A 60,948-nucleotide genomic window follows, 5' to 3' on the forward strand; every position below is an offset into this window, starting at 1 on the left:
AGGTCTAAATGACCTTAACTCATCTCTAGGGGAGAACCTAAAATCCACAAATTAGGATTGCGACCCTTTGGTTCATCGGGCGGACTTTGGTGACCCGTTAATGAGTCCTTGCTTGGACTGTGGGTCATGGGAAACACTGGATCGGTTTGATAAAGCAAGTGTGGTCTGTAGTACATAGTTGAAGGTGGAGTGCCCCATGATTGTTGATTTCTAAACCATATAGATCCTTTTTCCCATCAAATTAATTTAATTGTGTTTGTTTTATGATGAAAATTATTTTAGGATTATTATTTGACTTTTTATGAATCCCTGGATATTTTGTTTATAATTTTTAGATTTATAAAATTAAATATATTGATTTTACAATGGTTTAAATATTCAAATAATATTCTAAAATCTTTTTATTAATTTTAAATATATAAAAATATCATGGGGGCCCATTGTGTATATGAGCTCACCATATTTCTAGAAGGTGGGGCCCATGAGTGCCTCTCTTAGGTGGCATGCCCCACCCTTATTCTCTTTCCTATATTTTGGTGATATGGCACGTGGCTATATGGTTGGAAGATATTGATTTGATATATCTTTGGAAGATTTTGTGGAAAGATTGAGTAAACTTGTATTATTTTATGGTATGCACAATATTTTGATTAGATTTAATTTATTTAATTTCTATTGATGGGAAAATGATTTAGGAAAGAGGATAATGGTTCATGCATCTTCCATAATGTTGATAGCCCATCTATGTAATGGATGGCTCAAATCTCTCACCTCACAAGTCACCCAAGATCAATGGTTCATATTCAATCTCACAAAAATAGGCAAGCCAAAGAAAACCCTAGAAAACCTAATATTATTCAAAGCCTATAAAAAGGGATTGTCTCTACCCAAAAATCTCTACACCTTATATCTTGTACCTAATTCTCATCTTTCTCTCTCATATCCTACAAAGGGGTACGCCCCACTTAGAATTTCTCTCTCTCTTAAGAAAAACTTCTCTCTCTCATGAAAGCCAAAGGGGGCACGCACCACTCTCTCATTGTTGATCTCTCTCTCCCACATTGTGAAAGAACCTAAAGGTTTAGGTTATGGAGTTCTTCTCTCTCTTATCTCTCAACTATAGATTTATGGTTAGGGGTTTTAGGGTTTAGCAAAAAGATAATTCATCTCTCTCAAACTAGGTTGCTAAGAGAATTCACCTAGGGTTTGAGTTTGAGATCAAAGGGGTTCATATTCTATTGGTGTGGTTTGGCCTAAACTTGCTTTGCCCTTTGAGATTGAAGATTGATCATTGATCCTGTGCCATCGGATGGTGGTGACTCGGTATTGGGTGTAATAAGCCCGGTTGAGGTAATCTTCGGCACTCTTCCTCATCTTTCTTGCAATCTTATCTTTTATTCTCAAGCATAGTGCATAGTTGTTTCAATGACATCAAGTTGTTAGGATCTTAGTTTTATTGTCATGTTGATTTTATTTTGAAATTTATCTTATTTTAATAAAGACCACCTGTAAATTATCTTGTGCCAACTTGTGCCAAAAGAAAGGGGTGAAGAAAAAAAATGTATTCCCCGATAAAAGATCACGTAGGTCTTTCTTTCATAGATTTAGGTAGGCTGACCATGTGTAGCATATACCCAGTACAACAACTGTAAGAAAGTGTGAGTTAATTCAATTGGAGGATCAAAAAGGGTAAGGGGCAGGTCCAAAAGATATGATTGAAAGTAGTGAGAAAAGATATGAGGGCCTCTAGCATTACTGAGGGTACGATCCTTAATAGAGTAGAATAGTAGACCGAGAATCATGTAGCTTCTGATAAGTATTGTCCTGTACATATTTGACTCTCTGCCCATATATCAGAACTTTCTTCGTGATGGAAAACCACGTAGGGAATGGAAATGAGACCATGCTTCTCGTTGCAATTGTTCATAATTTTAACAAGTGAGTTGCGGCTTACCGCGCCCAAAACTCAATTCATCACTGTTAGCGACCATGGTCAAACCATCACGCTACTACGTTTAAACAAATTTTTACCGTGGTGCACCCAAAAGTCATTTCATAACGATTGCCTACCGCGGTCAAATTTGGGTCACTTCATCACGATTACCTACCATGGTCAAATTTGGGTTGTGCTTAGTAAAAATGTAATGAACCACAAGCCCGACCCATACATATACTCAAGTGAGGGGCGCCTCATGCACCAATGCAAAGTACACTATAAAATGCCCTTATGCACTCATACACTCTCCACATATATCCACACTCTCCCTTTTGTTCTATGAATATAAGGCATGAAAATGTTCTCATATAAATGTCAATCTTTCTACATATATTCTTCAATGTGGGATTAAAAACTTGTTGGAATAGTTGGTAATGAGGCTATAACCGTATTGACTAGTTGTATATAACGGTTGCCTCAAAATCTGTGATTCCTCTCTATCACCTCTATCATCTTCTATTTTTATTCTTCTCTCTGCTTTGAAGTTGTAATATATATAATATAAGGGAAACAATGAGTTATGATAGAATAATAAGCAATCTCCCTTCTCGTGGATGTAAGCAACAACGTCGAACCACGTAATTCCTTTCTTCTTTTTTCAACATGGTATTAGAGCATAAAATTTTTTCGGCCATCTTTACTACTGCATATCATAAAGTTTTGTTTAGAGAGAAGTTTTGTTTTTATGATCTATTTCTGAGATTTTTCAAGTGGGGTCGTGACCCACCTTTGATCTACGTTTGCACACTGCTGGATTCAAACCTTGCTGGAATTTTTTGGCCAGACCTTTTCCTTGCTGCTTATCCTAGTTTGTAGTGGGCAACACATCTCTTTCTCTCTTTTTCCGGTAGTGGGGCTTTGTCCCTCTTTTTCTCTTTGTTTTTTGGCATTGGCACTGCATGTTCTATTTATCACCCATTTTCTCCGGTAAAATTTGAAATCGCCGAATATTTCTTGGCAAACATATCAACTTCATTTTGACTGTGAAACTCTTGAAGCTTGTTAGACGGGTAATTCTCAGATCTTGAGTTTTCAGACCATTGCCTTGCTCACTGGATACCTCAGAGTAAGCAAAGAGTTACCCGAGTACTTTGGATATTAACTTAGGCTCTTTCCATCTCTCGTTTTATGTCTTTCACGACCAGCAAAAAGCTACCCTTTGCCTTGTAGGTGGTCTTGCATATTGACTGTGAGAGTGACAATGTTGCTGTATTTTTTGGAGTCACATAGCTACATTATTCTATTCTTTTAGGTTTTTCAGCGTTGCTGGTCAATTCTTAAGCTACAATTTTTTTTTCTAATCCTACTTGTGTGCCTTTGCCAAGGTCACTAATTTTCTTTGGGCTACATTTATTTTCTTCATGGCTAAAAATTCAAACTCAAATGAATCCAACCCAAATCTGAAAATTACTTCAGAACTTTTAATGGGTGTGAGCAATTATCTTTTTTGATCCAATTCTACATAAATGTTTATTAGTGGAAAACGAAAGTTGCCTTACCTAACTGGGTCAAAAAAGAAGGCTCTAAACACAAACGACTCTAGTTATGAGGAATGGCAAACAAACAATGACCTTGTAAGGTCTTGGTTGTTGAATTCTATGGTAAGAAAATTAGCAAAGGGCTTTAGTTTCTTTCTACTGCTAATGCCATTTGGAATAAAGTCAGAGAATTATATGGCAACTTAAATAATGCTGCCAAGATATATCAAATTAAACAAGATATCATGCATTTAAAAAATGGGGAACAATTTGTTGGAGAATTAATTGGGACTATGAGTGGCTTGTATGATGAACTTGATTATTAACTGCCTGCTACAACTGATATGAACACTCTTGAAACTTGTAAGGACCAAGAAATGACCTTTTCCTTGCTTTCAGCTTTGGGTTCTGAGTATGAAAGTGTTAGCAATCAAGTACTCTTAACACCTACCATGCCAGATTTTAGTACTATTTGTTTCATTCTTCTAGAGAAGAGACACGACGTGCTGCAATGTCAGATGATGCTAAAAATAAAACTGATGGATCTAATCACTCTACCTTGAAATTTGAAAATATTGAAAGGCTTAGAAAAGCCTTACCATCTAAGAATACTTCTTCCCGTAGCAAAGGGCGGAATGGAAATCAACCTTACTATACTGAATGCAAAAAAGAAAGACACTCAACAAAAAATTGTTGGAAATTGCATCCAAAAAAGAAAAGATAATTCCAAGAAAAAAAGAAGATGGTCAATCAAGCTAAGAACAAAACTCAACACCTTGAGAAATTGGCTCAACTCCTTTACAATTTTGGTAAGGCTTCTGTTGCATCTAATTCCTAAAGTTTTGGTAGTGAACTAGATAACTCTTCTTTACTTTCTCATTCTTTATCTTCCTGGATTATTGATTCTGGTGCCACTGACCATATGACAGGATCTAAACAAGTTTTAACTCAATATCAAACTTCTCAAAAAAATACTCATGTTACTATTGTTAATGGGTCCATAGTGTCTGTTAAAGGAAGTTGAAAAATAATCACGCTAGTACTGATATTCTGCACTTACTTGATTTCTCGTCAAGCCTCCTTTCTGTTAGCAAAATTACACAAAATCTTAATTGCAGTGTGATTTTTTCTCCTACCAATGTTTTGTTTCAAGATCGGGCCACGACAAGGACGATTGGTGAGGGATGGTTGGAATGAGGTCTTTTCATATTTAATGTTTTTTCTACGAATCCAAATAACTTGAAATTTTAGACGTTCATTCTTCTCATCAAGGCGCACCTAATAAAAATACTTTAAAAAAGCATTCATAAAATTAAATTGACCAAAATACCCTTGAAACTTTTCAAGGGTATTTGGGTCAATTTATTTTTTGTAAATTATTTTTTTCATATTTTTATTAGATTATCCTATTTTTGAAAAACATGAGCCTAAAATTTCAAATATATATATATATATATATATATATATATATATATATATATATATATATATATATATATATATATATATATATATATATATATATGGAATATACTACTGTTAGCCTAAGGGCTAACAGAAAGATATGAGCCCGACCGTCGAGATTGAATTTGGGCCGATCTGACGGTCACGACTTCATTTCGTATTTTAATTTTAATTTTTTTTTCTACAAATCCAAATCACTTAAAATTTTAGGCATGCGTTCTTCTCATCAATTTACACTTAATAAAAAATATAAAAATAATAATTCATAATAAAATTGACCAAAATACCCTCAAAAATTTTGGGGGTATTTTGATCAATTTGTTTCATGTAAAAGATTTACCTATTTTTTATGAACACACTCCTAAAAATTCAAGTGATTTGGATTTTTAAACAAAAAACTATTAAAATTCAAACACTATCAGGAATCTGTGATCGTCAAATAGGCCCAGATTCAATCTAGGCCGTTGGGTTCATATCTTCTAGTTAGCCATTGGGCTAACAAGAAGATTTTCCTATATATATATATATATATATATATATGAAAACACTACGCAACGCCTATAGGTGAAAATGAACATTGATTTCGCCTACCCCCATCACCATCCAAAGTTCATCGTGTGGTCACGATTTTCTGGTAGTGTTTCATTTTTCATTTTTTTTTTTTTTAGACATTAGAATGACCTAAAATTTGGAGCGTGTATTCATAAAAAATTGGGGAATCTTTGAAAAATATAAAAAAAATATTTTACATGAAACAAATTAACCAAAATGCTTCAGAAAAGTTTTAGGGGTATTTTGGTCAATTCATTACGGATAATTTTTTTTATATTTTTATTAGATGCGCCTCAGTAAGATGTACATGCCCTTCAAATTTTAAGGCATTCCGATTTGTAGAAGCAAAATGAAAAATAAAATACTACTGGACAATCGTGACCGCGCGATGAAATTTGTACGATGATGAGGGTAGGCGAAATCACTATTCTTTTTCGCCTATAGGCGTTGGGAAGACTTTTCCATATATATATATATATATATATATATATATATATATATATATATATATATATATATAAGAAACGATAGGATTAGCCCACTAGCTCATATGAGCCCAACGTTCCAGATTGATTCTAGGCTGATCTGACGATCACGAATGTCTGGTAGTTAGCCCACTAGCTCATATGAACATATGAGCTCAACGTTCCAGATTGATTTTAGGCCGATCTGACGATCACGGATGTCCAGTAGTGTTTGAATTTTAGTTTTTTTTCTACAAATCCAAATCACTTAGAAATTTTAAAAATAAATTAACCAAAATACCCTCGAAAGTTTCAGGGGGGATTTTGGTCTTTTTTCTTTCGCGAATAATTTTTTTTATATTTTTATTAGGTGCGCCTTGATGAGAAAAATACACACCTAAAATTTCAAGTGATTTGGAACTGTAGAAAAAAAAAAACATTCAAGTACTACTAGACATTCGTGATCGTTAAATCAGCCCAGATTCAATCTAAGCCGTTGGGTTCATTTGTTCATATGAGCTAGTGGCCTAATCCCATCTTTTTACCGGACATCTGTGATCGCCAGATCGATCCAGAATCAATCTGAAACGTTGGGTTCATATATTCATATGAGCTAGTGGGCTAATCCCATCTTTACCCATATATATATATATATATATATATATATATATATATATATATATATATATATATATATATATATATATATCGAGGAATTCGTGAAACTAATTTCTCACTTTTTCGTTTCCCACCCTTTCAAGGATGGGTTGTCATTATCATATTGATTCTCCCACTTTCTCAATAGGTTGGGTGGGAATTTGAGAATTTAAGCAATATGATATTTTATCACGCCACACAAAAGGTGCTAGGAAAGCACCGAGTACAAACAAAATCCTACAATTCTAAGAGTATTTGTAGTTATCCATTTCCCTCCGTGTCTTACCAAAGAACATAAAAAACATTAACCAAATTTGGATGAGCAACATGTTAGATGAGCAATTTGAGTATCCAAAACCTGAAAATTTCCATATTTATCTCCCTCTTTTTAGCAAAGAAAACTTGGGCTGGTAATGGGCTAGGTGACCCGGCCCTAAAAAAGTAGGGCCTAGGCCACAGATTGTGCCTGAGGGATAGGCTCGGGCCAGTGTCAGTGAAATTCATAATAGCCCGGTAGCTCTCTTTTTTTTTTTCTTTTTTTTTCTTTTTTTCTTTTTTTCTTTTTTTCTTTTATGTTTTTTCATTTATTTTTGGCCCAGCTCGTCTCTAAAAAGGCTAGGGTCATGCCTGGGCAAACTTTATGGGGACAAAGGCCATGCTTGGGCCAAGGGTAGCCCAACCTTGGCCCTGGCCCTGGCCCTGGCCCGGTCCATTGCCACTGCCCAATATTGCATCTCTCTATTTCTCAGAGCACGAACAGGTTATACTATATAGCGTGTAAGCAAACACTTAGAGCAACCGTAGCCCAGGCCCAAAGTCTTAAACAAAGACTTTAGGGAATTGGGCCTTGTCCCTCAATCCAGGATGGAAGAGCCTTATACGCAAATTAACATCAACCTTCTTCTTCCTCACATTCCCCATTGTACTATATAACCATGCGAAACATTCCCAATTCAAATTCCCTCTGTCTGAATTTAGTGAGAGGCGTGGCTTGTTCTCTGATGAAATGCTTCTCTCTCTTTTCGATGAGAACAGCTCTTATACACCCACCCTATTCTCTCCTCTCGACTCATTTTTCTCATATTTCACATTTCAGACGCAACAGCTCTCATTTTAGGTCCCAACGAGGGTTAAAGATGTTCCCCGAAAGCAGTGAAAGAGGGAATGAATGTGGCGAGAATCCTTCGGCATCGTCTGCAATGTAAATATGTGAATTTTCTTACTCACTGTTCTGATTTCTCTTTTATTTACGCTGATGAGGTTAGACACTCACTGAAGAAAATATTTTTCAGCGTAGTCACATATTAATCACGTTTTCTGATTAAAATAACAATAATAAAAAAAGCATACAATGAGCCCATTTGCTAGTGCTGGCAAACTTGACTGCTCCAACTAGGAACCGGCCCGTACAACTTGGAACCTGCAAGTCAAGTTGGAACCGGGCACTAGCTCATCGGGTTTTGGTGGTCCGACCGTATATTTTTTTAAAAAAAATCAAAACCATATATAAAATCTCAAAAAATAAGAGATTTGTTTGTAATATGTTTTTTAAATTTTTTTTATCATTTTGGCAAAGATCATATAGTGTGTTTTTGCCATGAATACTTATTTTTTATATTTTTCCATCTGTTTTAAAAAATTTCAAAAATATCTCTAGGCACAAATCCATTTTTTAAAATTTTTTTCTCTAATTTTCAACTTCATTTGGATGGAATTTGTTTAATCATGCTTTAAATATACTTTATACATTTTTTATATATTTTTATTTTTAACACTATTTAGACCGGCTGGGATAGGATAGTTGACCCAACCAGCTTACCAGTTTCTCAAAACCGGGCCGATTCGATTTTTCGAAATTATCATTACCTTTAATATAAAGTAGTCAAAATATTGAAACTTGGATGTGAAGTTGGATGGCTACATTATTTCTATTCACCCAACTCAAACCTCAAAAGACATTTTCTCGATATTTATGACACACCCAAGCTATCACATTTTATATTGGATGGTTATAAGGAATTGAATCTCCTTGATGATCTCATTCTATATAATACCTTAAAACTCAAAACCAAAAGAAAGGAGAGCATGGTTATACCACAAGTTTTCTTGCTAATCCTACCACTGTTAATATCAGCAAGGTTTTACCTTTTTCAAGTAACATGCATCCCGAAATGCCCCAGCGGTGAATTAGATATAAATAAATTTTGAAATATTAATTTAATAAGATACGAGAAAGTCTATAATAAGATTATTTATTTTTTGTACAAGGTGGTCATAATAGTTTTAACCATTGGATGTGAAATTGGGTAGCTGCATTTATTTTATTGATCAAGCTCAAACTTCAAAAGAATTTTTTTTTGAATTCTATGGCACATCACATCGGATGGTTGTAAGTAATTGTGACCTCCCTATTCCAAAAGTAAATGGTCTCATTGTATACAATCTCTATAAGTAATTGTGACCTTCTTATATTAAAGATAAATGGTCTCATTATATATAATCTCATAAAATATTAAGATGTCTTTTTATTTTTATTTAATTCACTTATATTTCTACAGTTAGTTAATTTAATAATTTAAATTTTTACCCTCACTTTCAAATTTCAACGATTTCTGATTGGTTTACATAAATACCTATTTTCTTGAAATAATGTATCCAGTTAGTCTGATTGGAATTACTGTTTTAGGAAAGGAGGAGAAAGACTTTTAACATGGGAAGCCCACGGTGAGAGCCTAGCTAAAGAAACACCTTATGTAAAGAGTTTGGAGATAAACATTTTAGGAGATGGAAAGAAAATTGGACTGAAATTTTGAGAAATGGCTATTACAAGAGTTCATATAGGGCCTATGCTTTGTTATAAGTAAATATACATCTCAAAACTATTAAAAAATGCAGTTTTGGTACCATGATTATGGACCTTAAATAAAACAAAATGAAGATTTTCAAGTCTTAAAAATAGTGTATCTTATAAAATATTATCTCAATGGTCGAATTCTAGGTGTTTACAGATTCGCACACCATTTATATTCCTGAATTTCATGATGAATAGCATATATGTATATTAGTATTTCATGCCAGTTCTAGTACCAAAATTATATTTTCTAGCTGGGTTTTGAGATGCGGCCTTGTTAACCACACCAGATACATACTAAAATGCTCAAAGAATATATGAAATTCTCAAACATGAAGAACTTAAATTTCTCTCTCTTTCTTTTTTTTTTTTTTTTTTGTAATGAATGCAGGCCAATATTAAGAAACATAAAAGAGTGCGGTTTGTATAGAGCTGAGGCTCTAAACAATCAAGTAAAAAGTACCTTCAAATAGTGTCGAAAAATGTGGTTTTTATATGAAAATCTTTGTGATAGTTTTAAAATATATTTTTATTTTTAACTATAAAATTTAATGCTTCAAAAACAGTGCAGATCGAGCAAATCTATGAATACTTGAAAATCTTGAAAATTGGCAGTCTAAAAATGCATTACAAGATGCACTATTTCCAAAACTTAAAATCCATTATTTTCTTTGATCAATGCATCTTGATGCCGAGATGATCAATTTGAGGATATTTGGGCATCAAAACAACCTCTTCTAGTGAAATTTTTGAGGTGGGTTCTAATTTGATTGTTTAGAGCCTCGGCTCGATATAAACTTTTTCTAAACTTAAAAGTATGGTTTTTATTAGACAGTATTATATGCTTTGTAAATACATGATATATGTCACGAATTGAGATGATGTTTTCAAGTATGCAAAAGGATATCTAGCTCAAGGTGTTACTCCGCATTACACAATTCAAATTGTACCGTGTTCACCATCATCATCATTTTAGCATTTTTCGAATTAATTAAGATTGACTATATGAATCCTAGTTTTCCCTTATGCTCTATTAAAAACTGTATCTTTAGTGAGGTCATAAGTCCTCATACATTTTCGGACTATTTCCAACCACGTCCTTTTGGGTATATCCCTTGCCTTTTTTAGTCTTTCCACTTGAACTAACTCATATTTCCTAACAGGTGTTGTACTTGGTCAGTACCACACATGGCCAGCCCACCAAAGTCTATTCAAATTGTAGTGTGCCATGTTTTAAAAAAGAAAAAAGTTTATATAAGGTTGAAACCTTAAAATGTAGAATTACATATGCATCTCAAAAATCTATTGGAAAGGTTGTTTTAATGTTGAAAAACTCTCTAATTGATCATCTCGGCATTGACATGTATGAATATGGAAAAAAAAAAACTTTTTTGAGTTCCAAAAATAATGCATCTTGCAACACATTATCTAGACCGTCCATTTTCAAGATTTTCATATTTTTATAGATCTAATTGATTTTAACCATTTTGGGAGTTTAAAGTTTTCTAATTAGATATGAAAATAGATTTTAAGATAATCTAAAAAACTTTTTACAACAAAATTACATATTATGATAAAATTTGGAGGTACGTCTTAATTGGATTGTTTAAGGTTGCAACCTTATAGAAACCACACCCTTTAAAAATTTTGACAATGAATTGTAGCGTGTTACTTTTACCTATCCGTTCCAACACAGGTGCGTGGATGTGCGCATACGTGTGCACGTAAAACTATCACAGATGCACATACATGCATGCTCTTCCATTTTGCAGTTTACGCTAAGTTAATATTCTCTTATAGTGCTTTTGCAAATGATTTTCATTTATTAGGGAGAGCAGCATCAAGCCCAGTCCAAAATGGCTTATTCCTAAATGGTAAGGAAGTTTCCTTGCTGGATTTCATGTTAGTTTGGTCAATGATTTAAATTTTTTATCCTATTTTTTGGTTTTCTTTGACAGGGCGATGTGGGCTCTTGGATCCTTATCATTGTTTCTTCCTTTTCGGAAAACAAACCGGAACAAAGCCATAAAAATTGAAGGTCATTTGAGTTGTATGCCGCAAAAGTAAAATATGTCGTGATCATTTGATTTTTATCCCAACTATTTGGAGTCGGCTACATAAATCATGTTCGGCCATTTTGCTCTATCAAATGATTAGTTCAAGACTTCTAAAAATATTTGTAAAGTTTTATGCTAGCTACCTACCTAATACATCTTCCTCTTTTACCTGGGCTTGGGACTGGCGTGACCAGCTTGAAGAAAGGCGGAGTACAATTTGCAAAAGTAATATATCAAAGGAAAAAATTTAGGGAAAATGACCTTTATCCCCTTCTCCAAAACTTCCATCTCTATTAGCCCATTTGGTTCACCAAAATCCTTTGTACGCCCTCAAATTTAAAATTTTGAGACTATTAGCCCTCTAATTGTGTTTTTTATTTTATTTTTACAATTTTGATCTTTTTATTTTACAAAATTTTCCCTTCCCTCTCTCTTCCATTACCTAAAACCAATCTTACCTCTATGGATCACTCTATAAATTTAGACATGAAAAGAAATATGAATTTTTCTTTAATATTAGGACCTATGTTACAATTATATCAATATCGTTTGAACTTGAAAATGATTAATCAATATATTTGTTACAATTGTTAATGGTTATTATTATTTTTTATTAAAAAACTTTATCAAAATACTTATAAGCAATGAAATATTTAACAAGTAATATATTATTCTAGTTATTATTATTATTATTATTATTAATTAATTATGATAATTATAAAATATTATCATCAATAAAATTTATATACCAAATCACAAAAAATATGGATGACTAATGTATGGGTTTGTCATTTTGTAAAACAAAGAGATCAAATTTATAAAAAGAAGAAAAAAAAAATATAATCAGGGGGCTAATTGTCCCAAAGTTTGAAACTTGAGGGGGTGCAAGGGAATTTGGTAAACCCAAGGGGTTAATAAGAATGGAAATTTCAAAGAGGGAGTTAGAGGTCATTTTCCCAAAAATTTATAAGTGAACCATATCATTTGTTTCTAAAATTTATGTGACTTTTCTTCATTCTTCTAAATTTTGAAATATTTACATTCCATTGGTGGTCTTTACAAAAGTATTATCATGGCCCTACAATGAATTCTCCTACAATTTTATCATTTGTAGGTGCCTTTTCATCTGTATTGTGGCCTAAACCATCCTTGACCATATATTACGTACACTCACCTTTAACCGCTTTTTAACTATATATATATATATATATACATGGGGATTATGTGAAAACCAAAAATGACACATACCCTAAGGACTTGGATGAAATTCTGAGAGGGTGTCCAAGTCATGTAACATGGAGGTCAAGTACACTTGCATGTGGGGCAGACCTCCATATTCATCTCTTACCCCCTTCTAGAGGAGATAAGGGTTGGTTACAAGAGATAAGAGAAAGAGAAGCAAATCATGAATCAAATAAGAAGTAGACCAGTCAAAGATGAAAGAAAAAGAGCATTCATTCCATATATATGGAAGAGTATAAAATTGTGGTAACAGTTGTCCAAAATTCACAAAAAGAAACGAAAGGAAGATAGAACAAGGAAGAAGAGTAAGAGAATTCCTGATCCCTAGAATTTTATAGGGAAATGCTGGCATAGGCCCACTAGCCTACAGCTATATATAGGCCCACGCCCCAGATTCAATCTGGACCGTGCCAATTATCACAATTGTATTTTGTATTTGAATTTTAATGTTTTTTATATAAATAAAAATCACTTAAAATTTTAGGCGTGTGTTCTTTAAAAATATTAAAATCTAATAAAAATATCAAAAAATATTTCGTAAAAAATAAATTGATCAAAATACCTCGAAAACCTTTCGAAGGTATTTTGGTCAATTTATACTTTACAAATTATTTCTTAAAATATTTTTGTTAGGTACGCGTTGCTGAGAAGAATAGATGCCTAAAATTTCACATAATTTGGATTTGTAAAAAACAAATTAAAATTCAAATACGAAATGAGTTCGTGTTTGTCAGATCGGCCCAGATTCAATCATGGTCATTGGGCCTATATGTAGCTATAGGCAAGTGGGCATATATATATATATATATATATATATATATATATATATATATATATATATATATATATATATATATATATATATATATATATATATGTGTGTGTGTGTGTGTGTGTGTGTGTGTGTGTGTGTGTATGTGTGTACGGTTTGTATATAGCCTAGGCTCTAAACAATCAAATTAGAGCCTACCTTCAAATAGTGTCGAGAAATGTAACTTTAATATGATAAATCTTTGTGATTGCCTTAAAATATATTTTTATATTTATTTATAAAGTTTAAAGTTAAAAAAATAGTGTAGATCAACAAATCTATAAAAACTTGAAAATCTTGAAAATTGACGGTCCAAAAATACGTTATAAAATGTACTATTTCCAAAACTTGAAATCCATTTTTTTCTCATGTGTCCATGCATCTTGATGTCGAGATGATAAATTTGAAGATATTTGGGCATTAAAACAACTTCTTCTAGTGAAATTTTTGAAGTTGGCTCAAATTTGATTGTTTAGAGTCTCAGCTCTATATAAATTTATATATATATATATATATATATATATATATATATATATATATATATATATATATATATATATATATATATATATATCGAAGATGCTATGATACGCCAATTCATGTACCGCTACAGTAAACGCCGAACGGCCCAGATCAAATCTCGGCCGATCTAAGCATCACGGATGTCTTGTAGTATTTTATTTTTAATGTTTTTTCTACAAATCAAAATAATCTGAAATTTAGAATGTACATTCATAAAAAATAGGCGAATCTACAAAAAATATCAAAAACATATATTTTACATGAAATAAATTGACCAAAATACCCTAAAAAGTTTCAGGGGTATTTTGATCAATTTATTTTACGAATTATTTTTTTTATATTTTTATTAGGTGTACCTTACTAATACATATACACGCTTCAAATTTTAGATCATTCCAATTTGTAGAAAAATAAAATAAAATTCAAACACTCTTGGACAACCGTGACTGTTAGATCGACCCAGATTCGATCTGAGCCATTGGTTGTTTACTGTACCGGTACGACGTACAAGAACTTTTCCTATATATATAAATATATATCGAGAGAGAGAGAGGAAAACACTACGCAAGATTTCGCCTGCCCCAGTCACTGTCCAAAGTTCATCGTGCGGTTACGATTATTTGGTAGTATTTTATTTTTCATTTTTATTCTATAAATCGGAATTACTTGAAATTTGGAACATGTATTCATCAAAAATAGAGGAATCTTTGCAAAAATATAAAAAAAATATTTTACATGAAAACAATTGACCAAAATCCCCCCGAAATGTTTTAGGGGCATTTTGTCAATTGTTTTTTTGCGAATAATTGTTTTTGTATTTTTATGAGATGCGACTTAGTAAGATGTACATACCCTCCAAATTTCAGGTCATTCCGATTTATAGAAAAAAAAATGAAAAATAAAATACTACCGGACAATCGTGACTGTGCGATGAAACTTGGACGGTGATGAGGGTAGGCGAAATCACTATTCATTTTCGCCTATAGCCGTTAGGAAGATTTTTCCATATATATATATATATATATATTTCTTTTGCTTGTCATAGTTTTGGGTTCTTAGAAATTGTAAACAAGAACAAATAAAATGCGTTAAAGATGACTACCACACGAATCTTTGTTGTAGTCCTTGGAATTATAAAAAGTATACAATGAGACCATTTACTTTTAATATAAGAAAGTCACAATCATTATTGACCTTTGGATATGAAATTGAGTGGTTGAGGATGTGTCATAGATTGGGTAAAAAGACCAAAACAAAATTTCTCGAATATTGTGATGCAATTCAATCTATTAGATTTCACATCCAATGGCTAATATGATTATGACCTCCTTATACCAAAGATAAATAATTTTAGTAATAAATGCAAGCAATTGTCTCTTTAGAATGAAAAGAGTGCATATTTTCAAATTTACTATACAACCATTACATGAAATCACTGCCTTTTGAAAATGGGCTGTGATTTCATGCAACGGTTGTATCATAGTATAATGTAACCACACTTCTAGAAAATCATGTTTGTGGTATTTATATGACCTAAAATTTTTCACACACACTCTCTTCATCTCAATAATCAATCTACAAAAAAAAGTAATTTGTACCCTGTATATGGTCAAAATGAGTCATCTCCAACAATAAATATAAACCGTTCATTTGATAAATTTCAAGATCTAGGCGTTTATGAATTCAAAATCTTTTTTTTTTAATATCGTTAATCTAATGATAATAAAATTATCTAAATAATTTGAAAAGAAAAAAGATCATTCTAAAGTCTAAATCTAAACATCTCACCAAAATAGACGGGCTATGTTAATTGGGCTAAAAATATACTTTCTAGATGCATTTTTCAAATTTCTCTTTTTTGTAATTGTTCATTAGAATGAAAAGAGTGTATATTTTAAATTTTGGATCAAACAAATGGCCCTAACATAATATTTGAAAGTTGTTGCATCATTTTACTATACAACCATTGCATAAAATCACTGCCCGATATCCTGAGCTCCACCACCATAGTGCGTTGATTCTTAAAAAATGAAGAAACGGGTGCTCGAGGTGGAACCTGGTGTGCTAGAAATACCTATCGGGCTAAATGTCAAATATGCCCTAATGTTAAAGCAAAATCTAAACTTGCCTATTTAGGGAAAGATTCAACTCATGAAAGGAGCATGAAAAGTCTATGCAGTTATAAAAGAGAGGGAGAGAGAGGGAGAGATATTATTCATAATATTATAAAGGAAAATGTTTATATAAGGATGCAACCTTATAATGTAGAACTACGGATGCATCTAAAAAATCTATTGAAAAAGGCAGTTTTAATGTTGAAAAACCCTTTGATTGATCATCTCGACATCGAGATGTTTGACCATGAAAAATAAAAAGATTTTAAGTCTAAAAAATAATGCATTTTACAACATATTATCTACACTGTCCATTTTCAAGATTTTCATATGTTTATAGATATACTTGATTTTAATCATTCTTTAAATTTAAAATTTCTTAATTAGATATAAAAATAGATTTTGAGATAATACTAAGAACATTTTACATCAAAATTATATACCATGATAAAATTTGAAGGTGCACCTTACCTCTACAGCTACGGATGCATCAGTATGCCAACTGCACCCTATCATAAATGTTTCTTAATGGTAAGTGATTGTTGGAAATGAGTTTCTATGGCCCATTTGGCTCCGTGGAAATGGATCTCAAGCCTGTAAATGTTGTTTCGATGCTCTCCTAGTGTGGGACTTCCATTTTTGCGTGGAGATCGATTTCCACATTTTAAGCCTTTTTAGAAATGGTGGTATTAACATCTGTGGGAGATCAAAAGAGAGCCACGGGCCCCAAAATATTGCTATTCAATATATTTTATAGAGTGAGTTGAGGTCCACCTAAGAAGAGCACCTCAGATCCTAGAGCTGTAATAATTGTAATAATTAATATATGAATAATAAATCATATATTATAATAAATGAAATTTATAATTAATAAATCAATTATATATGATAATAATTATATGATAAATAATACATCTAATACTATTTATAATATTTATATTATAACATATTGTAATATATAATAATTAATACATAACCATGTATATATATAACATTGTAATAATATACATAGAATTATAAAATAGTAAAGTATGATTTTATATTATTGTATAATATTATAATGCTATATGATATTATATTTTAATATATAATAATTATACAAAATATATAATTAACATTAATTACATGTAATAATTATATAACAATTATCATAATTACAAGAATTTATATAGATGTAGTAATTACATGTTATGATTATAATTTAATTATAACATGTATAAGTAATATGTATATTATAATAGATATATAATATTATAATATAATTAATATATACTGCATGAAATAATTATTATATGCAATATTATTTTATATAACATAATCTTATTATATAATATTATATGCTATAATTTTCGAGGGACATATCTTTCAGGTAATTCAAACAGTGGAAAGGCATCTTCCAAGCCTCTTACTAGAAGCTATTCATACACCAGACATCAATATTCTAGAAAATGTGAAATATAGGAGATACCAAACCCATGAGACATATTTCAAAAATACCAATCCCAGGAGATGTATTTCCCAAGGATATCCATTTTCAGGGAACCAAATGAGGCCTTAGAGTAGTTCATAGGCTGAATTATGTATAAAGAAATTTATAACATATTCTTGCATAAAATGATGGTCATTTCAAGAGAACTATTAATGAAGTTTATTAAAGAGGGTAAAAATTGATATGGGCCAATTGTACAAGAGCCATCCATCACTATTTCTTCGGTGGAAAGAAGGTCACCACACAGTTCTCCGCCCCTTACATGGTTCTACTCTTCTCTAAAGCAACACAATAATTTTTTTTGTTTTTTTGGTAAGTTCAGTTAGGAATGGGTCGTCCTCTACCTGCATTAGGAATAGATCTCAAAACATAATATTGTGGTGCCACCGCCCTAACCACCTAACCTTGAGCCCATTCCTATAAAGAGACATATTTCTTTAATAGCTTCCTTGTGCAAATGTTTTGCACAACATTAAAGGATGATGCCCTTACATTAGGCTTTCCTTTGACTCTTCTCCGTCAAAATGTAAACCATTAAAACCTTAGACATCACCTGGTTATAATTTTGGATTTTATACCTCAAAAGACCAATGCAACTAAGAATGAATCATATCTGTACATAAAATGAAGTGGTCTATGTTATAAAAAATAATGCATTTGTGCCTCTAGGTGAGGTGGAAGAGGTGATAGAGAAGGTGGAAACTGTGGCTAAGGTTGTCGAAAAGGTGGCAATTGTGGTTGAGGAAGTGTCTTCATATATTGCTGACAAACTTCCAGAGGGTGGAAACCTCAAAGAAGCAGCCATCCTTGTCGAAAATGTTTCAAAGGAAGTTGTTAATGATGCTCAGGTCGCCAAGGATTTAATTCACAAGGTCCCTTTCATGTACCCTATTGATTTTTTCTTTTTTAATAATTCATTGGGGATGACAGGCCCCTTTTAGTTAATAGTTTTTTAAGATATCAATGGGATTGTAAGCCATAACGTGCAACTGAGTAGATATTGATTTCACCCATAAATTTATTCGTTCTAAATATACAATATATATATATTTTTATCTTTTTCTTGTTTTATAATTGTGTTTATCTATCAAATGTAGCTAGGTGAATTGAAGGACGAAGTAGAAGAAGTTATTGAGCCAGTAGTCAAAAATCAAGAGTTGCTCAGGGCTAAACATGACAACAAGAAAACATGAATTCAATTTCTTTATTGATGTCATAAATCTTGCTCATTCAGATTTGGCTAAGGATTCATTATCCTTACCTTGTCGAACTAGCTCTCTATTATTATTTATCGCAACCTTGCGAATTATTAGCTTTTCATATCATCTGGATTTCATGTTTTAGAAGCAAGGTATACTTTTCTCTTATGTAAGGTAAGAATGATATTTAGACTTTTTACCTGTTCAATTTTCAGATGCGTGGGTTGCAAGTCTGGTGGTCATCTACTTACCAGTTATATGTGTTCCAAGATCATAGTGTTTGCTTGTGTGTGTATGTGTATGCGATACGAATAGACTGAAATCCCAAAATAATTCCCATTCTGATTGTGGATCATTCACAAGGATTCTGAAATTATGCTAAAGCCATTCATAATAAAAGTTAGGGACTGTTTTTTAAAAAATAAAAAAAATAAAAAAAAAGAGAGAAAAAAAAAAAACAAAGGCTTCAATATTCTTTCAAGAAAATAGACCTTAAGAGATTTTATTTTTGACTTTGGCTCTCCTACCTTTATATAGAGGGGCAAATAAATCCATTTTAAATCTAAATCTTATAGCATTTTTCTGTTGATTGCGTGAAATCCATGTTTCGGCTTCTCTTACCTATTATATAGGAGAACCAATCCTTAGGATATTGGTTGTTATAGTTTAGGAAGATTATATTATTTAGGAAGGTGAATATTTGGGTTTTGGATGGAACGTGATTTCTAGTGGTTATCTTTCACTCTTTAAAAGATGGAATTTCTAGGAAGCCTCACTTAGGTGATTTTTTTAGGTGCTTCTTTTTATATAAATTAAGCTTTGTAAAGAGAGAAAATAACACATAAAAAATAGAGATGCAAAAATGGAGAGAATGGTTTCTTTTGTCTTTTTGTGTGGGTATTTTAGAAAAATAGAATATGTTTTAGGGTTTGAGAGAGAGAGCTTATAATCATTTATATTATTCATACTTGCATGATGTTTTTCTGATTAGTAAAAGAGAACTTTGTTGTCCCGTGGATATAGACAACTTGCCGAATCATGTAAATATTTGTATCTCTCTTTTTATATTTTTTTGTATTTTTTTTATTTCCCTTATTTTTCCCAAATCTCGGTTTTTATCCTCTACAATAGGGTATCAGAACCTTAGGGTTTTAGATCCTTGTTGGGTATGAGGTTTGTGGCAGAACGCAAATCTTTAAAGATAGCTGGAAGAAGTTCAACCAGATACAAAATTTCAAATTTTAATGGTTCGGATTTCTCAACCTAGGAATTAAAGATACATTTGATGTTGGTGAAAGACGGTCGTGTAATGGGTTTAAAAGGCAGAGAAGATAAATTAGAAATGATGGATGATTAGGAATTTGATGAGAATGATGAATTGGCCAGGGCAGATATTTTTTTAGTACTTGATGAGTTTGTTTTATTCCATGTCACATCAGAAACTACTGCGAAAGATTTATGGGACAGGCTGAAAAATACTTATGAAGGTAAACATCTTCCTAATCAAATTTTTCTTCTCTGAAAACTTTATAATCTCGATATGAGTAATAGTGCATCTTTGCATGGGCACTTAAATGAGGTTATTGCCTTTATTAGCAAGTTGATGTCGCTAGATATAAAAATTGATGAAAAAGACAAAATAGCTATAATTACTTTGTTCTATGCCGCAATAATGAGATGGATTGACCATGAATCTTAATAGTGGAAACTTTTTTGAATTTTATTTTGTTGTTTTAGCACTACTGACAGATGAGTCTAGGCGAAAGTCTAGTCAGGATTTCTCTGAGAATGTGTTTGTAACACGGGGAAGATCAATGGAGAGAATTTTGTATCAAGATCAATCATGATCTATTTTAATAATATTCTTGAATTTCTATCAAAAAAAAAGAAAGATCAACCATGATCTAAATCACGAAAGCGAAGTGTTGGAGCTGTGGAAAATTAGACCATGTGAGGAAAGATGAAGGAACAAAAAGGGAACCAAGAAGCTCCTAAATCTGATTTTAATGAGAAGTCTAGTTTAGTGGTTATCAAGGAAATCTAGTAGAAGAAACTTAAGTTTTCTCTGTGGATAGGGAGAAAATTTTACAATATTGGTCACTTGGTTCAGGTGCAGAAATAATAACTCATATAAAATAGTAGGAGTAGGGATGTAAGAATCAAGATACTCAGTGGAGTCATATGCATTATCCCAGGTGTCTTACATGTTTCAGGTCTTAGAATGAGTCTCTTGTCCTTGGGAAAATTTAATTAGCAAGGTTTCAAATTTACAGGTAAAAGTAGATGTCTGAAAGTTTCAATAGGAGCACTAATGTTGCAAAAGGAGAGTTAGCAGACAATTTGTACAAACTTGTTGGAGAAACAATTTTGGGAGAGGCTGATATTACAGAGGTGGACTCCGTCATGACATGACATGCATGTTTGGGTCACATGAGTGAGCCTGAACTTAAAGTACTTCTCAATAAAATTCTTCTACGGAGTTTAAAATTTTTTAATTTAGATTTTTGTGAGTCATGCTTATTTAGAAAGCAGCACAAATTGCATTTTGATTTATCCATCGCTGAAAGTACATAGCTCGATTGGTTGTAAAAAGTTATGCACATAAATCAGGTACTGATTTTGATGAGATTTTTTCTCCTGTTGTGTGCATGTCCACTATTAGAGTTGTTTTAGCTATTATTGTTGTTCTTGATTTAGAATTGAAACAATTAGATGTGAAACTGTATTTTTGCATGGTAGCTTAAAAGAATAAATCTATATGATCCAACCTGAGAGTTTTATTGAGGAAGATAAATAAAACTTAGTTTTTTGGCTCAAGAAAACGTTGTATGAGTTGAAACAAATGTTGAGGTGTTGGTACAAACAATTTAACTCTTTCATATTGAGCTTGAATTTTTGTAAATGTTAAGCTGACCATTGTGCCTATTTTCATGGTTATGGTGATGAAAGCTTTATTATCTTGTTTTAATATGTCGATAGCATGATTTTTGCATAACCAAACATAGAGAATATTGCAATACTTAAATCTTAGTTGACTAGGGAATTTGAGATAAAACATTTGGGACTCATTAATCGAATTATTGGGATGAGTGTACTTAGATACAGGAATAACATGAAAATCTAGTTGATTCAAAAGAGTTATATGGAGAGGGTTATGATGTGCTTCAATATGCAAATTACCAAATCCGTTAGTACCAAATTTTCTATGCATATGAAGTTGTCTTCGAAACAATGGCTTAGCACTGAAGGAGAGAAAACATAGATGTCTCAAGTACAATATTCATCAGCAATAAGGAGCCTCATATTTGCTATGGTTAACACCAAACCTGACATAGCACAAGTAGTGGGAGTTGTGAGCAGATATGTAGCAAATATGGGCCATGATCACTAGACAACTGTGAAGTGGATCCTTTGGTATTGAAAAGGAACTGGAAATGATAATATTTGTTATAATGGAATGGATTTGAAAGTGCAGATTTTGCAAGTGACTTGGATAAAAGAAGGTCCATAACCAGGTATGCTTTTCCTTTAAGAGGTGATGCAATTAGTTGGTTATCAAGGTTGCAGTATGTGGTAGCATTGTTTTCTACATAGGCTGACTATATGACACTTACTCATGCATCTAAAAATACAATTTGGCTAAATAGGCTACTTGGTGAATTCCAAGTTGAGCAAGAAGATATATCGATTCACTATGATAACCAGAGTACCTTGTTTCTAGTAAGAAATCTAACTTTCGATGATAGGACTAAACATATTGTTCAATATCACTTTATTCGTGATGTGATAAAAGATGGGAAAAAATTTATTACAGAAAATCCTATTAATGACAATCTAACGGATATGTTGACTAAGCCCACAGGAAAGGGAAAGTTCACTAGTTGCAGGATTTCCTTGGGGCTCGTGGTTACTTGATGACTAATAATTTGTGGGTAGCAATTGTTTGGAGCAGACTAGTCAGAATGGAAACATGTCTTCAAGTGGAAGAATGTTGGGTGTGTGATCCATGTTTCATTAGACTCATGCTTCTCTTTCCTATCATATAGGAGAACCAATCCTTACGATATTAGTTGTTATAGTTTAGTAAGATCCTATTATTTAGGAAGGTGAATATTTATGTTTCGGATGGCACGTGTGTGTAGGGTATTTTTGACGCACTTATATCTTGGTACAAAAAAAAGAAAGCAGTTACAACCTAGATCCTCAGGTACCAAAAATACATGGGGACTATGGAAATACCTGACCAAATAACCCTAATTTTTGAAAATTTTAAAAAGGTGTCATCTCAACCTTCAAGACAGCATGTGAGGTAGCAGTTGATGTATCAAAATATGTTTACCAAGTTTCATCTCGATCCGACAAAGATAAAGCATATCATAATAAAATTTCAGTTGTTTCTCCAATATGCTCAAAATGCCTTATAACTGGAGATATATTGGCAAGGTCTCAGATGATCATCAGACCACCACACACGAACTCAGAACGCCTAAAAGCCTCAGAATACCAAGTTTCGACTCATTTGGACTATCCAGGGGCTGCCTTTCATAAAATGAATTGGACTTACACTATTCACAATGAGCCACAATGAACCATTTTCCATTTATGAAAATTGTGTTTTTCAAAAATGGGATTTCTTGCAAGCAACAGAATTTCTTCATTTTAATGCTCAATCGATCCCAAATTTTAATATGTTGTTCATATCGCCAAGATACATGTTTTGACATACAACACGCACGGTGAGGGGTCCCGGATAAGAAGAAATCCTAAAGGGCCCATTTGGATAGGAGGAAATTAGGAATCCTAGAAATTTGAAGTCCAAGGAAATCTATGAATTTTCAATAGCAAGGATTTTTGTCATGGATTCCTCAAATCTCTTGTTTGGATAAACTATACAAAATTCATGGATTCCTCGCAATCATTTCCATATCTATTGTTTGGTAACAAAACTTGGTACAATTCTCTCTCTACATTTTTTTATACTTTCTCTCTCTAAAACTCAAAAGTTGGGATAGTGTATCTATAAAAAATTTGAGATAGTTTCTATCTCTAAAATTTGATATTGTTTCTCTCTCTTCCTCTCCCCCTCTCTCGATCTCTATCTCTCTCCTTTATCTTGTTGCCATCTCCCTCATCTCTGCCACTCTTCGCTCTTATCTCTTCCGCTCTTTGTCTTAACCTCTCTCTCTCTTTCATACCCTCTTCTTCTTATCCTTCTAACCTACGTTCTCTATCTCTTCTCTCTTATTCTATCTTCATCTCACTCGCATCTGTCTTTTCTTGAACGCTTTCGTCGTTATAATTCCCTATTGAAAGGGGTTTACGTCAAAAGGTTATCCGAGCATTGAGAGGTCTTCCCTCCTCTTATCATCTCTTCTTTGATCTTTGTCATCTCACCCGCATCTCTCTTTTCTTGAATGATTCCATCGTTATAATTCCTTCTGGAAGGGGGTTTATTTCAGAAGGTTGTCCGAGCATTGAGAGGTCTTGCCTCCTCTTATCATCTCTTTTTTGCTCTTCTTCATCTCACCACATCTCTATTTTCTTGAATGCTTATGTCGTTATAATTCCTCCTGGAATGGGGTTTATGTCTGAAGGTTGTCCGAGCATTGAGAGGTCTTGCCTCCTCTTATCATCTCTTTTTTGCTCTTCTTCATCTCACTCATTTCTCTCTTATTTTAAAAACTTCTTTGATCATCACTCTCAAGACCTCTAAGGGTCAGCGAAACCTTCTCAAGCTGTACTACAAACACGTGATTCAAGACACAACACAACGCAAGAGAGTTGGAGGTAAACTGAATCGAGAGCCAAGGGGTTTTTCAACTACTAATTATGCGGAACTAAGAGCGTTACTCGAAGATTTGAAAATTTTTACTATAACGAATTGTGGTAACAATTGTTAGATTGAAAGGGATTCATTAAATGTTATTAAATGGTGTAACAAGGAGCAACGCGTGCTATGGGAACTCCAGCCCATTATGGTTGCAGATCTTAGATATTGTTTCCCCTGTATTGGTCTCCTTCTCTCATGTTTTTCAAGAAGCTAATTCTGTAGCTGATGCTCTGGCTAAGGGTGGTTCTTCTTTACCTTCCCTTCTCATTACTAATGATATAATTTTCTTTCCTTAGTATTCAATAAAGGTAGTAACATTTGTCAAAAAAAGGCAAGGGGCTTTTCAAATTGTGATCTAAGAGGGTTCAGTACCCGCGTGGGTCATGACCCCATCATATGAGTTACACTCTACTTCACTTAAAACTGTTTTTTGTTGGTTCTAGCCGCACACACGCATACCACACTGCAGTTTTAAGAAAGGGATTTTGTTTGACCAAAAACCAAGGCCGACCAACTGTGACTCCATTGGGGACACACCACCCCAAAGTTGGTCTGCCTTGTTTGCCAATTAACTTCGCACTTAAACCACACAAAAATAAGGTTTTGGAGTTACTTAACTCCTATTTTTGAGTTGGGGATTTTATGATCTCCACACTTGCAAGTTTGTCGTCAAGGACCGGGGTTGCTAAACCCTCACCTCTAGTCTTCCTTCTGCGAGCAAATCAAACTGCTAGCTATTGGGGCCCGGCGTAGCCTAGTTTCAGACGAGAAGGGACCTTCAGGTTCCTCACTCCCCATCTCTCAACATTAACAGCCAAGCCATTGTTGTCACGTGCACTTGTGGCCCACAGGCCACCACCCACCAAGTGCACCTTGCCACTGGCAGTCCACATGCCAATCTTAACTCTCGAGGCACCCAAAGGCAACCCCTATCCTCTCTGCAATCGACAACTTGCTTGTCATTGCCTCTACGGGCTGCCGAAAGTCCACGGCCATCACATCCACACAAGTGCTGGCAGTTTGCCTAGAACCCTCACCCACACACAACGAACTGGCAGCTTAGCCGCTGGCCCATCACTCATGGGCAGCCCAAAGCCACCCTCCACACTCTTTCACACTGAACCAGCAGCTTAGCCCTCAGACCACCGACCACCATTCGAACTGGCAGCCCTGCCGCCAACTCACCATAAAGAAGGGGCCCTAAGGCCACCCCCTCTCACACACTTGCAAGGACCAACGGCCCAACTGCCAGTCTGACATCTCAGGGTAACCCAAGGGTCATCCAACAAACTCTCACGTGCGAGGCCTCTTAGAACCCCACCCCACATTATGGTTTCTTTCTTCCTCTCACATTCCCTCTTTGAAAACCCAACATATTCTTTCCTCAACTCATATTCTCTCTCTAAAAATACCAACCCCTTCACTTCTCCTTTCACATTCTCTCTCTAAAAACCTATCTCAAAATTCTCTTTAAAAATATTGCCTATTTTTGCTTCTTCTTAGGTTTTCTCTCTAAAATTGAATCAAAGAAAAAGAAGTGAGAGAAGCCAAAGAAGAAGAAGAAAATCTATCATTCATTTAGAAATGCCAAGAACATGATTTTTCTCTCTTCTTTGTTTTCTCTTCTATTTTAATTTCTCTATTTTCTCTAATTATAGTGTTTGAGAGATAATATGAGGGAAGACGAGAATGGAACTGGGTTTCTTTAGAAAGAATGTGAGAGAGGAGAAGAAGGGCTTGGCTTCTAGGGAGAGCATGTTGAGGAAATAATAATGGATGGGTTTTGGGGAAAGAATGTGAGGGAAGGAAGAGCTTAAACATTTGATTCTTATAGAGAGAGACAAAGGGAAAGGAAGAAACCATTGGGAAAAAAAGTGCAAGACGAGAAAAAAAGATGCCCAGAGTATTTGTTTTTAAAGCAGAACAAGATAGTCTACTTGCCCCTCTAAAAAGAGTAGGAGAGCCAAAGTCACAAATAAATTATCATCGAGTATCTTAAAAGTAATATTTTATTAGGATATTTTCTTAAAATCCCTAAATGATAGATGTGGTAAAATTCATGGTTATCAAAACCTGACTGGACTGGCTGGTCCAATCTGTTGTGCCAATCATTTTATTGGGTGATCCGATCCACACCAAAAACAAATTTGTAAAAATCGACTAAAATTAATGTTAGTCTAGTTTTTATTATTTGTATCAGTTGGTTTCAATCTATTAGATTGGCTAAACTAAGTTTTATAAACTTTTCATAATATATTTTATATTTTAAAGTATTACTCAATTTTTAATATTGTCTTATTGGTTTGACTGTCGGTCACTCCAAACTTGATTGAATCAAAACCCCTCATCAATTTAGTTATCCGTCCAATTTTGATAACATTTTAACTATCACGAAAACATTGCAGCTAAGTTTATGCAAAAGTTCAAACTTTAAAAAGGGACAACATTTTTGTGACCGATCCACATGACTTGTAGAGGTATGGGCACTGATCACTATCATTGTCAAGTTGGGCCTTTCTGGGTTGCCCTAGAAAATTTTAATTTTTTGGTGCATTTGGCACGTTGGGTTGCACCTAAGAGATGACGACACACTAGCCTCTCTATGGTAGTACCCTTAACATGTATCAAAGTATATTTTCAAATAAGTCCTTCGAGTATAACTCGGTCATTTAGGGTATGTTTGACAAAACAAGATTTGGATATTCAAATTTTTAGACATCTGAATAAAGACATTGTCTTACTTTCTATATATTTGAATTTAATAGTATCATGATATGTCTTTTTATGTTCACTTTTTTATAGTCTAAATGTATTTCAAATATTTCATAGATTTGAAGTTTTTGAACTTTATGGCTAACAAAATTATAACTAATTAATTTTTACGTTTGACACATATTTGAAAAATTATAACTTATTGATTTTTATATTTGGCACATGTTTAAAAATGCCTTTCCTCCGCTATCTGTTTTAATAGCAGTGATCCCAACCTCACCTTCCAAGCCTATTGATAATCGAGTTATTTTAAAAAAGTAAAACCCAAACCTACAAACCCATAATTCATCTACACTCATATCGTGCCATCACACCATTTCCAGGTGCAGCTTACACAGCACAAAGCAAAGCCCTATGGTTAGCACCATCTTCCTCGTTATGTGTATAGAACAATGCTCAAAGTGCATATCCTCAACCATCATGAACTGTGTTTATGAAGTAAAGGAGTGGTATGCCCAAACTCTCCATCATAGAGATCTTGGCATCTCACATAGAAAATTTTGTTTGCCATTCCCATCGCTCTCCTCCGAAAACATCTTAAAAATAAATCTTCTTCTCCATTGTGTTTAAAATCTCACTCTCCATTGACCTCCCTCACTTTTCTCCACACGTGGCCCCCACACCACTCAAATTGCTCATACCCAAATCTTTGTCTCTCTTTCTTCCCCACCAAAAGAGTCAGTATCCTCTCTCCTCCTTCATATGCTATGCTTGAGGAATCAAACCACTCTCTCTCTATGTTAAGACATGAGAAACCAACCTTCTCTCTCTAGCCATCCATCTCTCTCTCTCTCTTTCCTTGCAAACTCTTTATCTTCACCTTCTTATGGCAATCGAGTTATTTTAGAAAAGCAAAAACCCAAACTTGTAAACTCTTTATCTTCGGGGTTACTTCAAAGAAAAAAAAAGCCTCAAACCTATAAACTCTTTATCTTCACCGTCCCCTGGTAATAGAGTTACATGTCTTCGTAATGGAGTTATTTCAGAGAAGAAAAAAAAACCAAACCTATAAAAACTCTTAATCTTCACCAATCTCTGGTAGTGGAATTACAAGTCTTCCTAATTGAGTTATTACAAAAAAGAGAAAATACATGCCTCCCTCTAACTTTTTTACATTCTTTAGTGAATGGCAATGGAGGCTTGAGAGAGGCAAGGAAGAGTACCATGAAATAGTGCTAGAAAGATATCAAGGTTTAGAGGGTCTCTGTTGAGGGGGAGAGAGTTAGGGTTTATGATTGGATAGAGATAGAAGGTTTCAGTTGAAAGATAGGATAGGGGCTGTCGGACGGGAGAGAAAGAGAGGAAAAATATGGTTATGAGTGGATGAAAGAAGGGAGAGGGACATAATAAATTTTGACGCTAGAACTAAATCCCGCAAAATTCAACTACGACTTGAATTTTTGGGATTTAGATATTTAGAGGTCATCTGAATATAAGAAGATAGACTTTGGTCCTATCAAACAGGGCATAATAACTTACATAATTCAAATTACAGTAGATTCTATATTATCTTGAAATATTAGGATATTAGGGTGTTGTCAAATAGACCCTTAGTTTTGTTTAGATTCTATCTCCAATCTCTCAAGGGCCAAACCATAGATGAAAAAAGACAAGTTAAACATCTAGGGGCACATGGATGCACACCTTATGTGGTCTAGTAAGATGTATTTGCTTCACATGTTTCATTAATATATGTGTATATGTGTGTGTGGGTGTTTGGGTGTGTTTTGTAACAGCAAAATGTAACCGGGCACCAAAAGCAAGCAGAAGAGAATGGGATAATAGTGTGATAAGACTATCGACAAGGAAAATCCTCGAAAGAGGAATAGCTCCCAGTGCAGATAACTGAAAAGGGATTGGTGAACTTCGAACTGAGTACGAGATAAGGGGACAAAGGTGAAGAGAAACAAACTCAAAAAACGTAATTTTATAAGATAATAGCAAGTAAGCAAAAATTAGATATTGCCACCTAGAAATAAGAAGGGAAGAGTGAAGTTCAAATTTGACTTTCAACTGGAAACCGAGTGACTAGGATGTTGATGACCCCATAGAAAGGAAACCTTCATTGATTTAAAGTTGGAAAATGATCAGATCACAAAAAATCTTCCCACCTAGAAATAAGAAGGGAAGAGTGAAGTTCAAATTTGACTTTCAACTGGAAACCGAGTGACTAGGATGTTGATGACCGCATAGAAAGGAAACCGTCATTGATTTAAAGTTGGAAAATGATTAGATCACAAAAAATCTTCCCACCCAAAAAAAGTCTATATAAAGGACTCCAAACAATAGGAGAATGGGAATGGTCATTCTTAAATATTCGATTATTACGATAAACGTGCACTTACGGTAAGAAGGAGAGCGAAAATCTCATTCTTGACTAGCTGCAGTGAAAGCCTACTCTTCTATATATGCTCAAGTGCGTCTCCATAGACTGAACTGAGCCCCTCAAATATATTGTTTTCTTTGTAATTATATCTAGTTGGGTGAATTTCAATCTAGTTGGGTGTTCTTTGTTCGCTTAACTGAACTTCGATGTAAAAGAATCAAGTGACCTCAAAGGCATCTAGAACTCTTCTTATACTCTAACCTACGTTTCAATAAAATTTGGACTCGTCTCCCCATTTGTGATAATGTCCTCTAGTTTTGGTTGGATTATCAGGTTTTCTTGTTTTTTTTTCTGTCTTTACCATTATAGTAAAGATACATGTTGGGCAAAACAATTCTTTGGCGACTCCACTGGGGAAGAACTTCCTTAAAAGTGGCTTACATTGTCAATGAATCTAAGTTAGATCAACCCAACAGTTTTATAAATCCAACAATTAAAACAACGAGCAGGCGCAGTTCTTTATAAAAATGGATGAAAGATAACTATTATGCAAGAGCCACATTCTCAATGCATTTGGTTGATCTTATAAACAACATGCAGTGGTAACAATAAGAGAACTTTGGAAACTTCTTGAAACATGATATATCACTGAGGAATCTGGTAACAAGCGATTTCTTATTTCAAATTATTTGAACTTTAAATTTATTGAAAACTTGCCAATTATTACTCTCAAGTGTATGAGTCGCAAGTTATAATCAGGGGACTCAAAGATTGTGAAATTTAATTTGATTATCTTGACAATTGGATATGTTTATGTGGAATAAGTGCAGAAAAATATACAAAATCCTTCTTGTTTTTTGGCATATGCAATAACACTTTCTCTAGACAATATTTGCCCTTTTGATATATAATAAACAATGTGCATAAAAATAGATGAAATTGACCTCGAGATATAAGAAAATAGAAGGTCTCAATTCACTTATTAGTTTCATGCAACCAGAAGCTTACTTCGTATATTAGAATTGCGTTATAATAGAGAGAGAAAGAGTATTAGAATTTTGAAAGAGAGAGGGAGAGAGGAGATATATTAGTAAGGGGGAGAGAGAGAGGACTAAAAGGAGCATATAAAATGGGAAATTCAAACATATTTACCACCCTTTGGATGTGACTATTCATTTGAACAATAGTATCTATTCACTATTGCATATGACTGTTAGAAACCCACCATCCAAAGGCTAGATCAGCCCAACAGTTTTAATTGCTAGAACCCATGGCCAACAGTTAGTTGATCACAAGGGCCTCTGTACCAATACGAGGAAGTGAAATACAAAGTCCACCTCAATTGCCATTGGGCCAACGCATGGGTACAAGTTGCATGCTTCGTGTACTCAACACATGCACTCACACTCTCTCATTTGTTCCGTAAACTTATGGTATGAGAGTGTTACCATATAAAAATCATTCTATCCACATTCTTCTTCATGAATGTGAGACTAAAACTTAAAACCATCTCTATCTATTTATTAGAAACATAGGAAAGTTTCAAAATTATATTTTTAAATACTCTGTAGTATTTTCCAGATGGTGCAGTTTTTATAAGGTTGCAATCTTAAACAATCCAATTAAAACGCACCTTAAAAATTTATCATAACATGTAATTTTGTTGTAAAAAATTCTTAGTATTATCTTAAAATCTATTTTCATACCTAATTAGAAAATTTTAAATCTAAAAAATTGTTAAAATAAAGTAGATCTATAAATATATGAAAATCTTGAAAATGGACGGTCCAGATAATTGTTGCAAGATGCACTATTTCAGGGATTCAAAAACTTTTTTTTTTTCGCATTCATACAGCTCGATATCGAAATAATCGACTAGAGTATTTTTTCAACATTAAAACAATATTTTCGATATATTTTTGAGGTGCATCTGTGATTCTACATTTTAAAGTTGCAACCTTATATAAACTTTTGCCTTTTCCAAAACCAAAATACTAATACTTTCATTGCCTTAAACCTAGTAAAACCCTGGGGGAAGGTATAGAAAGCTTCCCTTACAAACCCTAAATAATTCCTTTTGTCATCAATATCTTCACTCTCTCACCATGAGAAACTGAAGAAATCCAAAACATCTTGTCTAGTTAAAGGCATGTCCTTTTAACCTCTTTTTTTTTTGTCTGCCTTGAAATCTTCAAATCCCCTCTCTCTCTCTTCCCTTGCAACGCTCATGATCACCTGATAGCCAACAACCATCCCTCTCTCTCTCACTCCCTCCACCACAAATCCCAACCCTGAGCATCTGCATCCACCTTCTAGTTTTTAGTAAAAAGTCAAGTATTGGAGTTATGAGTAGAGAGAGGGCTTGGAAATTTTCATTTGACGGTGGGTAGGTGATGATTTAATATCTGTAAAGAGGAAAAATAAATAAAAGATGTATTAAATGAAGGAAAGTTGTTTCCCTCGCTGGACCGCATTTATATATATGCAGTCTAAAACTATGGAAACTAACGGTACAAATGTTTTTCTTACTAGAATTATTATTTTTAGTTTTAAAGTGTATTTATTTTTTATATTCATGATCTCCATGTTAGAGATTACATGTCCTTAAAATTTAAATCTTAAAATCCATCTTAAAAATAGATTTGTTAAAAGACCTGCATTTCTACATGTTGTAGAGTTCTCTTAAACCACATATTCTTGTAGCAGAAAAGTTAGAGCAAAATCAAACTCAATTTTCCCATCACCTAGAGCAGCTATTGCTGGAGTTCTCTACAATTTTGGGGGAGAAAAGAAAAAGAAGAGATAAACTAGGATTTATTTGAGATCCTAATACCAATATATAAGTGACATGTATCCCAAATTTGTATTTCTTTCTTAGTCTTAATGGAAATTTTGCTATAATTTTACAATAGATACTTTCCAAATATGCACCCCCAAGTCCTAAAATGAAGCATCAAGGAAATAAGCATCAAGGAAATAACGCTCATCCGTTATTTCATAGTTCTTGTATCTCAAGCTGTGTTCGCAAAACCGGTCGATCTAACCGACTGGTTAGCGGTTAGATCAGAAGTAGCCAGTTCCGGTTTTGGGTAGTTTTGGTGATCAACCAATATTTTAAACTTTAAATAAAATACTACTTCAAATTTATATCAAATATATTAGAATGGTTTATTGGTTGCTTTAATGATTAAGTTTTATATGAATCATGGTTAAGAATTCGTTTTGTTGGTTCAAAAAAATTACTTGCCCATTGAAATCCCAGAATCGAACTAGAATCCTCTCTTAAATAAGTCTTTTATTTCTTTTAAGAATTCGTTCCGTTGGTTCAAAAAAATTACTTGCCCATTGGAATCCCATAATTGAACTAGAATCATCTCTTAAAAAACTCCTTTATTTCTTTTAAAAATTCATTTTGTTGGTTCAAAAAATTTATTTGCCCATTGGAATCCCAGAATCGAATTAGAATCCTCTCTTAAAAAATCCTTTATTATCAAACCCGCTAACCAATACACCATTTACTACTTAGTTGATAAAAAAAAGTGCTATATTATATATGTCTTAAGTGTTTTTTCATTTTCTTTTGACAAAAGAGTTGGTCAAGTCGATTTTTTTAACACTATTGTAATATTCTTTACATTATGGTAAAGATTAAAAAAAAAATTGGTCATTGATACTTACTTTTATATTTTCCTATTTTTTTCAATAAAATTTAAAAATACCTCTAAACACAAATCGATTCGTTAAAATTAACTTTTTTTCATTAATTTTCAACTTCATTTAAGTCTGTTTTGTTTAATTACATTCTTTATATGCTTTTTATATTTTAGTAGATTTTTTTTTATCTTTTTTATTGTTTTCAACACATTTTTTTTATTGTTAAGAACTTGCCCGGTTAGAGCGATTGAGTCAACCAGTTTACCAGTTAAGTTGGTTAAATCACTTTCAAGCCATGTCCGGTTAATATAATATTGCTCAGCAGTTTACCGGTTAAACCGATTAAATTGCTTCCGGGCCATGTCCGGTTAATATAATATCGCTCAGCAATAACCGGTTACGCCGGTTAAATCGCTTCCTGGCCATGTCCGGTTAATATAATACCGTTCAGCAGTAACACGGGGGGATTCATCACAGTTGGGTATGGCAGCTCTATCCACACTCTCGCTCCTCATTCGTTCACCAGCATTCCTTCCCTCCTCTCTCTCACTCCCCCTTTCTCTCTCTAAACGCAGGCCTTGCTTCTGGATAAACTTCCATCTCCCTCTTCAATCGATCAACAAAAAGGGGAGCAGGCATCTCTCCCTTCTTCTCTGCGCTACGCACCAAGAATCCAACACCCCAGAACCAGAACCCGAACCAAAGAGCTCTGAGAAAACCCTTGAAAGCAATGTCACTACTTTAAAGACGAGACTATACGTCACTAATTTGCCATGGACTTGCACTTCAGAGGATATTAAGAACCTCTTTCAACAGTGTGGGGCAGTAATAGACGTTGAGGTGGGAGAAACTTCCTTCTTTCAGAGTAACTATGCTTACATTTTCGTTTGTTGCATTTTCTGTCTCTTAACTGATATGGGTAGAGTTTTGATTTTCTCACTCTTGATTGTTATGGGTAGGTTCTGGTTTTCTCTCTCTTAATTGATATGGGTAGTTACGGTTTTCTATCTCTTTATTGATATGGGTAGTTTTTAATTGATATGGGAGTTCTGGTTTTCTTTCTCTTGGTTGATTTGGTTGGTTGTGGTTTGTTTTGGGCTGAAGCTAATGAAGTTCAAAGCCGGTAGAAACAGAGGGATGGCGTTTGTTATGATGAGTTCAGAGGATGAAGCTCTTGCAGCTCTTGTTAAATTGAATTCATATGTGAGTCAAATCTATCACAATTATTGTTACCTTTACTCATTTGTTTTATGGGTTTGGCTCACTTTCTGTTTCAATTTGGCTCTTTGAATTTAAAGGAATTTGGGGGCCGGACCATTAAGGCCGAACTTGCGAAGAAAGCAAAGAAAATTTCTCCTTCCGTTTCGTCAAAAAAAATCTCTCCTCCTGTGGGAACTGTGGAAACAAGGCATAAGGTTTATGTTGGTAATCTAGATTGGAGGGTGAGATCTAGTGATCTCAGGGAATTCTTCACAAAACACAGTAATGCCCTCTCTGCTAGAGTAGTCTATGGGGGAACAAAGGGGAAACCAGCTGGTTATGGTTTTGTTAGCTTTGCTTCAAAAGAAGATGCAGAGGCAGCTGTAGCTACACTTGAGGGAAAGGTTGTTCACACTCCTATTCATCATGAATTTTCACTGTTTCTTTGGAATTTACAAGTTCAATTGTGTTGTGAAATTTGGTGTTGCCAAAATTTTATTTCGGTATCTGCTAAAGTTCGATTGGATTATGAAATTTATGTAAACCTGCTTTGGGTTTTCTTGTAATGTTCAATTGGATTTTGAAATTTGTTCTTTTTTGCCAATTTTGTCAGTTCAGGTTTTATCTATAATGATTTGGGAACTTGAATTCCAATGGATTTTTCTCCATTCAAGGAGTTACTGTAGAATTTATAATTGTACATATTTTACTGCAGGAGTTAAATGGAAGATCACTTCGTCTGAGAATAGCCCGAGATGTACCAAGTGATTCTAGTGACAATGCAAAAGAGGATGAAGGGGCATCAGAAGGAATAAGTGATGTTGAAAATCTACCTAATGATGGAGTGGATAATGAAATCCAATTAACGGAAGCTAGCAAATGAAAACATGTTGAAATACTGAGTAGTATTATAACGCTGGCCTCTATGATCAAGGAATAAAGATTGTAGTGTATCTGGAGGATGAGATTACTTGAGGTAGGGTTACTTCATACTTTTCCTTGATGATATTCATTAGGTATTCAATGAGTTGAATTTTCATTTCAGTAAAGTTAGGTAGGTTGCTTTTATTTCATCATTTTGTAGTTTCCAGAAATTTTGATTGGGTGGGAGGACAAAAAATCATGGATTGAATATGTTGTTGGTGCTTCTGGTATAGGACACATTCTCATGAGAAATTTTTTAACGGAGAGGTACTATTGGAGTAATATAAGAAAGACTATATCAATATCCTATGTAGTTTTAGATATGCTCCTTGCTAACTGAGTGCTAACTAGCATTAACATAGCTTGCCAATGCAAAACTAGTAATGGCATCTTCCCTTCAGGGCCGAGGAGGCATGCCTCAGGTGGACCTATCAAGAATTTGAGACTCTCTCAACTTGGACTAACATCAACTGGGAGGCTTTTTTCTTTCTTGCCATCCTGCTCCCTCTACTGATGAGATGGTTTTGTCATATGGGTTTATTAAATGGCTACGGTGATTTCCTTTTTTATCGTTCCATGAATGAATATTTCATCACACTTTGAGGAAAGAGATACATAAATTGAGATGTTTTTGGAGCCTGGTGATAAGTCCACTAGTTAACAAGGAAACAAGATGAAGAATTCAAAGAGCTTCTGGACATTTGGTTAAAAGCTAAGGTAAGGGTATTGTTTGAAACCCAATACAAGAACTTTCACTGCATATTAAGCCTTAATAAGATTAATCTTCTACATTTTATTCTGCTAGTTTTGTGAGAACAACTTTAATTTGGGAGAGGGATATCTACAGTGTGGCTAAAGTAAAAAAACTGGCTTAGATTTTGTTACAGCCACCTATCCAGTGAAGGACTTTCAAGGATTGATTGGCACTTTCCTTCAGGTACCATCTTCATTCTATGGGGAAAATGAAAGGCATCGAATGGTTACTGAGGGAAGAAATTTGGTCTGCTAATCTGTCTGGCAACCTCACTGAGCAACTGTCGTGGCCTGTTCCCTCTGTAGGGAATCAGCCATTGTGGTTGTTCGAGATTGGGTTCCAATTTGACAGGAGATAAAAATTGAAATGAGGGAACCGTTAGCAAGTTGCCACCTTATGGACATTGATCCTGATGCCCGTAATAGGTTATGATTACAAAAGAGTATTATGAACCATTTGGAACTCCAACAGTCTTGTTGATTTTTCAAAAGATGCAACACAAGCATATTTTACTTTCACGGGCAGTGTTATTGAAGCAGTTTCATGCTGCATTAGATATAGTACCTGTACAAGCTAGAGTAATTGCCTTTCAACAGCTTAGCTGATTTCGTATTTTTTACATGCACTGTTCTATCCAATTTGTTTCTGGGCATCATGCTCCATTGTTCTAATTTTTAAAGCATTTTAGGTGATAATAGCAATGAAGGAAGACTGGAGGAGATTGTGTCTCTCTAAACCTTCTCTTAAAATTCTTAACTTCTACTTGTGGAGGAGGATATCATACAAAATGAGTCTATTTTTAGGCTTTGGAGAGGCTAGCCTTACCTCTTAATTTTGTAATTCTTTGATATCTATTAGAAGAGATCTGTTTAGTGCATATGTGGTGTGGTTTATGACGTTTTATGAAGCTCTTTTGAAAATGAAACCTTTCTATGTAAAACTAGGGTCATTTGTGAACTGCAAGGATTCACTGCACATTGTGGTGATTTTAAACATAGAAGAGTGAACAGAGAACTGACTCAAACCTTCCCACTAGACTACCGGTCCATGAACTCCCTTGCAGGGTATATTGATAAAAATGGACAAAAACAACCATCTCTCGAGATATATACAGTATAAAGAGAATTTCATCTATCCAGCTTATCTAAAGTGGCCAAACTTGCTAAACTAAAGAACACCGAACCCCCTACCTAATCAATCCCCAGATTCCTTAAAAATAAGTTTGAAGTAATTCACTTACAAGTAGAAAAATAATAAAATCCTGAAAAGCTGAATCCTTGCATCATAAAGCCATAAAAGAAGCAGACCTTACTACTATCTTGGCAACTAGATCTAACTTCTATCCTAAATTTGTTTCAACTTGATGGAAGTTCAGTGCTGTACAAAAGAAAATGAGGTCACCACTTTGTAATATCAGAAACGCTAGTAATATGGCAAACCACCTAGTTTTTAAGAGTAAGCCAATTTCTACCCAAAGTTGATATCGGTGGAGTCTTGTTTAGCTAGAGTCATACTCTTGTTTCTCTGTCTGTCCCAAGTTTAACATATGCACTAATATTAATGGTTGGAATTGACTTACTAGGCAGTAGGCCTACATCCATGCACATAGCAGCAAGTCTTTTGCAGCATCCCCTATGCGTTACAATGAAGTAGGAACATATCTGAATTAGAATGCAATAGAAAATTGTATGGACTATGGGGAATACGATTCTTACTAGAAAAAGTCTCGCCTCATAGGACCATTACTGCTGATTATCTTTGCTAAATAAAGCCGTTATGTGCTAGTAAGTATGATTGCCGCACTTTCTATTGATTAGGATAGTTTCGCTTGAATAATCATCCTTCAGTAATTATATCGATTACCATATTGAACAAAATGATAGCAATTGCAAAATTGTGGTAAGTCATTGCATCTCTCCCTCTCATGATCAAGTACTCCACGTGCAATTGCAATTAACTAAGGCATTCCATAGCCTAGTTATGTTGTACATGCATTTACTGTTATGGTTGTTGATGTTATTGATGTAGTGACGTTTTTAATTTTGGGTTCTGGGAGTTTGAAGTTAGGGTCATTTGGTCCTTTTGTTTGCAGAGAATTTGGGGGCATTGGTGTCTTTTGCTGTTGTGAAGATTTTTGGCACATTTTTGTTATAGCTAATGATTGAGAAGATGAAGAGCTAGGATTAATTTTATTAGGTTCCTTTGGAGTTTAGAGTCGTGTTAGCTATAAGGTTTCTTTAATTATTTGAATACATCTATTTTGGTTTGACAATGCAGAAAAGTTGATTGAAATTTTTTTGGATCTTCTGAAAATATCTTTAAGGGTTGATTTTGTCATAGGCGTAGAGAGAGGACCAAAATTTTTAACCTTTGGGGTGGCCCCTTGTGCAGACCTAGAGAGAGCGTACTTTCTTTTATCTTTTTTTTTTTTAATTTTCCTATTTTATCTCTATTTTTCCTACATCATTTAGTTTCCCAGCTTTGAAAAATCTCTACATCACGATGCTACCAAAGATTACCCTCACAATCAAGGATATGCTACAATGGTTCTTAGAGAATATGAGTCAACAACTCGAGCAATATCTGAATCAAGCCATGGAGAGTTTGAGAGAAGACTTTCAAGTATACGTTGATGAACATTATGAAGATATCAACAAATTAAATTAGTAATATGTGGGGAAGAGGTCAGTCGTAATATGATGGATCGAGAATGAGACCTTGATTGTGACATTTGTTAGTTTTATGGGGTCTTACCATAGTTTTCCAAACATCACGGTGGACATGAGCTTCCAAACACGGAACCTAAAAACAGGGGATCAAGAGGCATGAGAGGAGCTCGTTTTCTTCGAAGGGTTAACCGCCCGTCTCGGTAAAATCCGAGGTGCAAATAGGTCTCGGTGAGTACACTCTCAGGATATAGCCAGATCGAAAAATAATTCTTAAGTCCTTGAGTTGCACACTCATGGGACCCTTGCAAAACCACAATTACAAATTACTGATATGTCTTTCCAACTGGTATGATATTATAAACATCAATTGGAAATAAACATATCTCTTACTACAAAATCATCATCTAATCTGTATACTATATTAAAACATCGACTGGGACAAAATGAAGCACATACATGATCATCCCGTGTCAAAATAAATCATTAAATATAATACAACATGTTACTTGAAATTTACGCAAGATTAGTGCTTCACTGTCTCTAATTAGAGAGAGAAAATGAGCTTTGTAAGAGAGAGAAAGCTCACTATATCCATAAAAACCTCACACCTTACTTCCCATGAGCTCCATGTTTTCTCTAAGCATCCCCTTTCTCATCCGTACCTCTCATTCTTCTCTTCTCTTCTCTTCTCTCTCATCCCAAAAGCCTAATATATGGGAAATAATATATTTTATTAAAACATATGACAAGTGTCAAGATGAGGATGAGCATGAGGAGCAAGTGGAGAGAGTGAGGTGCCATGTGTATAGGCATGTGGTTTGTACAAGGAGAGGGAAGAAGGAGCATGAAGAAATCATGAGGTAAGCATTAACAAATACATGGAAGATAAAGCAAAAGATGGGAGGTGAAAAAAAGAAGAAGTGATCCTGAGATTCCACAAAAGGCAAAGTGGACTAAGAGTAAAGAAAGTTGTTTTGAAACACTAATTTTTGACAAAAAAGCTAACAATCCCCTACTTGTTCCAAAACAACAGATCTCTCTCATAACTATATCAGGAAAGCTGAATGCATAAGTGCATGTGTCTTTGGACTTGAACCTTCACGTAGTGTTATGCAGAATACTTATCAGGACAGTTAATGGACACACCTTGAACTATATCATTTAATGATAAGCGTCCCACATACCACACAATCTCTTTCAAAATTGTTGTTGTCTAAAAGGCTAGCGCATTTAAAGGCCTTGTGCCAATCCTGTTTCATGAGCGCTCTAGAGAATACCCAATTCTCATAGGAAGCGGCCTCCACTTCCACACTCATATTGGTGAATCTATGGAAGATGTCTTACAGTGCGACACCCCATCCTAGGCCTTACATCATCTAGGCAAATGGAATCATTAAGAGCGAAGCTCAACCTCTTGTTTCATTGTAGTAATTGTACCACATGGCTAAGCAAGAAGTAGAAATTTTATAAATTTCCATGATAAAATGTTTATGTTACACTACCATCAGACATCACATGAGCAACTGGTTATTCCCGTTGAACCTTGGACTTGGGATCACCTTATCCAAGGTAGGGTTCCCATCACCCTATGGAAAAAATTCATTTGAGCTCAATCCCATCCCTCTAGCTTTCTTCCAGACTTGGTGCCTTAAGGTTTTTCTCAATATTCTACCAAATGCAGGGTATAGCTGATATGGAGTACTACTATGACTCCATCTCAAGCATAAGTCTCAACTAACTGTCCATCAAGCGGTATAATTGGATTTTCTAAAATAAATCCCTAACCTTTCGCTTTGTATGCAAAAGCTTCACAGTCACTCAGTATGAGATTGCAGGCTTGGGCTTTAAACAGGTGGTACGTCTGCCATCAAGTTCGTTAGCCACATAACTTCCTCACAACGGGTTTCAAGGCAATTTTCTCCAATCATTTGGAGATACAAGTTTACCTCTAGGAATCCCAAAAATACAACCCCCACCACAAGTGGAGATGCATCAAAAAGTCATTTATTCATAAGAATCCTAAAAACATCACTGCACCTATTAATATAGTGGAACACCTACATTAATGTAGGCCATGGTCTCTAATTCCTTTGAAAATCTTAGGACCCTACGGACTGCATCCATTGCTCTTAACCTGGGTATTGGCATTTCTATCCAATTGCCCACAGCAGAGGGTAATCTATTAATCTGGTCTAGTGCATGATATTGCATACATCATTGTTTCAAAAAGCAGTCCGCTCAGCGCTTGGGTGGCCGCCTAGGCGGTTCTGGGGGCTGGGCACATCTCTCAGGCCTAGGTGCCCCAAAAAAACGGATATCGTGTGGCCAGGGCATGCGCCCCACCTAGGGGCAGAAATACCTCTTGTTGAGGGTATTTTTTGGTCATTTTTTTAATACTAAAGGTGCAAAATTGTGGGTTTTAGGTTCATTTGAAACGTAAAACCCATCAGAGCCTATTTTAGAGAGAGAACCCCCAAAAAAAAATTCCTACTAGGCAGCCCAGGTTCTGGGCGCCCCCGCCTAGGCACTAAGCGGCTTGGACCCCCCGACCTCCTAGGTGTCGTCTAGCGCTTTTTGAAACACTGGCATACATTACACATCCAATGACTCTATCATAGTCTAATTGGGAAATAAGATCTTCACAGTTCTTTCTGATTTTAATGTGAGCACCATAAGGGGTTGAAGCTGGCTTGGAATAATACTGATCAAATCTTTTGAGCACTTCCTCTATATAGTGGCTCTGGATTAAAATATACCAAATCGGGTGTCTCACTATTTTAATTCCAAGGATCACATCAGCTAGCCCTATTTCTTTCATATTAAATTCAAAAGACAATAAGTTATTTGTATCCTTGATGCATGCAATATTGCCTCCTAATATGAGCATAACATCTACATACAAGCAAATTATAACTACTACACTTATACAAACACTGGCATACACACACGTATCAGCATTACCGATCTGAAATCTGTATGATAAAATAGTTCTGTTAAATTTTCCATGCCATTGCTTGGGTGCTTACTTCAAACAGTATAGGGATTTACAAGTTTACAAACTTTGTGCTCTTGTCCTTTAAGGACAAATCCCTCAGGTCGATTCTTGAGCCGAAACTTTACCTGAGTTCCCTTAATCTTGTGCCTAGGTTATGCCAAAAAATCTCTTGATCTTAAGCTTATTCCTGAGGTTGAGAGAAGAGTCCCAAGATGCATCCACTTGAGCAACCCTTATCATATCAAACCTTTCATTCCAAAACTTTAAGTATAAACTCATTCAAGCTACACTTCAAACCAAATGCGGTCCAGATAATCAAACCTTCTGAACCCTCTTCTTCCCATTTCTATTTACGCCGTTAAAAAACGAGAAAGTTGGAGATTGATTGTGCAATTTTACGATTTGAATCGATGCCGACTCTGGGCGTCGGGCCTGGGGGCCTTGCCTAAATGTTGTTTTCTTTATTCTTTCATTGGTTTTTCTAGCATTTACTTTCATAGTTATGGCTTCTTTCTTTCTTTTCTTCATTTTATGATTTAGCTTCTTTTTTCTTCTTCTTTTGATTCTTGTATTTATTCCTCTCTTATCTATTTTTATATATGCTTTTCCCTATTTTCCCTTATTTATTATCTTATTCATGCCTTGTGTTCATTTGATGTAGTATTTATTATGCATAGTTAGTTATATTTAATCCCTTGTTTCTTCTTTTATCTTCTTTATTATATGATCATTTTTCCTTTCTAGATTTGCATTTATTTCTTTGATTGGTTATATTTACTTCTCTTCTTTGCCCCCCTCGTTTAGTAGTGTAGATCTTCTTCTCTCACCCCTTTCTCTTATTCTCTTTATTAAATAGTCACCCTTCTCTTCTTAGTAACATTTATTTCTTGATAGGTATGGTATGTTTATCCCTTTTTCTCATTTTACTCTTTTATAATGTAGAGCTCCCTTTCTCTCATCTTCTTTAGTGTAGATTTATTTTCTTTATCTTTCATGAGCATCCATTCTCTTAGTTTGTTATATTGATGTTTCTTCCTAGTTTTCCCTATTTGATAGTATAGGTTCCTTCCATCCCCTTTTGTGTGGCTATTTTCTCTTTTCTTGTTGTATTCACTTATTTTGATTTGTCATGTGTTCCTCTCTTCCCCTCTTATTCTTCTAATAATGTAGATCTCCCCTATCACTCATCTTCTCTAATCTAGTGCTTGTTTGTTCTCCTTTATTATGCTCTTTTTTTATTATTTTAGTTATAGGAGTTAGCTTTAACCTCTTTTCTTTCCTCTTATTCTATAGTTTGAATATCACCTTCTCCATCCCTCTCATTCCCTACTCTCTATTATATTTATTTTCTTTATATTTTATTTGATATATTAGTCGTCCTTATCCTCTTCTTGTCACATCTATTTTTCTCACCTTTTACTATCGTTTATTAATAATATGTGTTTATCCATTTCTCTCCCCTCTTTTCATATATCATCCCTTATTTCTCTTTATTTCATTCATCTTGACACTCCTTCTTATGTTCTCCCCTTTATCTCTTTCTTGTATTTAGTTTTGTTACTTTCATTACATGTTATTTATTAGTACTAGCTTTCTTCTCTTTTCTTTTCTCCCATTTTATTTCTTCTCATGTTATATTATTATCCTTATCCGCATTTCGTGCTCATCTCTCTCTACCTTGTTGATGAGGAATCGTATATTTCCTTCTTCGCAATCATGCTCGTATTTCTATAATATTATGTCTCTTGTTCATTTTATGTCATGCATATTTAGACTAGCCTTATTCCCTTATCTCCATGTTGTTTACTTGCTTATTCTTTTTGCATTTCGTAGTTAGATTCTTTACTTCTTTTTATTTCTATCTTCCTAGCTTAGTTGCTTATTTGTGGTTCTCTTCCCTTGTTCTATTTCTAAATCTATTTTTCTAAAATCTCCCTTTTATCTCAAACCCTTTTTCAGAAGCTTTCTTGGTTGAGTTCTAAGGATAAGACAGTAGGGAAGCAGGCTTTGTCTATGATTCGAGAGGGACAAGGTCTTAGGATCCGTTTATCCCTCGAAGTGTAATTTGACAGGGCCCATACTTTACCAACTTATCAATTTGTGTGCACCCGAAACAAAGAATGGGGCAAAGTCCCCTACCTGCAATTTTAAATATAAAATTTCTTCATCTAGTTCACCATGGATTGTTAGCATTTTTATCAAAAATTAGTGTTTCAAAACAACTTTATTTACTGTTGGTGTACTTTGCTTTTTGTGGAATCTTAGGACCACTTCTTTTTTTTATCCTCTCATCTTTTGCTTTATCTTCCATGCATTTATTAATGCTTACCTCACGATTTCATCATCCTCCCTTTTCCCTCTCTTTGTGCAAACCACATGCCTATACGCATGGTAACTCACTCTCTCCACTTTCCCCTTATGCTCATCCTCATCTTGACAGTTGTCATGTGTCATAATAAAATATAGTATTTTTCATATATATTAGGCTTTTGGGATGAGAGAGAAAAAGAAGAGAGGAATGAGAGGTACGGATGAGAAATGGGAGGCTTAAAGAAAACAGAGCACGCATGGGAAGTAAGGTGTGAGGTTTTTATAAATATATTGAGCTTTATCTCTCTTATAAAGTTCATTTTGTCTCTCTAGTTAGAGACAGTAAAGCACTAGCCTCGTGTAAATTTCTGGTAACATGTTTTATTATATATGATGATTTATTTTGGCATGGGATGATCATGTGTGTGCTTCATTTTTTCCCAATCGATGTTTTAATGCAGTATACCGAGAGAGATGTTTATTTCCAATTGATGTTTACAGTATCATATCAGTTGGAAAGACATAATAGTATTTTGTAACTGTGGTTTTGTACAAGTCCCATGAGTGTGCATCTCAGGGCTCAGGAATTACTTTTCGATCTGGTTGTATCCTAGGAGTGTACTCGTCGGGACCTATTTGCACCTCGAAATTTTACGGAGACGGGGGCATATAATACTTTCAAGAAAGCGAGCTACACTCGTGCCTCTAGATCCCCTGTTTTTAGTTTCCGTGTTTGGGAGTTTATGTCCACTGTGATGTTTGAAAAACCACGGTGAGACCCCCATAAAACTAACAATTTCGAAGTGTTAAAAGGAATTTTTTTCTAGAGATGTCTTGTGATGACTCGCTAACTATAAGTACCAGAATAGCATAAGCCTAGATCCCCGGATATACTCTACGATTTTGTTTACCACTGAATCCTGCTCCAATTCCAATGCGAATCCGACTAGTATTAGGAGTGTTTATTTTACCAGATATAACCTCTAAAACATGCTCTGATTCCTATAGGAGTCCAACTTGTATTACGAGGGTTCTGGTACTTTTTTGGCACTATCCCGGACTAAGGGAGGTGTTGTAGAATGTTTTCCCGGTTTTGAGAAAGTGATAAGGCTTAACGAGTGTCTATTAGACTCATCAAGCAAGGCTTATGGAGTGTCTGTCAGGCTCATCAAGCGTATGTAAGGCTTATGGAGTGTCAGTCAAGCTCATCAAGTGTATGTAAGACTCATCAAGCGTAAGTAAGGCTTATGGAGCGTCTGTAAGGCTCATCAAGCGTAAGTAAGGCTTATGGAGTGTCTGTCAGGCTCATTAAGCGTATGTAAGGCTTATGTAGCGTCAAGCAAGCTCATCAAGCGTATGTAAGGCTTATGGAACGTCAATCAGGCTCATCAAGCATAAGTAAGGCTTATGGAGCATCTATCAGACACATCAAGTGTAAGTAAGGCTTATGAAGCGTCTCTCAAGCTCATCAAGTGTAAATAAGATTATGAACTAAAAGTCAGACTATCGACTGTAAGTCAGATTATGGACTATAAGTCAGACTTTCAACTATAAGTCAGATTATGGACTGTAAGTCAAATTATGGACTGTAAGTCAAACTATAGACTATAAGTCAGATTATAGATTGTAAATTAGACTATCAATTGTAAGTTAAATTATGGATTGTAAGTCAGACTATTGAGTGTAAGTCAGATTATGGACTGTAAGGCAAGCTATCGACTGTAAGTCGACTATTGACTGTCAATTAAGCTATCGACCGTCAGTTAGGCCATCGACTGTCAGTGAAGCTATCAACCGTCAATTAGGCCATCGACCGTCAATTAGGCTATCGACCGTCAGTTAGGCCATCGACTGTCAGTGAGGTTATCGATCATTTATCAGGCTATCCATTGTCTGCTAGGTTAGCCACCGTCTCTCGGCAAATCAATATCAAAGAGTTGATCCATGAAATGATTGGTAGAAGATCGCTGAAAGTTATACCCAGGATTTTGGTCTTGTCAGATTAGTTTTGATGTTCCAATTTGTTGGTGTTTGTCTGCTTGCCATGTATTTGTTGATTGTGTAGTTGATCTAGTCACGTGCATATTTTCTGTAGACTTCGAAGGAAAGCAAAGGCCTTAGGCTTAAGTGACCGACGTATATCATTTGTTATGATCTCTGATGTTAGTGTAGTCAGGGATGATCTGAAGAGCCACCAAACATGTTGTTCAATATTGAAGCTTATTTTTTTGGGTCCTATAGAATGGTGGGGGTGGCATTGTCCTATAAAAGGATTACCCCATCTCTACCAGGCCTTTTGGCAAAGGGACATCTAAATTTAATTCATGTCCGGTGAGGTCCTTATACCCCCGATATCCGAAGATATTTTTGTTATTGATTTTAAGCCTTAGAAGGCATGTTTTGTATGAGATTTATCGTAAGGCTCCCCGACCTTAAGAGGCACAAACTTGGACCTAGATCTCTTGTGTGTTTATGTGGGCTATGCTGAACATAACAAAACATATAGATTCCTGGACCTGGAGTCAAATATGGTAATAGAGTCCAGGGATGCTGTATTTTCTTAGCACACATTCATTGGTGAGCAAGATAATGAATATGAAGCTCAACATTGTAAAACATAAAGTTGGAGAGCATGAAAACCCTGAGCTCTTAAACCCAGGAGAAGTAAAACAATCAGGAGGCCAACTATTTTTTGTCCTAATTTCCAGTTGTATCTTTTGGAAGACGATCATAAACCTTTCAAGAAGCTATATCCTCACATGACACTCCTTTCTTAAGGGAGGAAGTCAATGGTGAGATGAAATCAATTCTGGAAAATGATACTTGGATATTGGCAAATTTACCTTCTGGAGCTAAGCCTTTAGGATGTAAGTGGATTTTCAAAAAGAAAAGTCAAAGCACGACTGGTTGCAAAGGGGTTTAAACAAAGATAGGTGTTGACCACTTTGATACCTTTGGATCAATTGCTCTTATTGTTACCATTCGAGTTCTCATAGCCTTGGCCTTTGTATACCATCTAGACATTCATTAGATGGATGCCAAAACAGCCTTTCTCCACGCTGCGATCCTCATAAAACTAACATCACCCCAAACCACCACAAATTCCATTGATCAATTATGAAGAAAATACACTGGTTTTGTCATGTAAATGATAACCTTTGAGCATGAAATGGAAATCAAGATTATAATCGATGCTACAAAGTTTCACTAAAAATTCTAAATGAAGTGATTTATTAGTTAGTTGATTGGATTGGGGAAACTCCTAGACAAATAGTGGGTCTCTAGCAACAACCATTGAAGAGGCATATGATGGCTATGTTGAACACAACATGATCGTGATCAAGCTTCTCCCAACCACAAGAGAACGATGTATTTTTTTTTTTTCCTTTTTCTTTTTTCCTTTTTCTTTTTTCCTTTTTTTCTTCTTTTTTGGTTTCTTAAAGTCTAAAACTAGGTTCAGTTTGGTCTTTTTAACTGTAGAGATTTTAGTGGTATTCTTGTCATGGATAATTTTTGGCAAGATAAATGCTCAGGATTTAATAGAGAATAGGTTTCTCAAGAGTCAAATTTAAATATTAGGATTTTTCTCCTAAGTGCATGAGTTGTGCTTCGTAAATACAAAGAAAAATCATTTGGAGTTAATGTTGTAAGATCTATTCTGGTTGTTCTCTTGCAACCTAGAGAGACGGCCAAGTCTTTCAACCTTTGGGGTGGATTCCCTTCCAAACCAAGATGGTATCTTTCCTATCATTTTCTTATTTTTGTTTTTAATTTTATCTCTTTTTCCTATGAGATTTTGGAAATTGTTGCACATTAGATTCCTGATTTTCCATGAGCATGACAAAGTTTGATCTACACTTCAGTGTTTATAGGTGGGAATATGATGTTGCACTTTGCAGGTCACTGACTATTTGAAGGTTTCAATGTCCCAATGGCCCAACACACTAGGGCTCTCTATACAAGCCTTTTCCTTGAAATTCAAGAGGCCATGACTTGAATCTTAATGAGATGTATGAAGCAGAAAAGGGGAATATATCCCTTGGAAGAGTGGCGGTTTATTATTTAATGTGATGTTAGACATTTCTAATGTCCTTAACCAGCCAGACATAAGCCAACAGTTGGCTGGTTTATCTATCAGCCATCAAGTTTTTGGGATTCTCTCTTCTACTTTTTTGTAAGGTTGTTAATGTAATTCTCTTATTTTAGGTTGTAAGGACATGTTTAGACAATTAATTTTATCAAGGGTAAACTATCTTATTTGTAATTGATATACTCTACATCATAGTATGTTTTTACTATTCCAACTCAAGGGCATATGTTTTTTTTACTGGGTATTTAGCAATTAAATCAAAAGATATGGCTAACTTGTTAATCTTTCATGGGTCATGTGATAAATTTCTTTTTGGTTATTTTAACTTTTTTTTTATGATTTTTCGTTATTTTAGGTTATTCCTGGTTAAAAACACGTAATTTTTTAGCAAATACTTATATAATGTCCATTTACTCCCTCGAGCAAAACTCCACTTAGCATTGATGTTAGGACCTCAAGTTTTGTGGATACAACCTCCACAACTCGTAGATTAAGCTCAATAAAAAAAATTCCTTAATTGTGCCATCCATGTACTTGAAAAAATAATCTCAAGATTAAAATAAGGGTGCGATTTATATAGAGCCGAGACTTTGAACAATCAAAAAGTATAGTGCACCTTCAATAGTGTCGAGAAATGTGATTTCAAAGCTGGAAATGTTTGTGATAGCCTTAAAATATATTTTCGTCTCTAACTATAAAATTTCAAGCTTAAAAAATAAGATAAATCGAGTAGATATATGAAAACCTGAAAATATTGAAAATTGACGGTCCAAAAATGCATTACAAGATGCATTATTTCCAAAACTTAAAATATATTTTTTCTCATGTCTGCATCTTGATGTCGAGATGATCCATTTGAGGATATTTGGGTATCAAAACAACATCTTCTAGTGAAATTTTTGGGGTGCACTCTAATTTGATTGTTTAGAGCCTTTGTTCTATATTTTATTTTTCCTTAAAACAAAGACCATCCAATTTTTAGATTGTGAAATCTAAGTGTTAGAAAACTCAAATTTCAATCTTCTTTTTCTAAAATAATTATCTAGTAATTCTTAAGTGGTTCCCAAGTTTTTAGATTAAAAAAAATCCTCCCAAGTAACCTTCAGACCGGGGAAATAGAATTAAACTAATGCTCTCAATGGAGCATTATATACATGCTCTAAAAACTACTTTTTTAAAAAGATGACTTTATATATAAAGCTACCTCTAAGTTTATCTCCGATAGTTTTACGAGGGACACTACCAAACAATAGTTCATACATTATCAAGATTTATTTTATTGAAATAGATAATTTTCAAGAGTACATCAAGATTTATTTTATTCGCATAGTTCTACTTAGTTCTCTTCGATACGTTGAGGGTGCCACTTATCTAATTTGGATGGAAATCGTGGTACATGCCAAGAAAGAAAATAATCACCAAAATACTGCAAATATAAGCATAGTAGCAAAACGCACAGGGAATAAATGGATCAAATACGGTCCCATTCCAAAAGTTCATTTTAGATATGGATTAAGGATATGAAACACATCTGAGATATGGATTTAAGCATGGAATTCGAGATGCATTGTTGCTTTAGATTCATAATTTTGTAGCTAAAAAAATAGTGCAAATTGTGTTGTGCGCGGTGTCCAATACACAAGATTGAGTACTACGTGCACATATATAGTATTTCGTGCATATGTGTTTTGGGGAACATAGTGCAAATCGTAGACGCAAACCTCGGTGCATTGTGGCGTGGGTGTCTTGCTCTTGCGTGCACCTGCCCGTGATGTGTGTTTGGCGTTGCTGCCTTCACACTGCCTCAACACTGGCATAAGCAATGTTTTGGACTGAATACTAAGTGCACTTATATAGTACTTCTTACGCATGGGATTTGGGGAACGTAGTGCAAATTGCACTCTTTTATGCTCATAAATAATCTAAGTTGATGTTTATTTGGATCTTGAGGGACTGAATTTTTTTCTATTTCGCATCCCGAAGATCCGTTATGTGCACAGTTTGTGGTGCGCAGTACACAAGGTGGAGTACTAAGCGCATTTATGTAGTACTTTATGTGCGTGCGTTTTGAGGAATGTAGTGTGCATTGTACGATAGATAAGTGCACAATGCTCATCATAAGTGCGGGAAACATTGCTACACTTTGTGTATGAATAGCACGCATTACGTGGCTTATGTTGTGCACGGTGTGTGATACACAAGACAGTGTACTTCACATCACAATACAGTTTTCACAACAGAAAATCAGGTTGCACACCTCTCAATAAAATAATTATTTCTCTCAATCTACAAAGATTGTCTTCTTGAAATCTGTTTTGTTGAAAACTAGACTCAAAACTAAAACTCAACAACATGGTGTTCTTGATCCAACCTTTTATAGACAATTGGTTGGAAAATTGATATATCTTACAATATTATGCCCAAATATTACTTATGCAATTCATATGGTTAGTCAGGTTTTGAGTGCTCCTCATTCTGTTCATCTAGTAATGTCTTGCACATCATTTATTATATCAGAGATACCCTTCATCGGGCTTCATTTTTCTCCTTTTCTTCCTCACTTACTGGTCTAAAATTCATTTTGGCTATAAAATTTTGAAGGAGATCGCATTTGAATACGTATGTCGGTTTATACACCAGAACATTGTTCATATTTAAAACCATAAACAAGTTATTGATTTATTACCGTCTATTAAGAACTATCTATTATATATTTGTGTCATTAAAGCCATACACTATTAACCATCAAGAGTTTTACTTGGTATGACTTATGTTAATTTAATTGAAAAGCATAGACGTCCGACCACTCTTATCACAGCCTTACCTCTATTTGTTTCTATAGGTAACCATCAAAATAGGCATTCTTTAATGGGCGAGGACTTCATAAGATTGACTCCTTAAATAGTCAAAGTAAGCCATACCTCCAAATAATGCCGAAACGTATTTTTACTACAAAAATCACTATGATAATTTGAAAAACTATTTTCATATTTAATTATGAAATTTAAAGTTTCAAAAGTAGTTTAGATCAAGCAAATCTAGTTTACGAACACTTGAAATTTTTGAAAACAAACAGTTCATAAAATACATTACAAGAGGCAATATTTTCAGGAGTTGAAATGTTTTTCTCTTTTTCCACATTCATATATCTTAAAGTTAAGATGATCAATTGGAGGGTTTTTGACATCAGAATAAATTTTTCTAGTGACTTTTGAGGTACATCACTTCTATAATATTTACAAAAAAAAAAGAAGGTAAGTATGAAATGGTTTTTAATGAAATGTGATAAAGTCAGTGGGGATTTGGGCCCTACCCTTTCGTGAGAATGGAGTCAAAAACCTTATCACAGTACTAGACAATACTACCACCAAGACTCCATGCCATTCTCTTTTATAATATAAAGTTGACACTTTATATAAACTTTTTGCTTCTTTAATTGTGTATAATCAATTGAAACATGATTCATGTTTAAAGGAAACCTTGGGGAGTGATCGTTGAAGCCCCCAAGATACTTTTAGACATAAAGCTTATGGGGCAAAAAATCATGTAGTAGAGATTCCCTCCGTGCCAACCTACTAAGCTACACCAGGTTGGGTATGTTGGATAGTCGGGTTAGGTAGAGCAGGTTGGATCAGTGGAGCCTGGATAGTAAAATGATGAAGTAGATGGACTAGAAATGGTTGGGTTGGTAAGCTACGTAGGTTTGGTAGATTTTGTATTGGGTAATATTAATAAAAACTGAGTTGATCTGGGTGACTATTGATAGATTTCCTATTGGGTTATATTAATAAAAAGGGAAGTTTATGTATGGATCGTGTTATATTATAGTTATAACGAAATGGCCCAAAAATTAATCATCATTACCTGAAAAGACAGATCTCTAAATTTTTTAATTTTTTTCCAAGTTTACTTTCGATCCGATACGTTTAAAATGCCCAAGTTTGCCCCAATCCTCCCCATATTCTCATGGCCACCACAGCCAGCACCTCATCCATGGAGTCCCTGACCCTTTTTATTCGTTCCATTGTGATGATCTGCAGTTCATAGTCCGATTCATACACTCGCCAAGATGTGTGCAAGACTCGGCAAAGTGGCTCCCGATTGCTCAATCTGGAAGTCGAGCCCCAGGTCCCCTTAGTTCGGATTCTGAGTCTTTTGAGTTCGCATGGATCATCTCCTTCTCTATGGCCTTAAACTCAGTACTTGATAAGATTTTGGAGGATTATGAGGGGCTCCAAAATTTGACTGTCTTCGCACCTTAGGATGAGGGGTTTAATGGAGAGTATGATTAAGGGGCATGAGCTGAGGGTTTAATGGAGAGTACGGTTAAGGAGCAGGAGCTAAGGGTGAGAAGGTCAGAGCTTAATTCTTCGGTGGTTGTAAGGATGAACAGGGTGGAGGTGGTTCCGTTTGATCTTATTTCTAAACAAGTCTTTCTCATTCATGGCATTCTTATGGCTTTCAAGGCCGTTCGGGTTTCAGGGTAGTCGGCCACCACAGTGTTGCTGCTACTTCGCTCTCCATGCTACTCTCTCTCTCACTCTCTCCTGCATTATGGTTTTTGGAATTTGCTCTTGTTCCTTTCTCTCTCCTTCTCTCCCTCTCTCTTATATCTATGGATTTGGTCTCTTTCTCTCTCTCTAAAGAGCGGACCAAGGGTATATTTGGAAAAAATTTAAAATATCGAAGATCTATCCTTCCAGTAAGAACAACTAATTTTTTGGTCATTTTATTATAACGGTAATAAAACCCGGTCCATACGTAAATTTCCCTAATAAAAACTGAGATGACCTAGGTAAACTATAGGTTGCGGCTGGTAGATTGGCTAACTGGGTTGTGCCATGGGTTGAACTTGGTGGACCAACTGGGTCTGGTAAATAGGTTCATAGGTATAATGATAAGTGGGATGACCTGCTGGAATAGTGGGAGGACGTTGGACCTGATAGCCATAGCCTGACCGAGAGTTGGAACCCGAGGTTGTGAAAGAGAAGTCTGCCCTCCCAAAGCTTGTATAAGGTAAACAAGCGGTTGACCAATGAATTGACTGACTCCAAAGGTAATATTGGCTTGAGGAGGAGGTAGGCAAACACTGAGATGACTATGGCTACTCAAAAGAATGACTATGAGTCTTCCTCTTATAAGAAAACACTTGATTGGACTGATTATCAAGGTTGATTTAACCTTGATCATCTTGTGGCGCATCACTTAGCACTTGAACCCCAGTCTTAACCTGGCCATAGTTACGAGACTGGGGCATAATTCTCAATTCTTGGATAATCATATCGGGTCTTACGCCTTAACTATTCAGGGTACTACGACTTTTGTAGACTTGATAATCAATCGTTCCATGTTGAGGACTGGGAAACTCACCGACTTGGAGATTGGAGTCTTTAACCATGGTCTCACATTGGCTCAGATTTGGATAAGCTAGTGTGACGTTCATTGGTACCGGAGGCACTACTATCGACTCACTGGGTGGACTCACTGGGGGCACTACTTTAGACTCATTGCGTCAGAATTAATATCAAAATCATGTAACATTATCTAGGTCTAATCAGAGGGCCACAATACACACCAATCAAAAAGGGTTAGAAAAACTTGACCTACGTTTCTAAGGGCATCTAATGATATACCCAATCTCTAGGTTCCTAACTTGGAAAACTTGAAATGAGTTCACTCCTTCGATATGATGGTGTAGGGAACTAAGTTTAAGTTACATGACTTCAAACTGTTTTTTGACAATGGGTTATACAACTTCAACATACAACTCAATTAGATGACATATAGTAACTTTGCCCTCAATTAGCGATTTATTACAGTAACATTAATCACATCCATACACTTAGAAACCAAGGATTACTACTCAACTTAGGCCCCTTTACAAAAGTCTGACCCACACTATTCATGGAGATCGAGCATACACCCCTTAAAATTCAAGTGCCATCAAATTCAATGCCAAATTATACATGAATTCCCAAATACAAAATATCATAACACTCAATGTCCAAATACAAACTTAGATAGGCTCAAGTGCTTAATGGATCGTGATCATGGGAAGCCAAAGATGGAGCTCAGTATGCATGGTTTATTGCCTAGGTTTTAACAACATAACATAGAGTGACTATTCCAATGGCATGACGAATTAAGCCAATTTCACTTCATCTCATTGGGAAGCAATTAAGGATCATATGATCTAAACATTGCATGGCACGTTTAATCAGGATAGGCTCAGGAATTTTGGATCCAAATATGAGGAAAACATGAGAGAAAAAATAGGATGTAAATCCACTTCAATATGGTGTGGAATCAAGTACATGACATAGAAAAATTTTGGCATGGTTTCTCCTTATAATTTCACCAAATTAAATTATCAAGAAGATGATTTAATATACTGATTTGGATCCAAAATCTGAGAAAGATCAGTCAATAAAATCTCAAAAATTCTCACTCACAGCTCCTCCAAAACTGGACCCAAATAACTAGGAGTCTAGGGCTCATACTCAATGATGAATCACAACTAAAATACTCATGAATCAAGGAGGTAAGAGACTAATATGCGTTACTATAAATAGAGGATTACAGCCACAAGAAGCTTCAAGGATACATGGCTTTGATGAATAATTAAATTGAAATGCCAAGAAGCTAGGGTATCACCTCCACGCTTGAGGTGAAGCTTTAATAGAGTTTCAAACTCAATTTCTCTCATTTAATTATTAGTATTCACTCCACACTTTTGCACGCCAACAACACAAAATTGAAAAGAGAGAGAAAAAAAGAGAGTTAATGTTGAAGTTAATCATCCATGGCATAAGAGAGTGTTTCATCCTAGTTATTCGTCACTCATCATGTTATTTTTTATGAGATTTAACACAATTAGCCTCCTAATAAACCCTAAATTCAATCTTCAAATTAATCTTAAACTCAAATTCAATTTGCTTCCATAAATGATCATGCTAAATGAATTTAATAAAATGAAGAAGCATAGATAGGGGTGTGCCCCTTTAGGTATTTATACATACATTCTAAAAGAATTTTGAATTTGATGATTCCCTCCAATTCTATGTGTCATTGGTGTTCATGTCCACACAACTATGCAATGCCACATAGAATAGGTGGTTATATGTATAATTCCTTATGGGCATATGGTTTCAATCATAAGCCCTTTGTTCCTTTCAGAAGATCTCCACATATGCACACAACCAACTAATACCACACATTAGATATGTGCATAAAAGATTTTCTCAATTCCACAAAATATCACTTAATACTTTAAAAACATAATGCAAAATTGCACAAATGCCAAAAACATCCACCATGGGGGTTGACCCCATGTAATCTGTACATGGGCTTGCCTGGTCCCAAGTTGCATCCGTTAGTCATTTAGGTGTCACTTGTGGGACCCATGGTAGCTATCCTTGTATCTTATTTCCTCCAAACAATTACTCAAATTCTCAGATCTTCTCTCAAAACCCAAAAATTTCTCCAAATCATACTCCATCAAATTTATACAATTTGACATCATATAAAAATATTAATAATGGAAACTAATATCCTATGGAGATGAATTGTGCATTAGGGCTCGTTTGGTTCCCTAGATTTAGATTTCTGGGACTCACATTTCAAATAAATGTGGCTTGAAATGTGATAAAAAATCATGTTTGGACACCCTTTGATGGAGGGATTCACATTTCCATGGGAATTCACTTTTCCACCTTTTAAGCCAAGTGGTTGAAAATATTAATTCCATTGAAATAAGTGAAATTCATATTTCCTGGTGGACTTAAAAACTTTTTGCGGTAAGTTGTATTGAACAAAAATTTTGGCGTCCACCTAAAAGAGAAATGAAATGACTCTTGCTTGCCCTTGCATGAAACCCTCTTGCTATAATATATAAATAATATATTATTTTATATTATATACCATTAGACAATATATATTAGTATAATATATTATTAGAATATAATATATAATATTAGTATTATTGATATAATATAATATATAATATATATTTATATTATATTAGAATTACATTATGTTATATTACATTATATTATATATTAAATATTTATATATATATTATGTTATATTATATATATTATATGTTTATATTTATATTTATTTTATCAGTGTAATTTATATTATACAATATATATATTATAATATATATATATATATATATATATATTATAATATATATATATATATATTATAATATATTATAATAAATATATAATATATATTTATATTATTGAATCAATGTAATATATATATATATATATATATCAGATATTATATTATTTATTTATATTATGTTATATTTCTATATATTGTATATTTATATTTATTTTATCAGTGTAATTTATATTATACAATATATATATTATAATATAATACATTATAATATATTTATTATATATAATACAAATATTCATTAATAGAATAAATATATATTATCTATTATATATTTATATTTTTATTTATATTTATATTTATATTATTAAACAATAGAACAATTCTTCAATAATCACAATAATGGAAATGGTTAATTTTTTGGAATAATAATAATTAATAAAAATTAAAAATTTCCAAAAAATTTATTCTGGGCAATCCAAACAATGAATTTGCATCTTCCTTGTCTTTACTAGATGCTATCTAAACAACAAACATCCATATTCCAAGAAATATCAATTCCAATAGATATCAATTCCAGGATACGCATTTTCCCTTGATTGAAAATCTAGGGAACCAAATGGGCCCTTAGAGTACTCCACTTAGCTTAGACCTGAAATTTAAATTCACCTTCTCAAAATGACTCAACAAAATCATGAGCCACGCTGTCAAGTAGAGGCTCATGCTTTACTTATCAAAGTCAATCCAATATGTGGCTCGGGATTCTTAAGTTGTAGTGGATTACAGGTGTGTACCCCTGAAGACATGCATTCTAGTGGTAGTGGTTTCGAGGATCCTCTCTAAGCACATGTACATTTTTCTTTCCAGTGGATCAACTATGGAATGTCAGTTTTTTATTTGTGATTGTTTATAGACATCCTTGTAGAGATAGAAATCGTTGAGCTAGAGATACAAATAGTTGAGGATATTTTCTATAAAAAAATGAAGAGAGAAAAGTTACTATCGATAAGGATTTAAGGAATTGTGTTCGTGTTCTTAGAGAAAGAGAGGGAGATGGCAGTTCGAGAGCTTCAAAATCGATTGAAGATCAACTCAATGGAGACCAAGCTTTTTTCTCTCAAGGTTGAGTCTCTACAGGCTGAGAATCGAACCTCTGCCTCCAGCAAGAGTCGATGAGCCATGGCTTTGATACCATGTTAAATTTCTGAATCCTCTAGGGAAATCTTTGTGTATCGATTAATCGTCAAGAATATACAAGTCCTGTATAATTATACGGCTAATCAGTTATTGATAATGACGAACTAATCTAGTCTTATCAAGAGAGATATCTATAGCATATACCATATAAATTAAAATTAGAAACTATCCTCAACTATATTTATCTCTACCTCAACTATTTCAAACGACCAATTCTACACCCTTTCCCTTTTACTCTCCCAGTACGTTGGTCATGTATTACACAACCATTACAAGAAAATTGAACATTGTAACCATCATCGACTAGTTGACCCACAGATATGAGATTAACAGTCAATTTAGGAACGAATATGACATTACGTAAATACAAAGGGGTACCACGGTAGATAGAAAGTGAGAGATTATCAGTATCAATAATATTCAGTTTCTCCCCATTAGCGGTGAGAATCTGGCTATTACATTGGTATGATTTAGTAGATGATGGACTTGTGTGCACTCCAATCATATGATTAGAGGCACCAGAGTCAATAAACCAAAGGGGATTGACACTAGGGGATATGTGAGTGTTCATACCATATAAGCTCATAGCAGAGAAAGCATATAGAAATTGATTGTCATTTCATTCATGAAAATTTTCTAGCCGAAGAAGTTACACTCCCACATATTACCTCCCAATAACAACTTGCAGATATTTTTACCAAGACCATGACTCATGTTAGTCATGACTATCTCGTTGACAAACTGATGATGTTTACCTAACCTCAGTTTGAGGGGGAGTATAGAGATAGAAATAGTTGAGGTAGAGATAAAGATAGTTGAGGATAATTTCTAATTTTAATTTATCTTGTATTTGTTGTAGATATCTTTATTGATAAGACTAGATTAGTTTGTCGTTATCAATAACTGATTAGCCGTATATTTATATGGGACTTTATATATTCTTGACAATTAATCGATACACAGAGATTTCCTTAGAGGATTCAGAAGTTTAATATGATTCTCAGCCTGCAACGACTCAACCTTGAGAGAAAAAAGCTTGGTCTCCATTGAGTTGATCTTCAATCGATAATGAAGCTCTCGAACTGCCGTCTCCCTCTCTCTCTCTAAGAACACGAACACGATTCCTTAAATCCTTATCGATATTAACTTTTCTCTTTTCATTTTTTTTAGAAAATATCATCAACTATCTTTATCTCTACCTCAACTATTTCTATCTTTACAATACTATGAGAAGATTTGAGGTCAAAGATCTAGGCTTAAATCCTGTTAGAGCCTAACCTTCTTTTATAGGGCTATCACACATGAAATACTCAAGCCTTGTGATACTTAGAGTTTGTGACTCTTGGTCCTAGTGCACTAAGATCCTAGAGTGATATCACTCTTGCTCACTCCCACAATTATCACAAGCTATAATATGTCAGGGTTCAAGGTCTTCAAATGCCAGCACTCCAACATGATACACTTGTGCAAGTCAAACCAAGCCCTTATGAGTAGCCAAGTGGCCTAGTTGCAGCAAGATGCCCTTGATGGAAGGAGATATGCATAGGGATGCTCCTGTTAATGGCATGTACTCCTAATTGGCCCGCCTTCAAGAGCTAGGTGCCTCTCCCATCTTTAACGACAATCGTGGGGGTCTTTGAAAACACTTAAAAACTTTTTGAATGGTGATTGTATCCAAACTAGTGCAGAAAATGGCATGCATGCATTGTTCGAAAGGTATCTTCAAAATAGTGATAGTGAGCTGAAAAAATACAGTAGAGCAAAACAAGGGCTTTTGGAGAAATATAAATTTTAAAAAATATTTATAGAATTAACAAAAGAAAATAGTGCATATTCTGACCTTATATTATTAAAAAAGGACAATGAAAAAAAATGCGCAGATCTGTTTGCCCTATTTTTTCCAAGACTTTCATGTCAGTTGAACAATCATGAACAACATGAAAACATGGGCTTAGAACATCTTTTTGGTCATTTTAGGAGAGATATAGCTTAGCTAGCCCCACGTTGGGTGATTTATATTTTAAAAAAAGAAGACATCTGATTTGGGTAAAAACTAATTGAAAGGGAAATTAAAAAAGGATCAAGGTCCAACCAAATTACTACAGTGCTGGTTAGTTCTCTCTCAAAATCATTATTTCTTTATAAGAATCTGAAATAAAAAGAATAAAGAAGTTCTCTTGTAAACTTGAGAACTAAAACTAATAGAATAATCAAATAATGAAATAAAATAAAAGCTTACCAAACTGGACACATAAGCCTAGCCCCCATAATTGGGGCCTGAATTAGATTTTTATTGAATTTTGTGTTGAGTCCTCGTTTACTTGAATATTTGAATTAAGGGCTTGAGATCATTTAACTTGCATTGGATATTGTACATTGATCATTGAAGATCAGATCTAGGGTTTCTAGGCTTAACCTATAGCTTTCTAGGATTTCTAGCTTAATTAGGGTTTTTGGTGATGATCTAAGCCTAAATTGGACTATATGGAATTAGGTTTAGGTTGAGAGATCTCGGAATGAGGGCTCTAGCCATTGACTAATATTGTCTAGAACAATCTAATCTATATGATGCCTTAGGTTGAGGTGCAAAGGGGTTTTCACATGCCAAAAACTCGATATACCACTTCTAATATGATTACAAGTCCAATATTTATTGCTCTACAAAATTTGGGTCCAAACAAACATAGTGTTTATCTACGACCATGGTATCAATTCACATCAACGTGGTATGAGTTAACGTCAATGCATATCAAGTTGACGGGTAATCTAGACTTTGTTTGTCCAAATTTTGTAGGCAGCTTGCTTAAGCATTTGTCAGCTTGCTCCAACTAAAATTTAGATGTCTTCCATAGAATTTTCTTGAGAATCAGCCTATCCCTTCCTCATATTAACTCCTGAGGGTAATCTATATCCTAGAGCTGGCAACTATCTAAACCTTTTGATCTTCTAAAATCAAGAAGCCTTGAATCACTTCTAATCCAAATTGGATTCTCTCATGACCAATCCTATTCAATCCAAATTGGATTCTATCAAGTCCCATCCTAATTCCAATCCTTATAGAGATAGACTCACAAACAACTTGGAAATCTTATTTTCCCATATAAGGAATTTTTTATTAGAATTTTACAACTATTGATTTTAAACACTTTGAATTTTCATTTATAAGCTCTTGAAAAAATGGGGGCCAAAACAGAGTCTAAT

General features: G+C 34.5%; 2 protein-coding genes across 9 annotated transcripts; both read left to right on the forward strand.

Moving 5' to 3' along the window:
* The first annotated feature begins 7,577 nt into the window (after positions 1-7,577).
* LOC18423289 (uncharacterized) lies at positions 7,578-19,101 on the forward strand. 4 transcript variants are annotated; one of them, XM_088864975.1, is made up of 5 exons: positions 7,578-7,820; positions 11,292-11,336; positions 11,421-11,500; positions 18,367-18,569; positions 18,795-19,101. In XM_088864975.1, the coding sequence occupies exons 1-5, from the start codon at positions 7,780-7,782 to the stop codon at positions 18,888-18,890; spliced, it is 465 nt and encodes a 154-aa protein (XP_088721101.1). In that variant the 5' UTR covers positions 7,578-7,779; the 3' UTR covers positions 18,891-19,101. The 4 variants fall into 4 exon arrangements, 3 of the variants coding, with proteins under 3 accessions (XP_088721101.1, XP_088721102.1, XP_088721103.1); XM_088864976.1 differs by lacking the exon at positions 11,421-11,500 and having other exon boundaries at positions 7,578-7,812; XM_088864977.1 differs by lacking the exons at positions 11,292-11,336; positions 11,421-11,500 and having other exon boundaries at positions 7,627-7,812.
* A 14,827-nt stretch (positions 19,102-33,928) lies between these two features.
* LOC18423290 (28 kDa ribonucleoprotein, chloroplastic) lies at positions 33,929-48,594 on the forward strand. 5 transcript variants are annotated; one of them, XR_002282475.2, is made up of 6 exons: positions 33,929-34,318; positions 34,583-34,681; positions 34,777-35,082; positions 35,394-35,654; positions 36,004-36,319; positions 48,230-48,594. XR_002282475.2 is itself a non-coding variant. In XM_006827892.4 (4 exons), the coding sequence occupies exons 1-4, from the start codon at positions 33,962-33,964 to the stop codon at positions 35,559-35,561; spliced, it is 930 nt and encodes a 309-aa protein (XP_006827955.1). In that variant the 5' UTR covers positions 33,929-33,961; the 3' UTR covers positions 35,562-35,884. The 5 variants fall into 5 exon arrangements, 1 of the variants encoding a protein (XP_006827955.1); XR_016054222.1 differs by lacking the exon at positions 36,004-36,319 and having other exon boundaries at positions 48,194-48,594; XR_002282474.2 differs by lacking the exon at positions 36,004-36,319.
* The last annotated feature ends 12,354 nt before the right edge of the window (positions 48,595-60,948 follow it).

This window comes from Amborella trichopoda, chromosome 4 (genome assembly GCF_054954075.1).
Source record: "Amborella trichopoda isolate Santa Cruz 75 chromosome 4, AtrichopodaSantaCruz75HAP2 v2.0, whole genome shotgun sequence".
NCBI classification, from domain to species: Eukaryota; Viridiplantae; Streptophyta; class Magnoliopsida; order Amborellales; family Amborellaceae; genus Amborella; species Amborella trichopoda.

Bases quoted from the DNA above. Each gene is read 5' to 3' on its own strand.
- LOC18423289 (XM_088864975.1), top strand. From the start codon at position 7,780: ATGTGGCGAGAATCCTTCGGCATCGTCTGCAATGTAAATAT. The intron at 11,501-18,366 runs GTCATTTGAGTT...TTGTGCCTCTAG, and splicing joins CAAAGCCATAAAAATTGAAG to GTGAGGTGGAAGAGGTGATA. The intron at 18,570-18,794 runs GTCCCTTTCATG...TATCAAATGTAG, and splicing joins CCAAGGATTTAATTCACAAG to CTAGGTGAATTGAAGGACGA.
- LOC18423290 (XM_006827892.4), top strand. From the start codon at position 33,962: ATGGCAGCTCTATCCACACTCTCGCTCCTCATTCGTTCACCAGCATTC. The intron at 34,682-34,776 runs GTGAGTCAAATC...TTGAATTTAAAG, and splicing joins TTGTTAAATTGAATTCATAT to GAATTTGGGGGCCGGACCAT. The intron at 35,083-35,393 runs GTTGTTCACACT...ATTTTACTGCAG, and splicing joins TAGCTACACTTGAGGGAAAG to GAGTTAAATGGAAGATCACT.